Source organism: Oncorhynchus gorbuscha, linkage group LG16, assembly GCF_021184085.1.
Source record: "Oncorhynchus gorbuscha isolate QuinsamMale2020 ecotype Even-year linkage group LG16, OgorEven_v1.0, whole genome shotgun sequence".
Classification (NCBI taxonomy): Eukaryota; Metazoa; Chordata; class Actinopteri; order Salmoniformes; family Salmonidae; genus Oncorhynchus; species Oncorhynchus gorbuscha.
In genome coordinates, this window is record NC_060188.1 from 80,372,046 (window position 1) to 80,441,480 (window position 69,435).

At 44.6% G+C, this 69,435-nt stretch overlaps 5 protein-coding genes across 9 annotated transcripts; 2 read left to right on the forward strand and 3 right to left on the reverse strand.

Moving 5' to 3' along the window:
* Positions 1–15,020: 15,020 nt before the first annotated feature.
* Positions 15,021–20,560, reverse strand: LOC124000748 (B-cell CLL/lymphoma 7 protein family member A-like). 2 transcript variants are annotated; one of them, XM_046307328.1, is made up of 6 exons: positions 20,143–20,558; positions 18,666–18,750; positions 18,261–18,345; positions 17,859–18,005; positions 15,352–15,452; positions 15,021–15,137 (listed from the first exon to the last, which is right to left on the reverse strand). In XM_046307328.1, the coding sequence occupies exons 1-6, from the start codon at positions 20,232–20,234 to the stop codon at positions 15,063–15,065; spliced, it is 585 nt and encodes a 194-aa protein (XP_046163284.1). In that variant the 5' UTR covers positions 20,235–20,558; the 3' UTR covers positions 15,021–15,062. The 2 variants fall into 2 exon arrangements, with proteins under 2 accessions (XP_046163284.1, XP_046163283.1); XM_046307327.1 differs by lacking the exon at positions 15,021–15,137 and having other exon boundaries at positions 15,162–15,452; positions 20,143–20,560.
* Positions 20,561–26,096: 5,536 nt separating this feature from the next.
* LOC124000231 (translation initiation factor eIF-2B subunit alpha-like) lies at positions 26,097–33,379 on the forward strand. Its single transcript, XM_046306452.1, has 9 exons — positions 26,097–26,415; positions 26,615–26,716; positions 26,883–27,019; positions 27,285–27,401; positions 27,543–27,655; positions 27,762–27,830; positions 27,923–27,998; positions 28,099–28,224; positions 33,181–33,379. The coding sequence occupies exons 1-9, from the start codon at positions 26,385–26,387 to the stop codon at positions 33,334–33,336; spliced, it is 927 nt and encodes a 308-aa protein (XP_046162408.1). The 5' UTR covers positions 26,097–26,384; the 3' UTR covers positions 33,337–33,379.
* Positions 33,380–33,387: 8 nt separating this feature from the next.
* ddx55 (DEAD (Asp-Glu-Ala-Asp) box polypeptide 55) lies at positions 33,388–37,906 on the reverse strand. Its single transcript, XM_046306451.1, has 13 exons — positions 37,748–37,906; positions 37,564–37,614; positions 37,333–37,419; positions 37,116–37,207; positions 36,924–36,986; positions 36,345–36,494; positions 35,988–36,177; positions 35,468–35,550; positions 35,148–35,279; positions 34,860–35,067; positions 34,602–34,770; positions 34,184–34,482; positions 33,388–33,933 (listed from the first exon to the last, which is right to left on the reverse strand). The coding sequence occupies exons 1-13, from the start codon at positions 37,853–37,855 to the stop codon at positions 33,742–33,744; spliced, it is 1,824 nt and encodes a 607-aa protein (XP_046162407.1). The 5' UTR covers positions 37,856–37,906; the 3' UTR covers positions 33,388–33,741.
* A 1,057-nt stretch (positions 37,907–38,963) lies between these two features.
* On the reverse strand, positions 38,964–41,988 carry LOC123999167 (transmembrane emp24 domain-containing protein 2). Of its 2 annotated transcripts, XM_046304657.1 has the most exons (5): positions 41,616–41,988; positions 40,816–41,008; positions 40,363–40,380; positions 39,900–40,007; positions 38,964–39,743 (listed from the first exon to the last, which is right to left on the reverse strand). In XM_046304657.1, the coding sequence occupies exons 1-5, from the start codon at positions 41,793–41,795 to the stop codon at positions 39,619–39,621; spliced, it is 624 nt and encodes a 207-aa protein (XP_046160613.1). In that variant the 5' UTR covers positions 41,796–41,988; the 3' UTR covers positions 38,964–39,618. The 2 variants fall into 2 exon arrangements, with proteins under 2 accessions (XP_046160613.1, XP_046160614.1); XM_046304658.1 differs by lacking the exon at positions 40,363–40,380 and having other exon boundaries at positions 41,616–41,985.
* A 62-nt stretch (positions 41,989–42,050) lies between these two features.
* On the forward strand, positions 42,051–59,021 carry ptpn11a (protein tyrosine phosphatase non-receptor type 11a). Of its 3 annotated transcripts, none has more exons than XM_046304655.1 (16): positions 42,052–42,265; positions 46,332–46,454; positions 46,719–46,913; positions 47,070–47,262; positions 47,522–47,641; positions 47,784–47,897; positions 50,976–51,072; positions 51,215–51,294; positions 51,641–51,799; positions 51,945–52,076; positions 52,186–52,340; positions 52,410–52,477; positions 54,417–54,568; positions 54,637–54,755; positions 55,775–55,874; positions 55,993–59,021. In XM_046304655.1, the coding sequence occupies exons 1-15, from the start codon at positions 42,252–42,254 to the stop codon at positions 55,842–55,844; spliced, it is 1,791 nt and encodes a 596-aa protein (XP_046160611.1). In that variant the 5' UTR covers positions 42,052–42,251; the 3' UTR covers positions 55,845–55,874; positions 55,993–59,021. The 3 variants fall into 3 exon arrangements, with proteins under 3 accessions (XP_046160612.1, XP_046160611.1, XP_046160609.1); XM_046304653.1 differs by having other exon boundaries at positions 42,053–42,265; positions 51,215–51,312; XM_046304656.1 differs by lacking the exons at positions 54,417–54,568; positions 54,637–54,755; positions 55,775–55,874; positions 55,993–59,021 and adding an exon at positions 53,347–53,645 and having other exon boundaries at positions 42,051–42,265; positions 51,215–51,312.
* Positions 59,022–69,435: the final 10,414 nt, after the last annotated feature.

Genomic DNA, 69,435 nt, shown 5'->3' on the forward strand with positions numbered 1-69,435 from the left:
AGGAGTAGGGATTGTTTCTGGACAAGACTACTCTCTGCTCAGCCCCCCAACCCCCCCAACCATATTGCGTAGACCTATCCACTCCATCCTTTCTCCACAGAGTGTCCAGTGGGTAGGAGTAGGGATTGTTTCTGGACAAGACTACTCTCTGCTCAGCCCCCCAACCCCCCAACCATATTGCGTAGACCTATCCACTCCATCCTTTCTCCACAGAGTGTCCAGTGGGTAGGAGTAGGGATTGTTTCTGGACAAGACTACTCTCTGCTCAGCCCCCCAACCCCCCAACCATATTGCGTAGACCTATCCACTCCATCCTTTCTCCACAGAGTGTCCAGTGGGTAGGAGTAGGGATTGTTTCTGGACAAGACTACTCTCTGCTCAGCCCCCCAACCCCCCAACCATATTGCGTAGACCTATCCACTCCATCCTTTCTCCACAGAGTGTCCAGTGGGTAGGAGTAGGGATTGTTTCTGGACAAGACTACTCTCTGCTCAGCCCCCCAACCCCCCCAACCATATTGCGTAGACCTAACCATCCACTCCATCCTTTCTCCACAGAGTGTCCAGTGGGTAGGAGTAGGGATTGTTTCTGGACAAGACTACTCTCTGCTCAGCCCCCCAACCCCCCCAACCATATTGCGTAGACCTATCCACTCCATCCTTTCTCCACAGAGTGTCCAGTGGGTAGGAGTAGGGATTGTTTCTGGACAAGACTACTCTCTGCTCAGCCCCCCAACCCCCCCCAACCATATTGCGTAGACCTATCCACTCCATCCTTTCTCCACAGAGTGTCCAGTGGGTAGGAGTAGGGATTGTTTCTGGACAAGACTACTCTCTGCTCAGCCCCCCAACCCCCAACCATATTGCGTAGACCTATCCACTCCATCCTTTCTCCACAGAGTGTCCAGTGGGTAGGAGTAGGGATTGTTTCTGGACAAGACTACTCTCTGCTCAGCCCCCCAACCCCCCCAACCATATTGCGTAGACCTATCCACTCCATCCTTTCTCCACAGAGTGTCCAGTGGGTAGACCTATCCACTCCATCCTTTCTCCACAGAGTGTCCAGTGGGTAGGAGTAGGGATTGTTTCTGGACAAGACTACTCTCTGCTCAGCCCCCCAACCCCCCAACCATATTGCGTAGACCTATCCACTCCATCCTTTCTCCACAGAGTGTCCAGTGGGTAGGAGTAGGGATTGTTTCTGGACAAGACTACTCTCTGCTCAGCCCCCCAACCCCCCAACCATATTGCGTAGACCTATCCACTCCATCCTTTCTCCACAGAGTGTCCAGTGGGTAGGAGTAGGGATTGTTTCTGGACAAGACTACTCTCTGCTCAGCCCCCCAACCCCCCAACCATATTGCGTAGACCTATCCACTCCATCCTTTCTCCACAGAGTGTCCAGTGGGTAGGAGTAGGGATTGTTTCTGGACAAGACTACTCTCTGCTCAGCCCCCCAAGCCCCCCCCCCCAACCATATTGCGTAGACCTATCCACTCCATCCTTTCTCCACAGAGTGTCCAGTGGGTAGGAGTAGGGATTGTTTCTGGACAAGACTACTCTCTGCTCAGCCCCCCAACCCCCAACCATATTGCGTAGACCTATCCACTCCATCCTTTCTCCACAGAGTGTCCAGTGGGTAGGAGTAGGGATTGTTTCTGGACAAGACTACTCTCTGCTCAGCCCCCCCCAACCCAAGGCCACCAGCCAGCCACACCTATACTAACTACCTACCAGGCTGTTTACATCTCTAGGACCAATAAGTACAGGAGCTGCTCATGATTCATTCATCCCCAGATCCATTACCCCTGACAGGACAAGGGGAACTGAAATAACCCTCTTCATTTTTAATGAGTTCCCCTCCCAGCCAATGTAGTCAAACAAAACAGAAGGAAAATAATCATTAAACAACCACAGGCCCCTAAAAGAGAAGGAGAAGGGATTAGGGAAGTATTTTTGTACTGCACACAGAGCCAGATGCTACCACTGATTCCCTTCTCTCTGAGTCTAATGGGATCCTCATTCACACTGGATTATCAACACAAAATATGCATTAGGAGAAATCTGCAGGCCTCAAACTCTGTGGAAAAGTTGAGTTATGTTGACCTATAACTCAAACAGAAAGAAAAATACAGAAATACTGAGGCTTACCCGACTGTTGAAGAGTTGGCTAGTACTGGAGTTAGTACGTCTGAAATCATGTGAACGGGTAACAGAATGATTTGTGGATTTTTATTAATAAAACAAAACCATTGGACATAATCAAATCCAAGCACTAACGAAGTAATAAATAAATCCAAACTAACCGTCAATCTGTACAAGATCATTCTAAACTCAAACATGGTCCCAAGAAAACACTAAAATATCGGACATATCTCCCAGCTCCGTACACACAGTTTATGAGTTAAACTAGAAGCATTAACTGACTCAATCAGAATCAGGTGAAAGCTACAACATAATAAAGATAGAGATCTAACACTGAGTGTTGTACATAATGCTGTTCTTCTAACTGTTCATGTCAATAACATCACTAGTACCAGCACTGCTGTACTGGGAATTAAGTATATGCTAAGCCATCCTCTGTCTCCACTGAAATGTCATTTCTCTCCATTGAACTGATGTTTGGATGTGTGCACCCATTGATAAACACTGGGTCAGGTAGGCTCATGCTCTGAGATCCACATGTCTACATCATCTGCCATCTGAACTCATTGATTTCCTGAAAAATGAATAATTATTGATTGCTTGATCACTTTTAAATACTAAGTGTTGAGCCTGAATAAAAACACATACATAAATAGGTTTGAGGTTGATCATTTAGATTTGATAGATGTTCGAATATGCATTCCTCCCCCTATTCTGAAGCTAGTTTGCAACCGACAGAGAGCACCTTGAATGAGAATCAGAGACACGGTTTGAACTACAAGACTGACTGTGAGCTGAGTGGAGATGATAAAAGGTATTACACAAGATACAGTTAGAACGATCTCAACATGTCCTGTATGTACCAAGCTGCATACTGTAAATGAGAACTACCATTTCTGCAAACCTCTGAAAGCAGAATTGACTTTGAGAGTCAGCAGCTTCCCACTAGCCTGGGTGCCAGTCTGTGTTGTTTAACCAGCTCCTTTCCTATCAAAAGACATGATAGACACAAAAGAGTTGAGAAGTTCAGCAGAGACAGGATGGAATCCAGGCTAAATTCCAACTTGGTCAACTACAATGACGGTTTTTATATGATGTCATTCAGTTACAGTCTCCATTCTCAACTCTGTAGTTTAAATGCACTGAACCTGTCATTCATAGTTAAATGTAAATATTTAATACAATTATTTAGTGTCAGCTCAGTGACATGTTTAAAACTTAAGGCAAATAAAAACATGGCACTATTAATTGGTTAAACTGTTTTACCTACGAAGTACATTTTAATATAGCAACCAAGACACACCCTCCGATAAAACCTACCTACGCTACAAGCGTGTCCTTACGGGAAAACATACAGTTGAAGTCTGAAGTTTACATACACCTTAGCCAAATACATTTAAACTCAGTTTTTCACAATTCTTGACACTTAATCCAGGTAAAAAATTACCTGTCTTAGATCAGTTACGATCACCACTTTATTTGAAGAATGTGAAATGTGAGAATAATAGTAGAGAAAACTACTTATTTCAGCTTTTATTTCTTTCATCACATTCCCAGTGGTTCAGAAGTTTACATACACTCAATTAGTATTTGGTAGCATTGCTTTTAAATTGTTTTAACATGGGTCAAACGATTCAGGTAGCCTTCCACAAGCTTCCCACAATAAATTGGATGAATTTTGGCCCATTCCTCCTGACAGAGCTGGAGTCCCTGAGTCAGGTTTGTAGGCCTCCTTGCTCACACATGCATTCTCAGTTCTGCCCACACATTTTCTATAGGATTGAGGTCAGGGCTTTGTGATGGCCACTCCAATACCTTGACTTTGTTGTCCTTAAGCCATTTTGCCACAACTTTGGAAGTATGCTTGGGGTTATTGTCCATTTGGATGACCCATTTGCAAACTAGATTTAACTTCCTGACTAGTGCCTTGAGATGTTGCTTCAATATATCCACACATTTTCCTGCCTCATGATGCCATCTGTTTTGTGAAGTGCACCAGTCCCTCCTGCAGCAAAGCAACCCTACAACATGATGCGGCCACCCCCGTGCTTCACAGTTGGGATGGTGTTCTTCGGCTTGCAAGCCTCCCCCTTTTTCCTCCAAACATAACGATGGTCATTATGGCCAAACAGTTCTATTTTTGTTTCATCAGACCAGAGGACATTTCTCCAAAAAGTACAATCTTTGAAACCATTTGCGGTTGCAAACCGTAGTCTGGCTTTTTTTATGGCGGTTTTGGAGCAGTGGCTTCTTCCTTATTGAGCGGCCGCCATCCAGGTTATGTCGATATAGGACTCGTTTTACTGTGGATATAGATACTTTTGTACCTGTTTCCTCCAGCATCTTCACAAGGTCCATGGCTGTTATTCGGGGATTGATTCGCATTTTTTGCACCAAAGTACGTTCATCTCTAGGAGACAGAACGCGTCTCCTTCCTGAGTGGTATGATGGCTGCGTGGTCCCATGGTGTTAATACTTGCATACTATTGTTTGTACAGATGAACGTGGTACCTTCAGGAATGTTGATATTGCTCCCAAGGATGAACCAGACTTGTGGAGGTCTACAATTGTTTTTCTGAGGTCTTGGCTGATTTATTTGGATTTTCCCATGATGTCAAGCAAAGAGGCACTGAGTTTGAAGGTAGGTCTTGAAATACATCCACAGGTACATGTCCAATTGACTCAAATTATGTAAATTAGCCTATCAGAAGCTTCTAAAGCCATGGCATCACTTTCTGGAATTTCCCAAGCTGTTTAAAGGCACAGTCAACTTAGTGCATGTAAACTTCTGACCCACTGGAATTGTGATACAGTGAATTATAAGTGAAATAATCCGTCTGTAAACAATTATTGGAAAAATTACTTGTGTCATGCACAAAGTAGATGTCCTAACCGACTTGCCAAAAGTATAGTTTGTTAACAAGACATTTGTGGAGTGGTTGAAAAATTAGATTTAATGACTCCAACCTGAGTTTATATAAACTTCAACTGTAAATGAGACCAGTACCACTGTGTTGTTCTACCTCTAGAAAACAAAGACAGTAAAAAAATGTTTTTAAATCACACACAGTACCACTCAAAAGTTTGGACCCACCTACTCATTCAAGGGTTTTTCTTTATTTTTACTATTTTCTACATTGTAGAATAATAGTGAAGACATCAAAACTAGCAAATAATACATATAGAATCATGTAGTAACCACTCTTGGCATTCTCTCAACCAGCTTCATGGGTTAGTCACCTGGAATGCATTTCAATTAACAGGTGTGCCTTGTTAAAAGCTCATTTGTGGAATTTCTGTCCTTCTTAATGCATTTGAGCCAATCAGTTGTGTTGTGACAAGGTAGGGGTGCTATACAGAAGATAGACCGATTTGGTTAAAGACCAAGTCTATATTACTGCAAGAACAGCTCAAATAAGCAAAGAGAAACGACAGTCCATCATTACTTTAAGACATCAATCCTGAAAATGTCTTTCTTCTTCTTCATTTCTTCAAGTGCAGTCGCAAAATCCATCAAGACCTATGATGAAACTGGCTCTCATGAGGACCGCCACAGGAATGGAAGACCCAGAGTTACCTCTGCTGCAGAGGATAAGTTCATTAGAGTTACCAGCCTCAGAAATTGCAGCCCAAATAAATGCTTCACAGAGTTCAAGTAACAGACACATCTCAACATCAACTGTTCATGGTCGAATTGCTGCAAAGAAACCACTACTAAATGACATCAATATGAGGAAGAGACTTGCTTGGGCCAAGAAACACGAGGAATGGACATTAGACTGGTGGAAATCTGTCATTTGGTCTGATGAATCCAAGAGTGTGCAAAGCTGTCATCAAGACAAATGGTGGCTACTTTGAAGAATCTAAAATCTAAAATACAAAAACTACATGATTCCATTTCATAGTTTTGATGTCTTCAATGTTATTCCACAATGTAGAAAATAGTTTAAAAAATAAAAATAAACTTGAATTAACTTTTGACTGGTATTGTGTGTGTGCATATATATATATAATACTTTTTCAAGGCACTGTATGTAGTGCCTTGCAAAAGTATTCAACCCTGTGCCGTTTTTCCTATTTTGTTGCATTACAACCTGTAATTTAAATGGATTTTTGGGGGGATTTCATGGAATGGACATAAACAAAAGTCATAATTGGTGAAGTGAAAAAAATAACTTGTTTTAAAAAAGTATTCAAATTAAAAATGGAAAAGTGGTGCGTGCAAAGTTCACCTGTGTGCAATCTAAGTGTCACATGATCTGTCATATGATCTCAGTATATATACACCTGTTCTGAAAGGCCCAGTGTCACGCCCTGACCTTAGAGAGCTTTTTATGTCTCTATTTTGGTTTGGTCAGGGTGTGATTTGGGGTGGGCATTCTATGTTTTGTATATCTTTGTTTTGGCTGGGTATGGTTCTCAATCAGGGACAGCTAACTATCGTTGTCTCTGATTGGGAACCATACTTAGGTAGCTTTTTCCCACCTATGATTGTGGGTAGTTGTTTTCTGTTTAGTGTTCTGCACCTGACAGGACTGTTTCAGTTTGCACATTGTTATTTTGTTCTAGTGTTCAGTTTTTCAATAAAATCCTGAACACTTACCACGCTACGCTTTGGTCCAATTTTTCCTCATCAAACGACAACGAACGTTACACCCAGAGTCTGCAACACCACTAAGCAAGAGGCACCACTAAGCAAGCAGCATTATGAAGACCAAGGAGCTCTCCAAACAGGTCAGGGAAAAAGTTGTGGAGAACTACAGATCAGGGTTGGGTTATAAAAAAATATCAGAAACATTGTACATCCAACGGAGCACCATTAAATCCATTATTAAAAAATGGAAAGAATATGGCACCACAACAAACCTGCCAAGAGAGGGCCGCCCACTAAAACTCACAGACAGGCAAGGAGAGCATTAATCAGAGAGGCAACAAAAAGACCAAAGATAACCCTGAAGGAGCTGCGAAGCCCCATAACGGAGATTGGAGTATCTGTCCATTGGACCACTTTAAGCCGTACACTCTACAGAACTGGGCTTTACGGAAGAGTGGCCAGAAAAAAGCCATCGGTTAAAAAAATAAATAAGCAACCACGTTTGGTGTTCGCCAAAAGGCAATGTGGGAGACTCCCCAAACATATGGAAGAAGGTACTCTGGTCAGACGATACTAAAATTCAGCTTTTTGGCCATCAAGGAAAACGCTATGTCTGGCGCAAACTCAACACCTCTCGTCACCCCCACACCATGATGCTGCCACCACCATGCTTCACTGTGGGGATGTTTATCATTGGCAGGGACTGGGAAACTGGTCAGAATTGAAGGAATGATGGATGGCGATATATACAGGGAAATTCTTCCAGAGATTTGAGAGTAGGACGGAGGTTCACCTTCCAGCAGTACAATGACCCTTAGCATACTGCTAATGCCACACTTGAGTGGTTTAACGGGAAACATTTAAATGACTTGGAACAGCCTAGTCAAAGTCCAGACCTCAATCCAATTGAGAATCTGTGGTATGACTTAAAGATTGCTGTACACCAGCGAAACCCATCTAACTTGAAGCAGCTAGAGCAGTTTTACCTTGAAGAATGGGCAAAAATCCCAGTGGCTAGATGTGCCAAGCTTATAGAGACATAGGATCAAGAGAGACGCTCAAGTGTTTTAGTACTATATCTCTTGACACAATGATGAAAATAATCATGGCCTCTAAACCTTCAAGCTGCATACTAGACCCTATTCCAACTAAACTACTGAAAGAGCTGCTTCCTGTGCTTGGCCCTCCTAAGTTGAACATAATAAACGGCTCTCTATCCACCGGATGTGTACCAAACTGACTAAAAGTGGCAGTAATAAAGCCTGTCTTGAAAAAGCCAAACCTTGACCCAGAAAATATTTTAAAACTATTGGCCTATATCGAATCTTCCATTCCTCTCAAAAATGTTAGAAAAGACTGCTGCACAGCAACTCATTGCCTTCCTGAAGACAAACAATGTATACGAAATGCTTCAGTCTGGTTGTAGGCCCCATCATAGCACTGAGACTGCATTTGTGAAAGGTGGTAAATGACCTTTTAATGGCATCAGACCGAGGCTCTGCATCTCTCCTCGTGCTCCTAGACCTTAGTGCTGCTTTTGATACCATCGATCACCACATTCTTTTGGAGAGATTGGAAACCCAAATTGGTCTACACGGACAAGTTCTTGCCTGGTTTAGATCTTATCTGTCGGAAAGATATCAGTTTGTCTCTGTGAATGGTTTGTCCTCTGACAAATTAACTGTAAATTCCGGTGTTCCTCAAGGTTCCGTTTTAGGACCACTATTGTTTTCACTATATATTTTACCTCTTGGGGATGTCATTTGAAAACATAATGTTAACTTTCACTGCTATGCGGATGACACACAGCTGTACATTTCAATGAAACATGGTGAAGCCCCAAAATTGCCCTCGCTAGAAGCATGTGTTTCAGACATAAGGAAGTGGATGGCTGCAAACGTTCTACTTTTAAACTCGGACAAAACAGAGATGCTTGTTCTAGGTCCCAAGAAACAAAGAGATCTTCTGTTGAATCTGACAATTATTCTTAATGGTTGTACTGTCGTCTCAAATAAAACTGTGAAGGACCTCGGCGTTACTCTGGATCTCTCTTTTGAAGAACATATCAATACCATTTCAAGGACAGCTTTTTTCCATCTATGTAACATTGCAAAAATCAGAAACTTTCTGTCCAAAAATTATGCAGAAAAATTAATCCATGCTTTTGTCACTTCTAGGTTAGACTACTGCAATGCTCTACTTTCCGGCTACCCGGATAAAGCACTAAATAAACTTCAGTAAGTGCGAAAAACGGCTGCTAGAATCCTGACTAGAACCAAAAAAATGTATCATATTACTCCAGTGCTAGCCTCTCTACACTGGCTTTCTGTCAAGGCAAGGGCTGATTTCAAGGTTTTACTGCTAACCTACAAAGCATTACATGGGCTTGCTCCTACCTATCTCTCTGATTTGGTCCTGCCGTACATACCTACACATACGCTACGGTCACAAGACGCAGGCCTCCTAATTGTCCCTAGAATTTCTAAGCAAACAGCTGGAGGCAGGGCTTTCTCCTATAGAGCTCCATTTTTATGGAATGGTCTGCCTACCCATGTAAAAGACGCAAACTCAGTCTCAACCTTTAAGTCTTTACTGAAGACTCATCTCTTCAGTGGGTCATATGATTGAGTGTAGTCTGGCCCAGCAGTGGGAACGTGAACGGAAAGGCTCTGGAGCAACGAACCGCCCTTGCTGTCTCTGCCTGGCCGGTTCCCCTCTTTCCACTGGGATTCTCTGCCTCTAACCCTATTACAGGGGCTGAGTCACTGGCTTACTGGGGCTCTTTCATACCGTCCCTGGGAGGGGTGCGTCACTTGAGTGGGTTGAGCCACCCCCCCCCCCCTTTGTGTCGTGGCGGAGATCTTTGTGGGCTATACTCAGCCTTGTCTCAGGATGGTAGGTTGGTGGTTGAAGATATCCCTCTAGTGGTGTGGGGGCTGTGCTTTGGCAAAGTGGGTGGGGTTATATCCTTCTTGTTTGGCCCTGTCCGGGGGTGTCCTCGGATGGGGCCACAGTGTCTCCTGACCCCTGCTGTCTCAGCCTCCAGTATTTATGCTGCAGTAGTTTGTGTCGGGGGGCTAGGGTCAGTTTGTTATATCTGGAGTACTTCTCCTGTTCTATTCGGTGTTCTGTGTGAATTTAAGTGTGCTCTCTCTAATTCTCTCTTTCTTTCTCTCTCTCGGAGGACCTGAGCCCTAGGACCATGCCAGGGGACTACCTGCCATGATGACTCCTTGCTGTCCACCTGGCCGTGCTGCTGCTCCAGTTTCAACTGTTCTGGCTTATTATTATTGAACCATGCTGGTCATTTATGAACATTTGAACATCTTGGCCATGTTCTGTTATAATCTCCACCCGGCACAGCCAGAAGAGGACTGGCCACCCCACATAGCCTGGTTCCTCTCTAGGTTTCTTCCTAGGTTGCCTTTCTAGGGAGTTTTTCCTAGCCACTGTGCTTCTACACCTGCTTTGCTTGCTGTTTGGGGTTTTAGGCTGGGTTTCTGTACAGCACTTTGAGATATCAGCTGATGTACGAAGGGCTATACAAATCAATTTGATTTGATTTGATACCCCAAGAGACTTGCAGCTGTAATTGCTGCAAACGGTGGCTCTACGAAGTATTGACTGTTTTTCTTGTCTTATTTCGTGTTTGTTTCACAATAAAAAAATATTTTGCATCTTCAAAGTTTTAGGCATGTTGTGTAAATCAATTGATAAACTAGAGGTCGAATGATTAATCGGAATGGCCGATTAATTAGGGCTGATTTCAAAGTTTGCATTTTTGGACACTGATTGTGGCCGACATTTATTTATTTATTTTACCTTTATTTAGCTCAGTTGGTAGAGCATGGCGCTTGTAACGCCAGGGTAGTGGGTTCGATCCCCGGGACCACCCATACGTAGAATGTATGCACACATGACTGTAAGTCGCTTTGGATAAAAGCGTCTGCTAAATGGCATATATTATTATTATATTATAACTAGGCAAGTCAGTTAAGAGCACAATCTTATTTTCAATGACGGCCTGGGAATGGTGGGTTAACTGTCTTGTTCAGGGGCAGAATGACAGATTTTTACCTTGTCAACTCGGGATTCGATCTTGTAAACTTCTTTTTACTTGTCCAATGCTCTAACCACCTGCCTTACTTTGCACTCCACGAGGAGACTGACTACCTGCAGGCTGACTACCTGTTACGCGAGTGCAGCAAGAAGCCAAGGTAAGTTGCTAGCTAGCATTAAACGTATCTTATAAAAAAACAATCCATCTTAACGTAATCACTAGTTAACTACACATGGTTGAAGAAATTCCTAGTTTATCTAGCGTGTTCTGCGTTGAATATAATCGATGCAGTGCCTGTTAATTTCTCATCGAATCACAGCCTACTTCGCCAAATGGGTGATTAAACATGCGCATGTGCAAAAAAAGCACTGTCGTTGCACCAATGTGTACCCAACCATAAACATCATCTTCCTTCTTAAAAATCAATACACAAGTATATATTTTTAAACCTGCATATTTAGTTAATATTGCCTGCTAACATGAATTTATTTTAACTGTGGAAATTGTGTCACTTCTCTTGCGTTCCATGCAAGCAGTCAGGGTATATGCAGCAGTTTGGGCCACCTGGTTCGTTGCGAACTGTGTGAAGACCATTTATTCCTAACAAATACAGTAATTAATTTGCCAGAATTGTACATAATTATGACATAACATTAAAGGTTGTACAATGTAACAGCAATATTTAGACTTAGGGATGCCACCCGTTAGATAAATGGAATGGTTCTGTATTTAAAATATGGAATGGTTCTGTATTTCACTGAAAGAATAAACGTTTTGTTTTCGAAATGATAGTTTCTGGATTTTACCATATTAATGACCTACGGCTTGTATTTCTGTGTGTCATTATGTTATAATTAAGTCTAGGATTTGATATTTGACTGAGCGGTGGTAGGCAGCAGCACGCTCGTAAGCATTCATTCAAACAGCACTTCCTGCCAGCATTGAGCTGTTTATGACTTCAAGCCTATCAACTCCCAAGATTAGGCTTGTGTAACCGATGTGAAATGGCTAGCTAGTTAGCAGGGTGCGCGCTAATAGCGTTTCAATCGGTGACTTCACTTACTCTGAGACATTGAAGTAGTTCTCCTTGCTCATTGAACACATTTATGAAGATTTTACACTATTGTGGAGAGATGTACTGTTTTTACATACAATAGAAATAAGCGGAATCATTTTTATGTAATTAATTTCATTATTCTTTTGGCCAAATTTCATATACACAAATGTAAATTTACAAACAGAAAACCAAATTTTCGTATCCTACAAAAAGAAATTGAACTGTATTTTAAAACGGTTAAATGCTCTACTAACAAAAAAAGCTGTTAGAATTGTAAGTATATGCATGTCCCTTAAGGTCCTTGTGTAATTGTAATGTGATATTGTACCCCCTAGCTCGATTGTCCATTGTTTGTAATCTATGTATGCTTGTGTTCCGTCATGTGCTTTATGTATTGATTTGTTGTTAATAAAAAATAAAAAAAATAAAAAAAAGTTCTCCTTGCTCTGCAAGGGCCGGCTTTTGTGGAGCGATGGGTAACGATGCTTCGAGGGTGACTGTTGTCGATGTGTTCCTGGTTTGAGTCCAGGTAGGGGCGAGGAGAGGGACGGAAGCTATACTGTTACACTGGCAATACTAAAGTGCCTATAAAAACATCAATAGTCAAAGGTATAGAGAGAAATAGTCCTATAATAGCTACAACCTAAAACTTCTTACCTGGGAATATTGAAGACTCATGTTAAAAGGAACCACCAGCTTTCATATGTTCTCATGTTCTGAGTAAGGAACTTAAACGTTAAATTTTTTACATGGCACACTTTTACTTCCTTCTCCAACACTTTGTTTTTGTATTATTTAAAACAAATTGAACGTTTCATTATTTATTTGAGGCTAAATTGATTTTATTGATGTATTACACTGCTCAAAAAAATAAAAGGAACACTTAAACAACACAATGTAACTCCAAGACAATCACACTTCTGTGAAATCAAACTGTCCACTTAGGAAGCAACACTGATTGACAATAATTTTCACATGCTGTTGTGCAAATGGAATTATAGACAATTAGCAAGACACCCCCAATAAAGGAGTGGTTCTGCAGGTGGTGACCACAGACCACTTCTCAGTTCCTATGCTTCCTGGCTGATGTTTTGGTCACTTTTGAATGCTGGCGGTGCTTTCACTCTAGTGGTAGCATGAGACGGCGTCTACAACCCACACAAGTGGCTCAGGTAGTGCAGCTCATCCAGGATGGAACATCAATGCGAGCTGTGGCAAGACGGTTTGCTGTGTCTGTCAGCATAGTGTCCAGAGCATGGAGGCGCTACCAGGAGACAGGCCAGTACATCAGGAGACGTGAAGGAGGCAGTAGGAGGGCAACAACCCAGCAGCAGGACCGCTACCTCCGCCTTTGTGCAAGGAGGTGCAGGAGGAGCACTGCCAGAGCCCTGCAAAATGACCTCCAGCAGGCCACAAATGTGCATGTGTCTGCTCAAACGGTCAGAAACAGACTCCATGAGGGTGGTATGAGGGCCCGACGTCCACAGGTGGGGGTTGTGCTTACAGCCCAACACCGTGCAGGACATTTGGCATTTGCCAGAGAACACCAAGATTGGCAAATTTGCCACTGGCGCCCTGTGCTCTTCACAGATGAAAGCAGGTTCACACTGAGCACGTGACAGACGTGACAGTCTGGAGACGCCGTGGAGAACGTTCTGCTGCCTGCAACATCCTTCAGCATGACCGGTTTGGCGGTAGGTCAGTCATGGTGCGGGGTGGCATTTCTTTGGGGGGCCACACAGCCCTCCATGTGCTCGCTAGAGGTAGCATGACTGCCATTAGGTACCGAGATGAGATCCTCAGACCCCTTGTGAGACCATATGCTGGTGTGGTTGGCCCTGGGTTCCTCCTAATGCAAGACAATGCTAGACCTCATGTGGCTGGAGTGTGTCAGCAGTTCCTGCAAGAGGAAGGCATTGATGCTATGGACTGGCCCGCCCGTTCCCCAGACCTGAATCCAATTGAGCACATCTGTGACATCATGTCTCGCTCCATCCACCAAAGCCACGTTGCACCACAGACTTTCCAGGAGTTGGCGGATGCTTTAGGCCAGGTCTGGGAGGAGATCCCTCAGGAGACCAGCCGCCACCTCATCAGGAGCATGCCCAGGCGTTGTAGGGAGGTCATACAGGCACGTGGAGGCCACACACACTACTGAGCCTCATTTTGACTTGTTTTAAGGATCAGCCTGTAGTGTGGTTTTCCACTTTAATTTTGAGTGTGACTCCAAATCCAGACCTCCATGGGTTGATAAATTTGATTTCCATTGATAATTTTTGTGTGATTTTGTTGTCAGCACATTCAACTATGTAAAGAAAAAAGTATTTAATAAGAATATTTCATTCATTCAGATCTAGGATGTGTTATTTTAGTGTTTCCTTTATTTTTTTGAGCAGTGTATATTAAGTTAAAATAAGTGTTCATTCAGTATTGTTATAGTTGTCATTATTACAAATAAATAAATACATTTGAAAAAATTTAATTGTCTGATTAATTGGTATCTGCTTTTTTTGGTCCTCTAATAATCGCTATTGGCGTTGAAAAATCATAATCAGTCAACCTCTAATACAAACCCCCCAAAAATCCATTTTAATTCCAGGTTATAAGGCAACAAAATAGGAAAAATGCCAAGGGGGTGAATACTTTCAGAAGCCATTTTGTTAAAAAAAAATACACAAATCCACACCCAGTACAGCAGCAGTAAAACCATGGTGTGTTGTTTGTGTGACCTTATGTCTTAGCAGTGCATTGACCCTCCTGAGCTAAAAAAACAACCCAAAACTAAATGTAACAACTGGAAACTGACCTAAACAAACACTGTATCAACCAGAGGTGAGTTAGGGGGGGGTTTGACGTGGCTCTTGGGTTAGAAGATGCCCTTAAGGCGTCAGCATGCTTCAGTTCGGCTGAGTGTGCTTGCATACTCCCTTAAAAGACCTTTGCTTAAAAAAATGAGAAAAAGCGTCAATAGCAGTTTGTCCATTTTGAGACGCCGTAGTGTTTTTCTCTTCTGGGCTGAGCTGAGCACACTGCACAACCCCTGGTCATGGAGGGGATAACAGGCTGGATCACAGAGCTACTCTTGGCATTAGTGAGTGTGGAAGAAGAGAAGAGGGGCTCAGTGAAGGGAGGTAAAGTCCTTTCTCCCTCTGCTCAGAGGAGTGTTCGGGGAGGAAGAGGATAGAGAGAAGAAAGGATGCAGTGTGACTATTTCTCCTCGTAGTCCTGAGATGGAGACTCCTGCTTGTTCTTCTTACTGCGAGGAGCCTCTTCCTCCGGATCCTGCCAGCCAACAGACGAACATACAAACACAACCATATCTGAGGAAATCAATTTGTCCATTTATTCAATAAAAAATGTGGATGGGATAAAAAGAGATTAAGGAGGCTTTGATTTTTAAGGAGGCCCTCATGCCACTCATATTCTTTGTGGAGGAAGAGTAGAATATAGAGTACCAGACTGGCCAGGGTATATGGTGGAATATAGAGTAGAGTACCAGAGTGGCTTTGCGGCTGTCTGAGGTGTCCTTTTCTCCCGAGGAAGTCGGGCTGCTGTCTCTCTTGTCCCCCTGTCCTCTCTCTGATGGGTTGCTCTTCACTGCACCAAACGCACAATAACACACCATATTAAATACCTATTAAACCAGTCACTGTCAGATCTTCAACTGTTGAATGACTGTCTGTAAATCTGCATTGCTTGCTGTTTGGGGTTTTTGGTTGGGTTTCTGTATAGCACTTTGTGACATCTTCTGGTGTAAGGGCTTTAGAAATACATTTGATTTGTCTATTTGAATATCAATTAGTATTGGTATTTTGGTATGATCCCCATTAGCTGTTGCTACTGATCCCCAAAAGCAGCAGCTACTCTTCCCGGGGTCCACAATGAACATTAAAACATGACATAATAGAGAACATTAATAGACAACAGCTCAAGAACTGAACTACATTTAAAAAGGCCACATGTAGCCTACATATCAATACATACACACAAACTATCTCGGTCAAATAGGTTTGCTGTTCACTTGAGCAATATGGAGATGGAATGGAGTTCCATGCAATAATGGCTCTATATGATATTGTACATTTTTTGAGTTTGTTCTGGATTTGTAGTCTGTAAAAAGACCCCTGGTGGCATGTCTGGTGGGGTAAGTGTGTGTGTCAGAGCTGTGGGTAAGCTATGCAAACAATTTGGGATTTTCAACACATATATTTTTCTTATAAAAATAAGTGATGCTGTCAGTCTCTCCTCAACTCTTAGTCATGCATAGTATTTACATCAGCCCTCTGATTACAATGAAGAGCAAGACGTGCCACTCTGTTCTGGGCCAGCTGAAGCTGCAGCTTAACTAGGTCTTTCCTTGCAACACTCGACCACGCAACTGGACAATAATCAAGATAAGATAAAACTAGAGCCTGCAGGACTTGCTTTTGGAGTGTGGTGTCAAAAAAAGGAGAGCATCTCTTTATTACAGACAGACCTCTCCCCATCTTTACAACCATTAAATCTATATGTTTTGACCATGACAGTTTACAATCTAAGGTAAGGCCAAGAAATTTAGTCTCCTCAGCTTGTTCAACAGCCACACCATTCATTACCAGATTCCGAGGTCTAGAACGTAGGGAATGATTTGTACCAAATACAATGCTCTTAGTTTTAGATGTTCAGGACTGGCCACCAATTCCAAAACAGACTGTAACTCTTTCTTAAGAGTTTCAGTGACTTCATTAGCTGTGGTTGCTGATGTGTATATGGTTTAATCAACCGCATACGTGGACACACATGCTTTGTTCAATGCCAGTGGCAGGTCATTGGTAAAAATAGAAAAGAGTAGAGGGCCCAGAGAGCTGCCCTGCGGTACACCACAATTTGCATGTTTGACGTTATAGAAGCTTCCATTATTTTTGTTATATTAGATAGATATCTCTGAATCCACGATATGGCAGAGGTTGAAAAGCCATAACACATGCGTTTTTTCAACAACAAGTTATGGTCAATAATATCAAAGGCTGCATTGACATCTAACAGTACAGCTCCCACAAACGTATTATTATCAATTTCTTTCAAACAATCATCAGTCATTTGTGTCAGTGCAGTGCATATTGAGTGCCCTTCTCTATAAGCATGGTGAAAGTCTGTTGTTAAATTGTTTACAGAGAAATAGCATTGTATTTGGTCAAACACAATTTCTTTCCAAAGGTTTGCTATGAGCTGGCAGCAAGCTTATGCTTCTGCTGTTAGAACCAGTAAAGACCGCTACCAAAGGCCCAGATAAATCATGCATTATTTCTGTAACAAGACCTACTGTTGAGTATTCATGTTTACACTTATTTGCTACTTGTAAACAACTCAAGTCAAGGACAACTGTAACGGATTAATGCTCCTGTGTGGTGATATGGAGTAATTACTTGTGCTCAGATAAAAAGGCATGTCTGGGAGAGAGTAATAAATATAGGCATACTTGAAAGAGAGGGATAGAGAGAGAGAGGGGGGTGGAGAAAGAGAGAGCTATAGAGAGATAGAGGGGGTAGAGAGAGAAAAAGAGAGGGGGAGAGGGAGAAAAAGAGTGATGGGGTAGAGAGAGAGACAAAAAGAGAGAGAGAGAGGGAGAAAGAGAAAAAGAATGAAAGAGAGTACCAGGCTGAGAGAGGTCTCTTGTTAGCAGGGGTGCAGATGGAGGGTTGGCAGTTGAAGCCTCGAGGGTCTGGTCACAGCTGCACTCCCTCTCTCTCTCAGCGGGATAGAAAAGATAACCCTTTCTCCTTCTCTCTCTCTCCCACAGTCTCCCAGCGTGATGAGCCTCTGAGTACAGCCTTGTGACCTCAGGCCTAATGACTGGAGCTCTCCAGCTAACCAAGCAGGAATTGAAGAAACACTAAACCCTACCACAGGGTTCACGCATCCAGTTCAATTAAAAGTGTATGGATGGGCCACTATAGGAGGGGATTTCAGGCTGGGAATTTGAGTGTGATTCCCCATGTTGGTGGTAGTGGTAGTGTGTCTCACCCCTCTTGCAGTCAGGGCTCTGGTCGCTATTGGCCTCACTGTTGTCGCCATGGGATACGGTGGTGGGTTCGGGGGCTGGGCTAGTGCTGGTTTTCCGTTTCCTGACAGGGGAGGATTCAGCGATAGAACTCTGGTTACTGTTGTCGTCTGAGAAAAAGAAAGGGAGAGGGAAGAAGACAGAAGGTGTTTACATGTGTTTAACCTTTAACTCCATTATGGGTCCACAGGCATACACACTGACCCACACACTGGACGTTAAGCGTCCTACGGAGTTCAAAGCTGCGGAGCCGTGTTATTTACTTTGAGATATGGCGGCCACTAGATAACAGCCAATTAAATATGTAATAATGGACCGTTTGTCAGAGTTTCGCAGCTATGGACTCTGAATTGAGCTTTACCCACCATTCATGTCCATCATCCCAGGAGAAGAGCTGTTCTCTGGTGTGGTCAATTCTGACCCATACTTCTCATCCTTCCCCTTCTTCTTCTGCAAGACAACAGACAGGGGCAGAAATACTGTTTACATACAACACAATGACGTGACATGAGTTTGAGATGCTGAGAGAATTCTATAAAAGAACTAGACACTGGACTTGAATGAGTCTGTGGTGTGTGTGGTGGGCTGTGGTGTGTGTGGTGGGCTGTGGTGTGTGTGGTGGGCTGCGGTGTGGTGGTGTGTGTGGTGGTGGTGTGTGTGGTGGTGTGTGTGGTGGGCTGTGGTGTGGGCTGTGGTGTGGTGGTGTGTGTGGTGGGCTGTGGTGTGGTGGTGTAGGTGGGCTGTGGTGTGGTGGGCTGTGTATTATGTACTTCATCTGCTGTTTTGGGCTCAGTCACTGGAACCCACTTGAAGATCCTCAGGGATGTGTCTCCAACTGTCACCCATTTCTTCTCCCTGGTAGAGAGACGCACACGCACACAATTATTTAAATGGTTCAATTAGATTCGCATTCAATGTTCCTTTAGTGATAACAGCTCTCCCAGGGCATCCCACAAAACACAATACAGACTAAGTTCAGTCGGAAATAAACAACAACATGGAGACAGTCCCAGACTTTTGTTAGAGAATAACATAGTTCCTATCACTCCTGGTTTAAGCCCGAGTAGCACAGCAGTCTAAGGCACTTCATCTCAGTGCTAGAGGCGTCACTACAGACCCCGGTTCGATTCCAGGCTGTATCACAACCGGTCGAGATTGGGAGTCCCATAGGGCGGCGCACAATTGGCCCAACGTTGTCCGGGTTTGTCCCGGAGTAGGCAATCATTGTAAATATGAATTTGTTAACTGACTTGCTTAGTTAAATAAAAGGTTAAAAAAATAGGACTTTTTGCATTATAATAATAAAATAGTATTACATTTTTGCAATAGCAAACGTGATCCAATAAAAATGTGGGCCTATTACAATTGAAAATCAAAATAGTTTTGATTCAAGGGGTACAAGTAAACATATCCATATGAAAACAAACTGAAGTAAGCTATTAGATTTAGTTTACATTCTTTCCATCTCGAAAGTTTCCTAACTGTAATTTGCAAATGACCTTAAAAAATGTCCTATCTTTTCAATTATTTTGCAGAATTACTCTATTTCATGGAGACATGGGTGCAGAATCTCCATTTTAATTAATAAAACGAATCAAACGAATCCACCGGTGAAAATAAATGTTGCCTTGAGATAAAGTTCATAAACATAATTTTGAAATAAAATGTAAAAAATTCCAGTGTTATTTCTAAGATTTTAAAAACAATGATTTCTATTTGTAAAACCCTGAGACTGACTGCTTGTTCAGAAATCCAGTAGTCCTACGCCCTCCCTCTCCCAGACCCCACCGCGCAATCTCTGTTCGACCTAAAGGGCGACCCAAGGCGCTTAATTTAAAACTCCAGACGGTCTAAAAACTACTCCGGCTCTAGAGCGCACTTGTCATAGTCCTGAAGTGTGTTAATGAATGATTTGCGTCGAGCCAGTGTTCTGTCGGCTCTCTCCCTCTGCCACTACAGCAGCTAGGAGAAAGGAATGGCTTCATGTGACTGCAACGAAATGTCTTCTGGGTTTAACCCACATTAAACCTTGGTGGGAAATTCTCTAGAATAATAGGGATCTCGGTTTGTAGGCTACTCGATATACGTAGCCACGCACACCACGAGTGCGCCCTGCGCACATGAGTAGAGATACTGTCCTAAATCCCATATTTCAATCGCATGCTCATTCGTTCTATTTCCCTCTCAAAACAGGCAAGGCTTTATCTCATGTTTGGTAACGAATGGTGTTTTTCCCCTCTGTCTTACCATTTCCGTACTTTCTCAATCGCGGCCATAACCCGCTTGAAGTCATCTTTCGCCCTGCTTCGAGTCTCGGCTCGTACGGACCTGCCCGACATTGCCGCGTTTGGAAGGATTGGAAATATTTTAAAGCTCGCTGGCAGTTCTGACACAATGCAAACACACCGTACAGAGCGCACAGAGGAGCCAGCGCGCTTGCGCCAAGTGGAGAGGAGCGAGTAGGGCCCGCTGCAGAGATGCGCCTTGTTTCCCCGCAGTAATACAGACAGCAGAACAAAGCCACACAAACTCAACTATGGAAAACTTTGCCTGAAGAGTCTGAAATAATATTATAGGTAAAACAAAGGGTAATTATTTTTTTGCACGATAGTACTCGTGGCAAAAGTGACTATTTATATTATTACGCAGGACTCTTCGCGACAGCAGCCTTCATCATCTGCGTCCATTAAACAGCCCTACATTTACGTTTATATTAGGCTACTTCTAAACAAAATAAAATGTGTTTCTCTTATGCTTACAATTATGTTTTGAATCTTGCTTGAACAGTTGCTAAGATTAGATTTGTTTGTGGTCTTTAATAAATAACTTTTGGATGCAGCAGTTGTACGCTAGAATGCTAATGCTCATTGATATAGGCTGTAGCAAACGCTAGCTAAAGTTTTTTTTTATTATTATACGGAAACGTATTCAAACCCCTTGACTATTTCCATACATTGTTACATTACAGCCTTATTCTAAAATGGATAAAACAATGTATCAATCTACACAGATACCCCATAATGACAGCAAAAACAGTTGTTTTGACATTTGTGTAAGTTTATTTTTAATTTTTAATAACCTTAATTACATAAGTATTAAGACCCTTTGCTATGAGAATTAAAATTGAGGTCAGGTGCATCCTGTTTCCATTGATCATCCTTGATGTTTCTACAACTTGATTGTTGTCCACCTGTGGTAAATTCAATTGATTGGACATGATTTGGAAAGGCACACACACACCTGTCTATATAAGGCCCTACAGTTGACGGTGCATGTCAGAGCAAAAACCAAGCCATGGGGTTGAAGGAATTGTCTGTAGAGCTCCAAGATAGGATTGTGTCGAGGCACAGATCTGGGGAAGGGTACCCAAAACGTTCTGTAGCATTAAAGGTCCAAGAAAACAGTGGTCTCCATCATTCTTAAATGGAAGAAGTTTGGAACCACCGACACTCTTCCTAGAGCTGGCCGCCCGGCCAAACTGAGCAATCAGGGGAGAAGGGCATATGTCAGGGAAGTGACCAAGAACCCAATGCTCACTCTGATAGAGCTCCAGAGTTCCTCTTTGGAGATGGGAGAACCTTCCAGAAAGACAACCATCTCTGCAACACTCCACCAATCAGGCCTTTATGGTAGAGTGGCCAGCCGAATGCCACTCCTCGGTAAAAGGCACATGACAAGCCCACTTGGAGTTTGCCAAAAGGCATATAAAGGATTCTCAGACCATGAGAAACATGATTCTCTGGTCTTATGAAACCAAGATTGAACTCTTTGGCCTAAATGCTAAGCGTCACGTCTGGAGGAAAGCTGGCACCATCCCTACGGTGAAGCATGGTGGTGTCAGCATCATGCTGTGGGTACATTTTTCAGCGGCAGGGACTTGGAGACTAGTCAGGATAGAAGGAAAGATGGACGGAGCAAAGTACAGAGAGATCCTAGATGAAAACCTGCTCCAGAGCGCTCAGGACCTCAGACTGGGCCAATGGTTCACCTTCCAACAGGACAACAACCCTAAGCACACAGACACCAAGACGATGCAGGAGTGGCTTTGGGACAAGTCTCTAAATGTCCTTGAGTGGCCTAGCCAAAGCCCAGACTTGAACTTGATTGAACATCTCTGGAAAGACCTGAAAATAGCTGTGCAGTGACACTCCAACCTGATAGAGCTTGAGAGGATTTGGGGAGAAGAATGAGAGAAACTCCCCAAATACAGGTGTGCCAAGATTGTAGCGTCATACCAAAGAAGACTTGAGGCTGTAATCATTGCCAAAGGTGCTTCAACAAAGTACTGAGTAAAGGGTCTGAATGCTCATGTAAATGTGATATTTCAGTTTATTTTTAATAAATTAGAAAAACAATGTGTGTAGATTGATGATGGAAAAATCTATTTAATCAATTTTAGATTTAGATTATTATAGTATAAAGTTTGTGTGGTTCGTTTCGAGAGCCTGCCTCAGCAATAGAACACCAAGTAGGTCTCTGTAACGCCCGGGGTGTAGTGGAGGAAGAAGTCAGGCGCAGGAAGCAGAGAGTTCAGGGTGAAGTGGAGGAAGAAGTCAGGCGCAGGAAGCAGAGAGTTCAGGGTGAAGTGGAGGAAGAAGTCAGGCGCAGGAAGCAGAGAGTTCAGGGTGTAGTGGAGGAAGAAGTCAGGCGCAGGAAGCAGAGAGTTCAGGGTGTAGTGGAGGAAGAAGTCAGGCGCAGGAAGCAGAGAGTTCAGGGTGTAGTGGAGGAAGAAGTCAGGCGCAGGAAGCAGAGAGTTCAGGGTGTAGTGGAGGAAGAAGTCAGGCGCAGGAAGCAGAGAGTTCAGGGTGTAGTGGAGGAAGAAGTCAGGCGCAGGATGCAGAGAGTTCAGGGTGTAGTGGAGGAAGAAGTCAGGCGCAGGATGCAGAGAGTTCAGGGTGTAGTGGAGGAAGAAGTCAGGCGCAGGATGCAGAGAGTTCAGGGTGTAGTGGAGGAAGAAGTCAGGCGCAGGATGCAGAGAGTTCAGGGTGAAGTGGAGGAAGAAGTCAGGCGCAGGAAGCAGAGAGTTCAGGGTGTAGTGGAGGAAGAAGTCAGGCGCAGGAAGCAGAGAGTTCAGGGTGTAGTGGAGGAAGAAGTCAGGCGCAGGAAGCAGAGAGTTCAGGGTGGCGCTACATTTAATGCACCACAACGGTAAAATGACGCCAACTCAAACAAATGCCTCAAACACAGGGAACTTAAACAGTCCAGCAAAATACAAACACACGGACAACCGTGACCTACAGCCGTGTACACACGTACACTGAAATAATCCCACACAACCAGCAGGCGGGCCGGCTGGTAAATAAAGCCCAACCAATTAGCCTAAACTAAACACAGGTGCAACTAATAAACAGAAAAGGGATCAGTGGCAGCTAGTAGGCCAGTGACGACAACCGCCGGCGCCACCCCCCCCCCTCCTGACAGTACCCCCACCCCCTGACGTGCGCCTCGAGGGCGACCCGGAGGGCGAGGCGCAGGGCGATCCGGCTGGAGGCGATGGAACTCCCTCGACAGTGACAGGTCCAAGATGTCCCCCACCGGTACCCAGCACCTCTCCTCCGGACCGTACCCCTCCCAGGCCACGAGGTACTGCAGGCCCCTCACCCAGCATCCCGAGTCCAGAATGGCCCGTATTGTGTATGCCGGGGACCCCTCGATGTCCAGACAGGGCGGAGGGACCTCCGGAACCTCACCGTCCTGCAGTGGACCAGCTACCACCGGCCTGAGGAGAGACACATGAAACAAGGGGTTAATGCGATAATAGGAAGAGAGTTGTAATCTATAACACACCTCGTTTATCCTCCTCTAGACTTTGAAGGGCCCCACACACTGCGGCCCCAGCTTCCGGCAAGGCAAGCGGAGGGGTAGGTTTCGGGTCGAGAGCCAGGCCCTGTCCCCCGGTACTAACACGGGGGCCTCACTGCGGTGGAGGTCAGCACTCCTCTTCTGCCGTCCACTGGCTTGTTTGAGGGATTCCTGGACGGCCCCCCAGGTCTCCTTGGAGCGCTGCACCCACTCCTCCACCGCAGGAGACTTGGTCTGACTTGGATGCCAAGGTGCCAGGACTGGCTGGTAGCCCAACACACACTGAAACGGTGATAGGTTCGTCGAGGAGTGATGGAGTGAGTTTTGGGCCAACTCCGCCCATGGGACGTACCTGGATCACTCCCTGGACCGGTCCCGGCAATACGACCGCAGAAACCTACCCACCTCCTGGTTCACTCTCTCCACCTGCCCATTACTCTCGGGTGATAACTGGAGGTCAGGCTGACCGAGACCCCCAGACGCTCCATGAACACCCTCCATATCCGGGACGTGAACTGGGGACCCCGATCAGAGACAATGTCCTCCGGCACCCTGTAGTGCCGGAAGACGTGGGTAAATAACCCCTCCTCAGTCTGTAGGGCTGTAGGGAGACCGATCCACAACCACAAAAACCGTAGTGTTCCCCTGAGACGGGGGAAGATCGGTCAGGAAATCCACTTATAAGTGAGACCATGGCCGTTGTGGAACGAGGAGGGGTTGTATCTTCCCTCTAGGAAGGTGCCTAGGAGCCTTACTCTGGGCGCACACCGAACAGGAAGAGACATAAACCTTACCGTCCCTAGCCAAGGCGTCTAGGAGCAACAATGGCTCAGCCACAAAGTTGTAGACCACACCAGCTCACAGAATTGGACGGCCGAGTGTGGAAGCGCGTAACGTGTAAAAATCGTCTGTCCTCGGTTGCAACACTCACTACCGAAATCCAAACTGCCTCTGGAAGCTACGTCAGCTCAAGAACCATTCGCTAGCTTCATGAAATGGGTTTCCATGGCCGAGCAGCCGCACAAAAGCCTAAGATCACCATGCGCAATGTCAAGCGTCGGCTGAGGTGGTGTAAAGCTCAGCGCCATAAGACTCTGGAGCAGTGAAAACGCATTCTCTGGCGTGATGAATCACACTTCACCATCTGGCAGTCTGACAGACGAATCTTGTTTTTTTAATTTTAATTTTACCTTTATTTAACTAGGCAAGTCAGTTAAGAACAAATTCTTATTTTCAATGATGGCCTAGGAACAGTGGGTTAACTGCCTTGTTCAGGGGTGGAATGACAGATTTGTACCTTGTCAGCTCGGGGATTTGAACTTGCTGGTACAAATCTGTACTGCAAGGTACAAATCTGGTACAAATCTGCAAGGTACAAATCTGTCGTTCTGCCCCTGAACAAGGCAGTTAACCCACTGTTCCTAGGCCGTCATTGAAAATAAGAATTTGTTGGAGGGCGTTCATGGAGTCCAACACTCTAACCACTAGGCTACGCTGCCGCCCCGGTTTGGAGGATGTGAGAAGAACTCTACGTGCACCAATGCATAGTGCCAACTGTAAAGATTGGTGGGAGGAGGAATAATGGTTTGGGGCTGTTTTTTGTTCCAGTGAAAGGAATTCTTAACGCTACAGTATACAATGACATTCTAGACAATTCTGTGCTTTCAACTTTGTGGCAACAGTTTGGGGAAGGCCCTTTCTTGTTTCAGCATGACTATGCCCCCACGTACAAAGCGAAGTCCATACAGAAATGCGTTGTTGAGGTCAGTGTGGAAGAACTTGACTGGCCTGAACAGAGCCCTGACCTCAACCCCATCGAACATCTTTGGGATGAATTGTAACGCCTAAACGGCCAACATCAGTCCCCACCCTCACTAATGCTCTTGTAGCTGAATGGAAGCAAGTCCCCGCAGCAATGTTCCATCTAGTGGAGAGCCTTTCCAGAAGAATAGAGGCTGTTGTAGCAGCAAATGGATTTGTTCCCCACATTAATGCCCATGATTTGTTAATGCCCACATAGTTTGTAGCCAATTTGGATTTTATTGAATTTATTTATTTCACTGCATTTACACAGATAATTGAGGTTGTGGTGGTAGCTGCAGAGAGGTGTTTGGGTGTGCGAGACTTGACATCAGAAGAGTTACAGGGTGTGTTAAGTGGTGGTGTCCCATCCTTTCAGGCTGTTGGCCTGAAGTAGGAGTAAATATATTTAAATAGTAGAGTGGTGGGTTTTATTAGAGTGTAGGGTTAGATTGTAAGGTATTTGTTGATCATTTATTATTATTATATATATATTTTTAAGCAACCTATAAGGGAGTTATACTCCAGTCTAGTAGGTGCCGGTAATGCAACGTGTGTTGGATGCCAACTGCCGTTAAACCTAATCGAAGAAGGAGAAGAAGAAGCTTTCAAATAGTTACGTCATCAGATTGCGACATGATGACAGATTACTGAAATTGTCAGAAATACGTCTAGAAAAAAATGATTTCGCATGGGTTTACTCTCTGGTTTAACTGACCTCTATTTCTGATACGTGTGTTTTTAACGTTAGACTGCATTTTTGCCATCCTGCGAAGAAATAAGAAACCAACTTTCGGCCTCGTAGCTACTTCCAGTTGCTCCCACTGACTAATCTTTGACTAAACTTCGAGAATATAGCTAGCTAGCTACCGATAGTTAGATTTCAGATGCAACAGCCCTCGAAAATGAACGAAGAAGGTAGGTGTGCGTGTGCGCGCGCGCGCGCGTGTGTGTGTGTGTGTGTGTGTGTGTGTGTGTGTGTGTGTGTGTGTGTGTGTGTGAGAGAGAAATGAACCAACTGAACAGACAAACATGGCTGTTGTCTTCATTAGTAGAGTACTACTGAGTAGGCTAGTCATTAGTGTGACCCAGGACTGCTCTCACTCACTCTTGTCAGAGTTGGTGGAGTACTTCAGGACCCAGATGAGGACAGACCCTGACATGGCCTCTGCTGTAGCAGCCATCCGCACTCTGCTGGAGTTCCTCAGACGAGACAAAGGTCTGACCACTCTCTTCTTTCTGCCTATTAGTCATACTAATGTCAAAATCATACCAAGTTTGGTATTTCATACTTTTATGACTGTTTCCCTGAATTGTTATGGAAGCTCGCATGATCCCCGAAATTCGATCTCTGGATACAATCTGTTCCCTGCTCCCCTGCTCAGGTGAGACAATCCTGGGTCTGAGGGAGAGCCTGAAGTGGGCCACAGACTGTCTGACGGAGGTGGACTCCTCTGTAGCCGTGTCCTCTGGAGGGGAGCTGTTCCTTCGCTTCATCAGCCTCACATCACTGGAGCACCAGGTTAGGGCCATACACAGCCATAGACCACTGCACATACACCCAGGTATTTTTGCCATGAAATATAAACCAAGTTTTAAATACTCTCCATTCTATCCCTTCTAATTTTGTCATTCTATTAGAAATACACCACAAATAAACTTCAGCTTATTGGCACTAGTTTATTTTATGAACAGAAAAAAATGTGTAGGCATGCCCCTATACACCTCACCTCAGAAGAGGTCAGAGTTCTCTGAAGGCCTCACCTCCCCCTCCATGTTTGTCTCAGGACCTGTCGCGCTGTAAGAAGGTGATGGAGGAGAGAGGAGAGCTGTTCCTGGAGAAGATCTCCCTCTCCAGAACCAAGGTGTCCAAACTCTGCCACACCTTCATCAAAGACGGGGCGGTGAGTGAGTCATGGCGGCAGACATTTTAGGTCAAATTCAGTTTGGCAAACCTAACCAAAAATTCCCCAAAATATAAAATTCCAAGAATGTTATAAGAAATATGTATTTTTGAAGAACAAATCTCTTTCATTCTCCCTTAGAAAATTCTGACCCATTCCTCCTCCAGAGTAGTATTGAGGGTGCTGGAGAAAGCTGCAGCCGAGAAGAAACGCTTCACAGTCTACGTCACAGAGTCCCAGCCAGATACAGCCGGGTGAGACAACACCATTTCCAAAGCAAACAAGTTTATGGGGGAACTGAACACGTAAGACACACACACACACACACAGTTCGTGTGACATGTTGTCTGTCTTCTCCAGGAAACAGATGGCTGATGCGCTGAGGAGACTCAATGTTCCTGTGACAGTGGTCCTGGATGCTGCTGTGGGGTAAATACTGACTGTACCAAACACTACCATGGATTACCTTTCTTAATAAAGATTAAAGATACATATTCCTTTCTATATCTTTCCACCTACAGTTATGTCCTGGAGAAGGTGGACCTGGTTATTGTAGGAGCAGAAGGAGTCGTTGAGAGTGGAGGCATCATCAACAAGGTGTGTTCTGGGAACAATGAACTCATAATAATAAAGTCAAACATGTATTGTAGTATGTAGCAGTGTGCAAGTAACAGTGTTGGTTGATATGTCTGTACAGATTGGAACCTATCAGATGGCAGTGTGTTCCAAAGCCCACAACAAGCCCTTCTACGTGGTAGCGGAGAGCTTCAAGTTTGTCCGTCTCTACCCTCTTAACCAGCAGGACGTCCCAGACAGATTTAAGGTGAGAGTTAACCATTCAGGACCTGCCAGCGATATATACAGGGCCTTCAGAAAGTATTTGCACCCCTTGACTTTTTCCTATTTTGTTGTTACAGCCTGAATTTGAATTTGATTGTTTTGTTTTTAGTCACTGGCCTACACACAATACCCCATAATGTCAAAATGGAATTATGTTGTCACATTTTTTTACAAATTGATAAAAAATGTAAAGCTGAGTCAAAGGATTCAACCCATTTTGTTATGGCAAGCCTAAATAAGTTCAGGAGTAAAAATGTGCTTAACAAGTCACATAGTAAGTTGCATGGACTCACTGTGTGCAATATAATACAATTATTTTTGATGACTACCTCATCTCTGTACTTCACACATACAATTATCTGTAATGTCCCTCAGTCAAGCAGTGAATTTCAGACACAGATTCAACCACATGTCCAGGGAGATTTTCCAATGCCTTGTGAAGAAGGGTACCTATTGGTACAGTGGCAAGGGAAAAGTATGTGAACCTTTTGGAAATACCTGGATTTGTGCATGAATTGGTCATAAAATGTAAGGAGACAAACAGTCTGCTTAAACTAATAACACACAATGATACATTTTCATGTCTTTATTGAACACACTGTGTAAACATTTACAGTGCAGGGTTGGGAAAGTATGTGAACCTTTGGATTTAATAACTGGTTGACCATCCTTTGGCAGCAATAACATTAACTAAGCGTTTTCTGTAGTTGTGGATCAGACCTGCACAACGGTCAGGAGGAATTTTGGACCATTTCTCTTTAAAAAACCTTTTCAGTTCAGCAATATTCTTGGGACATCTGGTGTGAACTGCTCTCTTGAGGCCATGCCTCAGCATCTCAGTTGGGTTGAGGTCAGGATTCTGACTGGGCCACTCCAGAAGGGGAATTTTCTTCTGTTGAAGCCATTCTGCTGTTGATTTACTTCTGTGTTTTGGGTCTTTGTCCTGTTGCATCACCCAACTTCTGTTGAGCTTCAACAGAAAGCCTAACATTCTCCTGCAAAATGTCTTGATAAACTTGGGAATTTGTTTTTCTGTCTGATAGTAAGCTGTCCAGGCCCTGAGGCAGCAAAGCATCCCCGAACCATGATGCTCCCCCCACCATACTTTACAGTTGGTATGAGGTTTTGATGTTGGTGTGCTGTGCCTTTTTTTCCACCACACAGTGTTCCTTCCAAATGACTCAACTGTTGTTGTCGGCTGTCCACAGAATCTTTTGCCAGTAGCACTGTGGAACATCCAGGTGCACTTTTGCAAACTTCAGATGTGCAGAAATGTTTTTTTTTAGACAGCAGTGGCTTCTTCCGTGTTTTACATATCGTGGACTCGTCAAGAGATGTTAGCATGTTCCAGAGATTTCTGTAAGTCTTTAGCTGACATTCTAGGATCCTTCTTAACCTCATTGAGCATTCTGCACTGTGCTCTTGCAGTCATCTTTGGCCCTCGCTACATATTCGTCGCCAGACCCACTGGCTCCAGGTCATCTACAAGTCTATGCTAGGTAAAGATCCGCCTTATCTCAGTTCACTGGTCACGATAACAACACCCACCCGTAGCACACGTTCCAGCAGGTATATCTCACTGATCATCCCCAAAGCCAACACCTCATTTGGCCGCCTTCCAGTTCTCTGCTGCCAGTGACTGGAACGAATTGCATAAATCGCTGAAGTTGGAGACTTATTTCCCTCACCAACTTTAAACATCAACTATCTGAGCAGCTAACCGATCACTGCAGCTGTACATAGTCCATCTGTAAATAGGCCACCCAATCTACCTACCTCATCCCCATACTGATTTATTTGATTTACTTTTCTGCTCTTTTGCACACCAGTATCTCTACTTGCACATCATCTGCTCATTTATCACTCCAGTGTTAATCTGCTTAATTGTAATTATTTGCTCCTATGGCCTATTTATTACCTTACCTCCTCATGCCTTTTGCACACACTGTATATAGACTTTATTTTTTCTACTGTGTCATTGACTTGTTTGTGTTATTGGCTTGTTTATTGTTTACTCCATGTGTAACTCTGTTTTTATTTTATTTTTTATTTAACCTTAATTTAACCAGGTAGGCTAGTTGAGAACAAGTTCTCATTTGCAACTGCGACCTGGCCAAGATAAAGCATAGCAGTGTGAACAGACAACACAGAGTTACATATGGAGTAAACAATTAACAAGTCAATAACACAGTATTTAAAAAAGAGTCTATATACATTGTGTGCAAAAGGCATGAGGAGGTAGGCGAATAATTACAATTTTGCAGATTAACACTGGAGTGATAAATGATCAGATGGTCATGTGCAGGAAGATATACTGGTGTGAAAAAGAGCAGAAAAGTAAATAAAATAAAAACAGTATGGGGATGAGGTAGGTAAAATTAGGTGGGCTATTTACCGATAGACTATGTACAGCTGCAGCGATCGGTTAGCTGCTCAGATAGCAGATGTTTGAAGTTGGTGAGGGAGATAAGTCTCCAACTTCAGCGATTTTTGCAATAAGTTCCAGTCACAGGCAGTAGAGAACTGGAACGAAAGGCGGCCAAATGAGGTGTTGGCTTTAGGGATGATCAGTGAGATGCGCGTGCTACGGGTGGGTGTTGCCATCGTGACCAGTGAACTGAGATAAGGCAGAGCTTTACCTAGCATGGACTTGTAGATGACCTGGAGCCAGTGGGTCTGGCGACGAATATGTAGCGAGGACCAGCCGACTAGAGCATACAGGTCTCAGTGGTGGGTGGTATAAGGTGCTTTAGTAACAAAACGGATGGCACTGTGATAAACTGCATCCAGTTTGCTGAGTAGAGTATTGGAAGCTAATTTTGTAGATGACATCGCCGAAGTCGAGGATCGGTAGGATAGTCAGTTTTACTAGGGTAAGTTTGGCGGCATGAGTGAAGGAGGCTTTGTTGCGGAATAGAAAGCCGACTCTAGATTTGATTTTAGATTGGAGATGTTTGATATGAGTCTGGAAGGAGAGTTTACAGTCTAAGCCAGACACCTAGGTACTTATAGATGTCCACATATTCTAGGTCGGAACCATCCAGGGTGGTGATGCTAGTCGGGCATGCGGGTGCAGGCAGCGAACAGTTGAAAAGCATGCATTTGGTTTTACTAGCGTTTAAGAGCAGTCGGAGGCCACGGAAGGAGTGTTGTATGGCATTGAAGCTCGTTTGGAGGTTAGATAGCACAGTGTCCCAGGACGGGCCGGAAGTATACAGAATGGTGTCGTCTGCGTAGAGGTGGATCAGGGAATCGCCCGCAGCAAGAGCAACATCATTGATATATACAGAGAAAAGAGTCGGCCCAAGAATTGAACCCTGTGGCACCCCCATAGACTGCCAGAGGACCGGACAGCATGCCCTCCGATTTGACACACTGAACTCTGTCTGCAAAGTAGTTGGTGAACCAGGCATGGCAGTCATTAGAAAAACCGAGGCTACTGAGTCTGCCGATAAGAATATGGTGATTGACCGAGTCGAAAGCCTTGGCCAGGTCGATGAAGGTTGCTGCACAGTACTGTCTTTTGTTGATAGCGGTTGTTGTCTGTGTCACACTGCTTTGCTTTATCTTGGCCAGGTCGCAGTTGTAAATGAGAACTTGTTCTCAACTGGCCTACCTGGTTAAATAAAACAAATAACAAATATTTGCAGGACGGCCACTCCTAGGGAGAGTAGCAACAGTGCTTTCTTTAGCCAAGGGGTTCACATACTTTTCCCAACCTACACTGTGAATGTTTAAATTATGTATTCAATACAGACAAGAAAAATATAATAATTGGTGTTATTAGTTTAAGCAGACTTTGTCTATCGTTGTGACATAGATGAAGATTCAGATCAAATTTGATGACCAATTTATGCAACAAGGCACTAAAGTAATCCTGCAAAACATATGGCAAAGCAATTCACTTTTTGTCCTGAATATAAAATGGTTTGTTTGGGGCAAATCCAATACAACACATTACTGAGTACCATTCTCTATATTTTTAAGTATAGTGTTGCAGTTCTGGGTATGCTTGTAATCGTTAAGGATTTCAGCCTTTTTCAGGCAAAAACATTTACCGACTGGAGCTAAGCACACGCAAAATCCTAGAGGAAAACCTGGTTGTCTGCTTTCCACCAGATACAGGGAGATGAATTCCCCTTCCTGCATGACAATAACCTAAAAAAAACAAAGCTAAATCTAGACTGGAGTTGCTTACCAAAAAGACAGTGAATGTTCCTGAGTGGCTGAGTTAGTTTGGACTTAAATCTACTTGAGAATCTATGGCAAGACCTGAAAATGGTTGTCTAGCAATGATCAACAACCAATTTGACAGAGCTTGAATAATTTAGAAAATAATGGGCAAATGTTGCACAATGCAGGTGTGGAATGCTTAGAATTACCCAGACAGACTCACAGCTGGCTGTAATCAGGGGAGTGAATACTTATATAAATTTAATTTAATACATTTGCAAACATTTATATGTGTGTGTAGGTTGGTGAGGGATTATTATTAATTTAATCCATTTTGAATTTAGGCTAACAAAAAAATGTGAAGGGGAATGAATACGTTCTGAAGTACTCACTGTATGTTGTGCCATGGGCTGATTGGAGATATACACATGCAATTCAAAATTATGTGCACATCTCCCATTGACATTCGTGTGTAATTTATGACTATTATGCCGATTTGGCTCCATCTCAGTTCAGATAGATGCGCCATGTCTTTCCATTTTCTCTCTAGTCCTCTTCAGTACTGTTTAACCCATCTCTCTCCTCTCTGTGCAGTACATTTTCTCTCTAGTCCTCTTCAGCACTGTTTAACCCATCTCTCCTCTCTGCAGTACATTTTCTCTCTAGTCCTCTTCAGTACTGTTTAACCCATCTCTCTCCTCTCTGCAGTACATTTTCTCTCTAGTCCTCTTCGGTACTGTTTAACCCATCTCTCCTCTCTGTGCAGTACAAAGCCGACACCCTGAGGACTGTTTCTGACCTGTCAGATGAACACCCCATGATCGACTACACCCCTCCCTCCCTCATCACGCTCCTCTTCACAGACCTGGGGGTCCTCACCCCCTCTGCCGTCAGCGATGAACTTATCAAACTTTATTTATAACAGTGCCTTAAAACAAAACACCTCAATAAAAAACTCAAAAGGGGCACTGACTGGGATCAGTTTGTATCTTTATAGATTGTTAATTACAAATTATGGCGATATGCATAACTTTACACTGTATACAACATTCCTGAAAGGCGATGTATCTCTCTGGTTCATAACAGAATAATAGATGTAAAACAGTTGGCTCTTTTTAAAAGTGTATTCAAAGTTCAATGGTTGGTTCTGACCTGCGTCTTACTGTAACAGGCAGTATTTCCCCTATGGTTGTTCTGTAGTTGGGGCATAAAGGCCCCCCTAAAATATATAACATGTTCTGTTTTTTTCCATGGTAAACAGGGCTGGGTGGGACAGCCTGACCTGCTGCTAGAACATCGGGGGGGAAACACTGACAGGTGTGTTGTTTCATTCGTCCTCCTCTCCCGCTGAGCTGGGTGGGTCCTCTGAGGGGCCTGCTGCTGTCTTCCTCTGGCTCTTTGGTCCTGCTGTCACCTGTTTCTCAAAGTCCTCCTCGCTGATCTGTCCCTTCTTCAATCTCTTCAGGAGACGAGTGTCTTTCAACAGCTCCTTCATGTCCTCATCGTCCATTTCCGAGCCCTGAAGAGAACAAAGGGTTAATTAACAGTCATCTGATGTTCTACTTTTTTCTGCATATGGGCCCTGCTCCCATGTTTAAAAGATGTTCTAAAAGCATTTTACGGCCAATTTCCTGGATCCAGATTAAACCTAGTCCTGGACTAAATATGTATGTCAATGGGAAATCTCCATGTAGAGTGCATTTTAGATCAGAACTATACTTAATCTGAGTCAGGAAAACCTCCCCTTAATTCTCTAGAAGACTAAATACCTCATCCCGGTTCCTCTTGGCAGCAGTCTTCCTCCTGCGGTCCTTCCTGTTCTTCTGTCTGGACCAGGCTTTGTTCTTATCGTTGTGTCTCTTAGGGGCAGCGGCCCTTTCCTCCCTCTTCTCCTTTAGCTCAATCAGCAGCTTCTGCCTCAGCTTCTCCCGCTGCTTGTCCTTGTAGCGGATGTTGTCTGTGTCTATGGTCGTTTCTATGAAGTCAGGGAAGTTCTTCCCTTTCAGCTCGGGCATCCTGGGCATGCGGAGGAGGGCGAAGCCACGGGCCAGCGCAACAAAGTCCAGATCTGACCAATGACAGGAGGAGGATGACATCGTAAACATTCTCCTCAGACCATAGCATAAACAATCTAACAACACCATCATACTTGAGCGTCTGTACACACGGAAGGGGATTTCTTCTCACCTTTGACCCTGAAAATGAGGCTGCACTCGTGTTTGGCGTAGGCCTGTACGGTGGAGACGAATGCCCTCATGCCCCTGTCGAACATGGCCCGGTCTGCCAGAGCCAGGGCCTTCACCTTGGGCAGAACATCCACCACGTCACTCACTGGGGCCATCTGCTCCAGAGGACACTATCAGGAGACAGGGAGGGGCAGCTTGGTTTTAAATGGAGAGAACATGGAAGGCAGGCAAGATGGAGAGGGAAACACAAAGGGCATACCTTCTGGTTGATGGACAGGAAGGTAACGTAAGATTCCTCCATGGGGAGCAGGAAGACTGTGGCGTTGCCTTTGTTACCAATGCGCGCAGTCCGTCCACACCGGTGCACAAAGGCACTGGCACAACTAGGGGGGTCGTACTGCAATACCCAGTGGACTTCTGGGATATCAATGCCCCTGGCCATGACGTCAGTACACACCAGGATACCACTGAAACACAACGTCACATTTCAATGCAAAGATCAAACCCATGCTCTCCTCAGCTGAGCTAACAACAAGGGATAAAATACCTCTTTAGGCTCCTAAACTCTGAGAAGATCTTGTTGCGTTTGTGTTTCATCTTGCCGTGGATGCAGTGGATGGTGACGCTCTTAATCAGGGCCTCCAAGGCTCGGCCAAAGTACTCCACACACGCACATGTACTGAGCGAGAGAAACAACACATTAACACACACAGCTCTGACAGTGTAGTCCTCACACACACTGAGGGAGAGAAGCAACACACAGTCCGCAGTGTTGATGAATATAATCGGCCATTAAGTAGAATACTAGAGGTAGCTGTAGTCATGGTGAGACACTAACATGGAGGGCTGTGTAGCCAGGATACATACCTGAAGAACACCAGCTGTTTCTCATGTTTGTGTTGTCTAAGAAATGCTACCAGACTGTTAAACTTGTCCTCTGCTCTGCAGATCTGACAAACAACAAGAAACAACAGAAAATAAAAAGTGATCAGTCATAGTTTGTCTTTTTTCCTGTGTTTGTGTCTCCACTTACACACAGATGGTTTTAAGTCCTTGAGAATTTTATGGCACGGGCTGGCACAGACAGCGAAACCGGTAAGGATGCTCTCATCATGAGGCCTCTGAGAATGTGTCTTGGAAGAATGTCTCAGACTAAGAACGTTCCGGTCATCCCGTTTTGTGCACAAACTGTTTATTTTGATTTGAACCTTTCTTGGACTATGCAGCATTACAAGTTATTGTTTATGGTCCTCTCATGATAAATAATTACTTTCGGGGATTACATGTAGTTACATTTATTAAAACACAGTCGTGGTCCACTTTTTCCTTTGAATCCAGCATTTCCAAACCTGAACTACTCAAATCCCCAACAGTGTATGTTACTCACTGTGTAGTAGTTGCAGAGCCTGGCAGGTGTTTTCTGGGTGCAGCTGGCGGCCACGCCCTTCTCCTTCACTGTGATTCGTACAGGGTTCCTGAGACCAGCTCTCACCAACTTTTCCAGCTCCTGAGTCTGAGTGGCTGAAAACAGACCTGTACGACGCTGCTTAGGGAGGTACCCCAGGATAACATTCAGACTGGAGAGAGAGAAAGGGAGGGAGTCAGGTACTTAAAGTGTACCTGACATAAAAGCCAATGTCCAACATCCTGGTGATTGTACTGTACTGAATCATATTGAATGATTCATATGTCCAATAGTGTACTGTATTGCATAGTTGTAGTCTATTGTATTGCACTATAGTACCTGGCCTCAAAACCCATATCCAGTAGGCGGTCAGCCTCATCCAGGACTAGGACCTCCAGAAACTTGACTGACAAGGCCAGGTCCAGACCGTCTGCCTTCCTTCTGAACATGTCCTCCAGACGCCCCGGGGTGGCAATCAATATGTTGGCCCTGGAAAAGACAACATTGATTAGAATAATGATCCGTTAGGGAATCCAGTCTCACTTTAAACCAAGTACAACGAATATATAAAGGCTTTATATAGCATACATAAAGGATTCATAAGCACTACATAAATGCTTCTCAAATCACCTATAAGCGTGTGTCACTCAAAGGGTGACATAACCATTCCTAATGTGGGGTGAATTGCCGCCTAAATGTGACATAACGCTTAACGTTTATACAAAAGCTTATAGATTGTTTGTGAAGCATTTATGTATGCTATACAAGGCCTTTATAAGTTGTACTTCATTTAAAGTGGGGCTGGAGATCCTTTTGTACCTTTACAGGCTTGCTGTATAGCATCAGATCTGGACATAAAAACACGGGGCACAAAAAAGCTCACATTTTTGTGTGAGATCAGAGGAAGAGCATATTTACCCCTGTTCCTTAAACTTCTCCACATCCTCAATGGGGTTGCTCCCTCCAATCAACAGAATCTGTCTGAAAGAGGAAGAGTTTGTGTCATAACAGGATTACAATAAGAGTCTTGGAATAATTAACATTTTAGATCTGGAACAGAGCTTGCTGTTCATGTCTCTGGTTTTATCTCTCCGCTGGCTGTCCCCCTACCTGAACTGAGGGAACTTCTGGAGGAACTGGCCCATCACCTCGCTGATCTGCAGGGCCAGCTCTCTGGTCGGCGTGACGATCAGAGCACCAACCTGTGAAAGATAACGTCTCAGTTTAATACTGTATATCAAAAGTCAAAGTGACTCACAACCATACACATATACTCAAACGGTAACCATTGCAATAAGTCTAAGACACTGAATAACCCAAACCTTACCTGCATTTTCTTCAATTTGTCCTCTCGCTTTATAAGTATCTCTATGATGGGAATCACGAAGGCCAATGTCTTTCCACTGCCAGTCACCTGTAACAGCAACGATAAGATGTGTTGCTTCGACCTTTCTCCCTCCAATAGTTAGCTACCTATGCAATCTGGTTCTGGAGAAATGCAGTACCCAAAACATCCGAGTTACATGGTAAACAATAATTTGTGTCAAGTCATACTTACAGCCTCGGCAGCCACATCTTTATTTCGCATAAACAGTGGAATACAGGCAGACTGGAATATAAAAAATATTTAAATTATTGTGGAGGTTGAATTAGAGCTAACGTTATTCGTTATCTAGCTTGTTAGCATAGCTAGCTATGACATGTGAGTGAAATAAACGAAAACTGTAAAGAAATGTTAATACCTGAACTGGTGTCATATGTGTAAATCCAAGCTCATTTAGAGTTTGCGTAATACCATCGTTAAGTTTAACGGGTAAACTATCCCATTTTCCTTCAGTTGTGTTGTCCATGTTGGAAATGCAGCCTCAATCCACGCTGTACCGACTTCCTGTACATCGATGTTTACAGTCCGCCTGGAAATCGGAAGCACTGTACATGTTTGTACCGCCAGCGCCAGTTCATCATTCTGAATAATTTCAGGTTTCTTTAGACCACATTATTTGTAATATATATATTTTTACGATTAAATAATACATGTCAAGACAAACAAAAAGAAACCAAACAGCATTTTTAAAGAATATTGTATTTGTTTTAATAAACCTGGATCCACAGACAAGCATATTTCTTTACATGCTGCAGAACTTCATTGATGACGTTCAGGAGTGACTTGACCTAATTTCTCCTCAGTCGTCACTCCAGTCTCACGTGACAGTTATAGCTGAGCTTATCAGAACATGTAAAGTACAAAACTAAGGCATATTCAGTAAGACAACATTTATGGTGTTTCAAATAGATTATAGACAGGATAGGCCTACAATTAATCCTCTAGTCATGTCCATTTTTATACATCGACATACCAATGTTCTGAATGTTGCACCACACTGAATATGCTGCAGAAGAAAAAAAACAGCTTATTGCCACAAAGTAGAGCCCCCAACCTTCCCCACTCCAAATTACAACCAGTCACCACAACAAAATATTGAAGCAACTACCTCACCTTGACAATCATAATATAGTTTCAGCCCCCTGCCCACATCCAATATAATCTCTTACAGTGTTCTTCCTTCCTGATTCTAGGCAAATACAGGGGTCCGGGTCTTTGTGCCAGCCCAGCTCTAACACACCTGAATCATCTAATCCAGGTTTAAATTAATAATTGATTAGTTGCAACAGGTGTGAGTGATGAGCTAGAATAAACCCTGCACGCCCAGTGGATCCCCATGGCCAGGTTTGAGTAAACACTGACCTACTATAACCCATCTGTGGTAAAATGGGAGTATACAGGTTTTCCCTGCACTGCCCGTGTACACATTCAGAAGGGTTATATGTCATCGATTTTTGACTCAAAAGCAACAAGAGCAAAAACATCTGCTTCCCAGACAATACAACACCTTCAGATATTCAGGGATATTAAGCAGGATGCTATGTTCAGAAGGTTGCAGATAGAAATATGATCCATAGAGTCAACAACTCTTTATTCTACATAACAGAAAAGCATGTCGCTGCTGCACAATACATTTCTACATGAACGTTCTGGGATATTTCACTCTCCTGAACAAGCCCCAAGTGTCTCACCTTGAGCTTATGCATACTGTATATTAACTAGTTGGTCATATTAATTGCAAAGGTGTCAAAAAAAAATTGGTCAAAAAAGGGACACACTGTTGCATAAACATCAGTCTGCATCTCTCAAATGCCGGTCCCAGTTTTGTTACTTTATACATCCCATCCACTGACTAGAGACAGACAGACAACCTCTCTGGCTAGTGCATGGCTAGTAGTTGCTGTTGACCAAGCTGGGTGGAGTAATCCATAACAAATAATTTGCTTACGCAGTGATGAGAAAATAAATCAAACTTGACATCAACCCTATGATCTTTGAAAGGTCTAGAGTCCAAAACAGATACAACAGTAACAAGCACATAAAGATGGAAATAACAGATGGGGTAACAGGGTAAAACATTATTATTATTTTTAAATAATAGGGATCCAATTTGTACTCAGACTTTTAATGAAATCTACCAAGAGTCTCATTTCCAAGGAGTGACTGTTTCGCTGTCTCTGAGCTGAAATAACAGTGCAACAGGAAGTCACAGGGGGAAGGTTTGAGGTGTTACACAACTCGGCGCACTTCGAAAAACCTCTTCAGGTAGTAGATCTGTCCCAGAGTCATGGCCACCAGAACCAGGGCTTCGAAGAACGACCAGAGAACCACCCTGCTGTTTGTGTTGTCATTGACTGGATGGAAAGAAAACAGAAAACAATGACTAGTAAGTTCAAGACTGGCTGTCAGCACTAAACACTGCAGTACACACAACAATTAAGTTAACAGGTTCTTAACTACAGTCTATTCTGACTCCATTTTATTTCATGTGCGGCGTGTGTGTAACTCACTGGCTCTGTGTATCCTTTCCCGGACCTCCATGTACTCCTGTTCATGCTTTACGGCCGTCATGGCAACCGCCAGCTCGTTGATCATCTCCTCCAGCTTGTTCTGGTGAGCTGGAACAGAACACACAACCAATCAATTAGGATCATTATAGAATCCACAACACTCGTGAAAATTACATGCATATTAGAGTAAAAAATAAAAGACACCTTCCAAACAAAGTTGTGCTTTGTCATATAAAATGCTCTACAATACATTACTAGTTCTATGTCTTAGATGTCTCAAATCATGCACACAACATATTCCTGCATCTATAAATTGTGAGGGGTTATTCCAGGCAACATATACTAATGTTTCTAAGTGGTGATTTGTGAACATTAGATTGTACTGAAAAACTCATTCAACTTAGGTTAGAGGAAACCGAATGCATTTGGGCAAACATAGTTCCAGGCGAGGCGAGAACCCTACCATCCCAACTCTCTCCACCTGGGTGAAGCGAAAGCCAGTCAAACCCAGTCAAAAGGATGAAGAGAAAGATACAACAATAGAACCATAAAGAAAAGAGGAATAGTATGTGAAAACAGAAATGTGATAATCCGTTATAGCAATTGGTAAATATGAATAGAGCTTAAAAGTAGACTTCACAATATGATGTAGATTCAGAAAAAGTCAACAGCATAGTAGGTAAATCTCCGCAACAACTAAGAGCATTGAAGCGCAAAGCTCAACTTCTCTGCTGTTTTGGTGCCCTGGCTACCACACGGTCACCAGCAGGAAGCGAACCTGTGCCCATGCGCAGATACTGTGTGACCATGTGAAAACAAAGTCATACATCTCGCTCATCTCAATATCTGCAGTGCTGCTCATGGCAGCGTCATTTCACTGGGTCTGCCTTTCATTCGCACACACACTAAAGCCTACCTTCCGTCTCCATGTCCTGCCCCTTTGGTGCCTCCCCGATGTCGATGGTGAACATGACGATCTTGGGTGTCATGGTGGACATCTTGTTGCTGAAGCAGAACTTGTAGGTCCCGTCCATGTGAGCTGCCACGGAGTACTTTCCACTGGACTCTCGATCGCCTTTGTAGATCTGCTTGCCATCAGGTCCTGTTATCTACATAGTAGAGACAATATCATACACATATTAGCTAACTCATGTTGGAACATAGTTGTGTGCTAGACAATATTTTTTGTCTGGACCGTTGTTGCAACATATTTCATTCAGTGGTTGGTGGATTGGGGCAGTCTGCATCACACTTGTGAAATCCCTTAAAAATATGAATCGTATTTGCATGACTACAATTCTCAACTATAAGGTGGTGAATACATCATGTGGTGGAGCAGTACCTATAGTCAGCTGTCAAACACATGTGGATGACCCGTTTTATGTTATTTGACACTTACAGCTGTTAGGAATGGCAGCGAGTAGTTAGCTAACTTCAAACTTCCTGTATCACTAATCAGGCCAGATAAGTAAAATCAAGAGGCGAACTGGCTAGTTAGTTAGCTACCAACTAGGCTAAAATTATTGATCACAACCAGCAGTGGGTTAACTTTAAACTACAAAGAACAAATTAAACTATACGAAATGGCATGAGAGTTTGCTTGTGACTAGCAATTAAGCTAACTGGCTAGCTACAATAGCCATCTCGCTAGCCACCCCCCACCACCTTTGCGCAAGTCAAACCAAATCAATCACAAAAGCACAAATACCATCTCACCTCAACGTCAATGTCCAAAAATCCCCCCTCAGCAACTTCAAACATTAGGCCCATCTTGGTTCCCGAGTTAACCCGCTCATGGAAGCACTCATCTGCATGAGCGTCTATACTAACGAAGTAGCCGGACGCTGTGGCAGACATGAACACAAGAAGAACAACGATCTCTGAAGCAGTGAACATGCTTAGATTTTAGCTAGCGTTACGTGACAATTGTAGATTCTCTGTGTACCAGCGATTTCAAATATCCCCTAAAATTGCACATGTATCGCAGCAGGAGGCTCAGAACAAGCACAAATTATTGAGGGTATTTTGTAAACTTCCTAGCTAGCGTCGGCGAGATTGCCACGTAAGGATTTAAACGGGAAAAAGCGAGGGTCAAACTTAGTCAGCACTATGCGATTGAAAAAAAACAAATTAAAGTGTCGCATGTCTGGTGACGTTTCAACAATCGACTCGCTCTCTGAAGTCTCCGGGCTGAGGCCTATGGACTTTTTGTTGTTGTAAAAAATTCCAATCGAAACATTTTCCCGTTTTGAACGGAGTCTGGACCTTATGAGGCATTTTTGCTGGGAGTAGACTGCCGAAGACACACACAATAGTTGGAAAAGCCAGCGCGAGGAAACAAGGTGTGAAAAAATGACATCTCGGAGGTAAGGACTGATCATGGAAAGCAATCTGATGGAAACTAGGTATCCAACTAACTAGCCTGTCGGCTAACATTAGCCTAGAACTGTTTACATTTTCAAGATAATTCCATTGATGATGAATGTATGTGATCGTCAGATAACGACCTAAAACAAGTCGTATTTGACAAGGATGTGCCTTGTCGGTGTTTTGGAGCCAGCAACATTACGGTAACTAGTATCTGGTCATGTTAACTAGGTTCTTTATTGGGCAATGGGCATCCGTGAAATTGAAGCCCACAATAATAATGCAGTTACCTTTTAAATTCTGTGTGTGAACTATTCACAAGCTATCTGCCCATAACATTTTTGGAGACGTTTAGTTATCAATTATAAATATGAATGCTTAGCTAACAATTGCTAATAAGCAAACAAGAAAATCTAGCTAACTAGCTACCATTGGGGGACCTAGCTGTCACTTCCAGCTGAGAAGCAAAGGGGTTCAATGCATCTGGCTCAGTTTGAACGACAGGCTTGTAATGCTCTTTGGAAAGATACCAATCTCAATATACTCGGTAAATGGATACAGACTTCAATTGTTCAATGTCAATCACTGTACACGTGATTTTCTGATTAAATCAGGATTCTGATAATTCTCACATCATCCTTTAGTCGTACATTGATTTTGACCCTCCCCCACATCAATCTTCTTTATCCTGATTTGCATTGTGCCCATGACATCTGAGTACAAGTTACACAGCTGTACTATTGAGAGCATCTTGTCTGGCTGCATCTCTGCTTGGTATGGCAATAGCCCCGCCCTCAATCGTTTGGCGCTACAGAGGGTGGTACGAACAGCAAGGGAACCTCACTGGGGCTGAGCTTCCTCCTTCTGTGGGGTTTATAGGCACGATGGCATCCAACGTCATGGTACATTACCGCCACCTACGGTACTGGAGTGTGCCAGAGACCGGGATAACTAAATCCTACCTGCCAGCCCTGTTGCTCTTTTAAAAAAAAAATCTAATGACATTCTACTCAATATACTCAACTAATTTCCTGTATTCCCTTATCCCTCATACTAGATGTGACTCTTTCCCTCATACTGCCCACACTGTGGTAATACCTGCTCCACTGTCTTCCTGGCAATAATCACACTTTCCTGTATTCCCTTATCCCTCATACTAGATGTGACTCTTTCCCTCATACTGCCCACACAGTGGTAATACCTGCTCCACTGTCTTCCTGGCAATAATCACACTTTCCTGTTGGATGCTTTCCTATCACATTTAAGGACGTATTCAACTAGCTGTGTCCCACCCTTAATCTTATAATAATAGCATCCTCTCTTTTGTCCCTTCTTGTCAACCTCAGACTTTCCTCTGTACTTGAAATAAATGCCTGCTCTTAGTATCTCCTCCACTGCTCCTTGCCATCTCTGCACCTTCACTGTCCATATCAAGCTTTTTTACCTCTGCCTTGCTCATTGAAACTACAACAAACAATTCTAAGTGCTTGGTTAGCCAGTACATCAACTTTCTCGTTCCCCTCCACCCCCACATGGACTGGGACCCAAGTAAATAGGATCTATATACTCATCTGTCTAATCGTGCCATGGGTTTGTGGCAGAGTTCCCTCTCATCCAGGACCTCTATCAGGCAGTGTGAAAGGAATGCTGGGAAATTGTTAAGACACTCCAACAACCCAAGTCATAGACTGTTCTTTCTGCTTCCATACGGCAAGCGGTGCATCAAGTCTGACACCAACAGGCTCCTGAACAGCTTCTATCCCCATGTCATAAGACTGCTAAATAGCTAACTAAATTTCTACATGGACTATCCAGGTTGAACTTCTGTATTTTATTATAGTATTTGTTGCATTGTCTCTATGCCCACTCACAGGGCCCTACACACAAATACTCCAACACACAGTGCATTCAAAAAGTATTAATATTCAGACCCCTAGACTTTTTCCACATTGTTACATTACAACCTTATTTCTCATCAATCTACATAATACCCCATAGTTTTTCAAATGTATACAAATAAAAACTGAAATACAGTATTTACATAAGTATTCAGACCTTTTACTCAGTACTTTGTTGAAACACCTTTGGAAGTGATTAGCCTCAAGTCTTTTGGGGTATGACACTACAAGCTTGGCACACCTGTATTTGGGGAGTTTCTCCCATTCTCTGCAGATCCTCTCAATCAGGTTGGATGGGGAGCGTCGCTGTACAGCTATTTTCAGGTCTCTCCAGAGATGTTCAAGACTTTCCCCGAAGCCACTCCTGCGTTGTCTTGGCTGTGTGCTTAGGGTCATTGTCCTGTTTGAAGGTGAACCTTCACCCCAGTGAGATCCTGAGTGCTCTGGAACAGGTGTTCACCTGGGATCTCTGTACTGGCCTGACTGGTGGAGTGCTGCAGATATGGTTGTTTTTCTGGAAGGTTCTCCCATCTCCACAGAGGAACTCTGGAGCTCTGTCAGAGTAGACATCAGGTTCTTGGTCACCTCCCTGACCAATTCCCTTCTCTCCAGATTGCTCAGTTTGGCCAGGCGGACGGCTCTAGGCAGAGTGTTGGTGGTTCCAAACTTCTCCATCATTCTTAAATGGAAGGCCACTGTGTTCTTGGGGACCTTCAATGCTACAGAACGTTTTGGGTACCCTTCCCCAGACCTGTGCCTCAACACAATCCTATCTTGAAGCTCTACAGACAATTCCTTCAACCCCATGGCTTGGTTTTTGCTCTGACATGCACTGTCAACTGTAGGGCCTTATATAGACAGGTGTGTGTGTGCCTTTCCAAATCATGTCCAATCAATTGAATTGAACACAGGTGGATGACAATCAAGTTGTAGAAACATCTCAAGGATGATCAATGGAAACAGGGTTTACCTGAGCTACATTTTGAGTCTCATAGCAAAGTGTCTACTTATGTACTTATGTAAAGAAAAGAAAAAAAGAAAAAATATATATTTAAACATTTTTATTACATTTACAAATATTTCTAAAAAATCTGTTTTTGCTTTGTCATTATGGGGTATTGTGTGTAGATTGAGGATTTTAAAATTCATTTTGGAATATGGTTGTAACTTAACATTTAGTGAAAGGAAAGGTGTCTGAATACTTTCCGAATGCACGAACACTCCATTTTATGGATAATATGCACATACATTTATACTGGCTCTACACACACTCTCATATAATCATCATATACGCATCTGCTACTGTGTTTATCATATATCCTGATGCCTAGTTACCTTACCGTCCACTTTCCCTGCACATTGTAAATATGGTACTGGAACTGACCCTGTATATATCTACCCCTACCACTCCAATACACCTGCACATTGTAAATATGGTACTGGAACTGACCCTGTATATATCTACCCCTACCACTCCAATACACCTGCACATTGTAAATATGGTACTGGAACTGACCCTGTATATATCTACCCCTACCACTCCAATACACCTGCACATTGTAAATATGGTACTGGAACTGACCCTGTATATATCTACCCCTACCACTCCAATACACCTGCACATTGTAAATATGGTACTGGAACTGACCCTGTATTCTATGCTTGCTTACTGTATCATGTTCATGTTATTATTACAACAAAAATGCATGTTTTTGTTCTACCTTTTGTTATTTTAAATTTGACATTGTTATTGATTGCTGTATTTTGGGGGTTGGAGCTTACAAGAAAGGAATTTCACTGTACTTTTGCTTGTGACATTAAAACATGAAACTGCACACCGTTATATTCAGGCCAGATATGTTCTCTAGGCAGCCAGTGATCTCTGTGATTTATGACCGCTTGTTATCTCCCAGAGGCTAAGTCGAGGGCCTTGAACCAAGTTGGGAAGATGACTCACTGGCAATTACAAAAGAGTTATGATGAAATACAAATTAAACTATAGGCAGGACAATGACAGCTACCTTGTTGTGAAAGCTGGTAATGGGTGTGGTGTGGTCCATGAATCTGTCATGGCTGGAAATGTTTCTTTTGTTTTTAAGCTGTGTAGCCTATTTCTCCAAATGCACTTAGCTAGCTAGTTGACCTGTGATGATGATGTGGTGTTTAGGTGGTTCCACCCCAATATCACAGGGGTGGAGGCTGAGAACCTGCTGTTAACCCGGGGGGTGGACGGGAGCTTCCTGGCCCGACCCAGCAAGAGCAACCCTGGAGACTTCACCCTTTCTGTCAGGTGAGATATTGTACCACCAGACACAGGAGCTACCGTAGGCTGGGTTGACATTTTAGGAGTAAATATCTATGGGGCCTATTTAGTTTAGCCAGGCTGACAGCATACAAGAAAACACTTTCCCAATTTATACTCTACCATTTCCCTTTATTGTAATTGATTAGGCCAACTGAAGATAATGGCCTGGGTACCAGACTGTTTCAGCTTTAGATGAGGGGTGTGTTTTAATCTTTCCTTTTTCTCTCAATCCTGTGTTCCCCTGGGCAGACGTAACGGAGCGGTCACCCACATTAAGATCCAGAACACAGGGGATTACTATGACTTGTACGGGGGGGAGAAGTTTGCCACCCTGGCAGAGCTGGTTCAGTACTACATGGAGCACCACGGCCAACTCAAGGAGAAGAATGGAGACGTCATCGAGCTCAAATACCCCCTCAACTGTGCTGACCCCACCTCTGAGAGGTGAGCTCTGACACTGAAACCACATGGTGTTTGTCTCTGCTTGTCTGTGTGTGTACCTCTCTAGCCTGAGTGTCAGTCCGTCTCTGCTTCAGCCACCAATCCAGTGGATTTGATGGCTATGTCAGTGGAGTTCTGTAAACTGTGTGTGTGTCCCAGGTGGTTCCATGGTCACCTGTCAGGCCGGGAGGCTGAGAAGCTGCTGACAGAGAAGGGAAAGAACGGTAGTTTCCTGGTTAGAGAGAGCCAGAGCCACCCTGGAGACTTCGTTCTGTCTGTCCGCACCGGTGACGACAAGACTGACAGCAGTGACAACAAGCCCAAGGTGACACATGTCATGATCCGCTGCCAGGTAAAGAATTATTTCCTTTTTTTTGTCCTTTTTTTTTACACCCCTCCTTCCTCCCTCCTTCCCTCCCCTTCTTCCCTCCCCTCCCTTCCTCCCTCCTTCTCCCTCCCCTCCATCCCTCCCTTCCTCCTTCCCTCCCCTCCCTCGAGCTAAAGATGTGGCTTATGACCACAGATACACTACATGATATTTAAAATAGTCAAAGAGCCTCTCGCATATCTCTGTGGGTGAAGGGACGGTCCACATTGTGTCTGTTTCTCAGCATGACCTAAAATATGACGTTGGTGGAGGAGAGAAGTTTGACTCTCTGACAGACCTGGTGGAGCACTATAAGAAGAACCCCATGGTGGAGACACTGGGCACGGTGCTGCAACTCAAACAGGTCGCTCTTCAGCCTGCTCTCTCTCTTGTCAGCAAGCTACATATCATTCCCCTGATCTTGATCATTAAGCCCTTTTTGTCTTTCAGAAGCTTTAATAATCCATAGATTTCTTGTTTCTAAACTTGTATGCGTCTTTCCCCAGCCCCTGAACACCACGCGTATCAATGCAGCAGAGATAGAGAGCAGAGTGAGAGAGCTCAGTAAACTGGCCGAGGCTACGGACAAGGTCAAACAGGGATTCTGGGAAGAGTTTGAGGTAAGAGACGCTCCATTGCGTTTCAAAATACGTATTTAATGTAGTGTTGTTCTTATGTCAGGAAAAGTTTTTTTATACCGTTGTACATGCTCACATGTCATCTGTCTGTCTCCCGGTAACCTAGCTACGCTCCACATCTGTCTGTCTCCCGGTAACCTATCTACGTTCCACATCTGTCTGTCTCCCGGTAACCTAGCTACGCTCCACATCTGTCTGTCTCCCGGTAACCTAGCTACGCTCCACATCTGTCTGTCTCCCGGTAACCTAGCTACGTTCCACATCTGTCTGTCTCCCGGTAACCTAGCTACGCTCCACATCTGTCTGTCTCCCGGTAACCTAGCTATGCTTCACATCTGTCTGTCTCCCGGTAACCATCTGTCTGTCTCCCGGTAACCTAGCTACGCTCCACATCTGTCTGTCTCCCGGTAACCTGGCCACGCTCCACATCTGTCTGTCTCCCTGTAACCTGGCTACGCTTCACATCTGTCTGTCTCCGGGTAACCTAGCTACGCTCCACATCTGTCTGTCTCCCGGTAACCTGGCCACGCTCCACATCTGTCTGTCTGTCTCCCGGTAACCTAGCTACGCTCCACATCTGTCTGTCTGTCTCCCGGTAACCTAGCTACGCTCCACATCTGTCTGTCTGTCTCCCGGTAACCTAGCTACGCTCCACATCTGTCTGTCTGTCTCCCGGTAACCTAGCTACGCTCCACATCTGTCTGTCTGTCTGTCTCCCGGTAACCTAGCTACGCTCCACATCTGTCTGTCTGTCTCCCGGTAACCTAGCTACGCTCCACATCTGTCTGTCTGTCTCCCGGTAACCTAGCTACGCTCCACATCTGTCTGTCTGTCTCCCGGTAACCTAGCTACGCTCCACATCTGTCTGTCTGTCTCCCGGTAACCTAGCTACGCTCCACATCTGTCTGTCTCTCGGTAACCTAGCTACGCTCCACATCTGTCTGTCTGTCTCCCGGTAACCTAGCTACGCTCCACATCTGTCTGTCTCCCGGTAACCTAGCTATGCTCCACATCTGTCTGTCTGTCTCCGGGTAACCTAGCTACGCTCCACATCTGTCCGTCGCCCGGTAACCTAGCCACGCTCCACATCTATCTGTCTGTCTCCGGGTAACCTAGCTACGCTCCACATCTGTCCGTCGCCCGGTAACCTAGCTACGCTCCACATCTGTCTGTCTCCCGGTAACCTAGCCACGCTCCACATCTGTCTGTCTCCCGGTAACCTAGCTACGCTCCACATCTGTCTGTCTCCCGGTAACCTAGCTACGCTCCACATCTGTCCGTCTCCCGGTAACCTAGCTACGCTCCACATCTGTCCGTCTCCCGGTAACCTAGCTACGCTCCACATCTGTCCGTCTCCCGGTAACCTAGCTACGCTCCACATCTGTCCGTCTCCCGGTAACCTAGCTACGCTCCACATCTGTCCGTCTCCCGGTAACCTAGCTACGCTCCACATCTGTCCGTCTCCCGGTAACCTAGCCACGCTCCACATCTGTCTGTCTCCCGGTAACCTAGCTACGCTCCACATCTGTCCGTCTCCCGGTAACCTAGCTACGCTCCACATCTGTCCGTCTCCCGGTAACCTAGCTACGCTCCACATCTGTCCGTCTCCCGGTAACCTAGCTACGCTCCACATCTGTCAGTCTCCCGGTAACCTAGCTACGCTCCACATCTGTCCGTCTCCCGGTAACCTAGCTACGCTCCACATCTGTCCGTCTCCCGGTAACCTAGCCACGCTCCACATCTGTCCGTCTCCCGGTAACCTAGCCACGCTCCACATCTGTCCGTCTCCCGGTAACCTAGCTACGCTCCACATCTGTCCGTCTCCCGGTAACCTAGCTACGCTCCACATCTGTCCGTCTCCCGGTAACCTAGCTACGCTCCACATCTGTCCGTCTCCCGGTAACCTAGCTACGCTCCACATCTGTCCGTCTCCCGGTAACCTAGCTACGCTCCACATCTGTCCGTCTCCCGGTAACCTAGCTACGCTCCACATCTGTCTGTCTCCCGGTAACCTAGCCACGCTCCACATCTGTCTGTCTCCCGGTAACCTAGCCACGCTCCACATCTGTCCGTCTCCCGGTAACCTAGCTACGCTCCACATCTGTCCGTCTCCCGGTAACCTAGCCACGCTCCACATCTGTCTGTCTCCCGGTAACCTAGCTACGCTCCACATCTGTCCGTCTCCCGGTAACCTAGCTACGCTCCACATCTGTCCGTCTCCCGGTAACCTAGCTACGCTCCACATCTGTCCGTCTCCCGGTAACCTAGCTACGCTCCACATCTCTCCGTCGCCCGGTAACCTAGCTACGCTCCACATCTGTCCGTCTGTCTCCCGGTAACCTAGCTACGCTCCACATCTGTCCGTCTGTCTCCCGGTAACCTAGCTACGCTCCACATCTGTCTGTCTGTCTCCCGGTAACCTAGCTACGCTCCACATCTGTCTGTCTCCCGGTAACCTAGCCACGCTCCACATCTGTTTGTCTCCCGGTAACCTAGCCACGCTCCACATCTGTCCGTCTCCCGGTAACCTAGCCACGCTCCACATCTGTCCGTCTCCCGGTAACCTAGCTACGCTCCACATCTGTCTGTCTCCCGGTAACCTAGCCACGCTCCACATCTGTCTGTCTCCCGGTAACCTAGCCACGCTCCACATCTGTCTGTCTCCCGGTAACCTAGCCACGCTCCACATCTGTCTGTCTCCCGGTAACCTAGCCACGCTCCACATCTGTCTGTCTCCCGGTAACCTAGCCACGCTCCACATCTGTCTGTCTCCCGGTAACCTAGCCACGCTCCACATCTGTCTGTCTCCCGGTAACCTAGCCACGCTCCACATCTGTCTGTCTCCCGGTAACCTAGCTACGCTCCACATCTGAATTATTGAAATAGATTAAAGCAATACGTTGAGGATACATTTTTAAATGGATACTTAGAGATTTTGACAATGATGCCCTTTATCTACTTCCACAGAGTCGGATGAACTCATGGATACAATATTTATGTCTCTGCTAGCAGATACCCATAGACTTTTAACAAGTATCCCTTTTCCTTTGTCCCGCCCAGACGTTGCAGCAGCAGGAGTGTAAACTTCTCTACAGCCGTAAGGAGGGGCAGAGAGCTGAAAACAAGAACAAGAATCGATACAAGAACATCCTGCCCTGTGAGAGAACACACACATCATACCCTATCAAATATCGACTGACTGACTGACACCCCCCCCTGTTGTTGCAGTATGCAGAGCCTGGATATTGGTCTGGTTTTAATCATGACTCTTCTCTCTTTCTCTCTCTTTCCCTCTCTAGTTGATCACACTCGTGTGGTGCTGAATGATGGGGATGGATCTGAGGCTGGCGCAGACTATATTAACGCCAATCTCATCATGGTAGTAACTGATATCATGGTAAACTCACTTCATTCTCAGGACACACACACACACCTGTCAGACACACACAATATGGTATCGAAATGACCTCACGGTAAACTCCACACACTTGCGTACAGCTCTATTTCAAGCACAATTTGCAATTTCCTGTATGTGACAGCTCTACGAAATACAAATGAATAGGCATGCTTACTGTTTGTCTTGTCGTTTCAGTCATTGAGTGCGTGAGGTGGACTGCTAAGACAATTGCTGTATGTTACTTTGTTTGCATTGCACTTAAGTCTGCTTTCCTCTACACACTACTACATCCAGCGCCTGTCTGTGTGGAACTGTTCTTTCTCTCTAGCCGGAGTTGGAGTGGAAGTGTAACAGCACCAAGCTGAAGAAGTCGTACATCGCCACGCAGGGCTGTCTACAGAACACCATCAGTGACTTCTGGAGGATGGTCTTCCAGGAGAACTCCCGGGTCATCGTCATGACTACCAAGGAGGTGGAGAGGGGAAAGGTAACGGGCTGACTGCTGTTGTGGTTCTCCATTTCAAGCATCTCTGAAAACCAGGAGATCTTCTTCATAGGTTTCAGTGTGAACTGCTGCTGTGGCTTTGGGGCAGAAGTGTGCACGTCAATTGAGATACTTTGTCTCCCCACAGAGTAAGTGTGTGAAGTACTGGCCAGACATGTCATCTCTGAAGGAGTATGGAATCATGCGTGTCCGCAACGTCAAAGAGACGTCTGCTCACGACTACATCCTACGAGAACTCAAACTGTCCAAGGTTGGACAGGTAAGAGGAGGGACTGTTTTTGTTTTGTGTGGGTGTGTTTTTTTTGGAAGTGTGTCCTTAGCTGTGTATGTGAGCATGCATGCTACTTCAAAATGTGTGTGTGTTTCAGGGTAACACAGAGCGGACAGTGTGGCAGTACCATTTCAGAGCGTGGCCGGACCACGGTGTCCCTACAGACCCCGGGGGTGTTCTGGACTTCCTAGAGGAGGTCAACCTCAAACAGGAGAGCATTCTAGAGGCTGGGCCCATAGTGGTGCACTGCAGGTACACACACACACACACAGAGAGACAGTTATATGTACTGTTGCTCTCTAATTCCCTCTCTCTCTCCAGTGCTGGTATTGGACGGACAGGAACGTTCATAGTGATTGACATCCTCATTGACGTCATCAGGGAAAAAGGTGAGTGCAAATACTTCATCTATTTCTGCTACATGAGATCATTTCCATGAAGAAAGCTTCTGCCTTGTTCAGACCCCAAGGCTATCTGTGTCTACAGTCTAACCTCTTCTGCCTTGTTCAGACCCCAAGGCTATCTGTGTCTACAGTCTAACCTCTTCTCTCTATAGGAGTGAACTGTGACACAGACGTCCCTAGTCTAACCTCTTCTCTCTATAGGAGTGGACTGTGACACAGACGTCCCTAGTCTAACCTCTTCTCTCTGTAGGAGTGGACTGTGACACAGACGTCCCTAGTCTAACCTCTTCTCTCTGTAGGAGTGGACTGTGACACAGACGTTCCTAGTCTAACCTCTTCTGTCTCTGTAGGAGTGGACTGTGACACAGACGTTCCTAGTCTAACCTCTTCTGTCTCTGTAGGAGTGGACTGTGACACAGACGTCCCTAGTCTAACCTCTTCTGTCTCTGTAGGAGTGGACTGTGACACAGACGTTCCTAGTCTAACCTCTTCTGTCTCTGTAGGAGTGAACTGTGACACAGACGTCCCTAGTCTAACCTCTTCTCTCTATAGGAGTGGACTGTGACACAGACGTCCCTAGTCTAACCTCTTCTCTCTATAGGAGTGGACTGTGACACAGACGTTCCTAGTCTAACCTCTTCTCTCTGTAGGAGTGGACTGTGACACAGACGTCCCTAGTCTAACCTCTTCTGTCTCTGTAGGAGTGGACTGTGACACAGACGTTCCTAGTCTAACCTCTTCTGTCTCTGTAGGAGTGGACTGTGACACAGACGTTCCTAGTCTAACCTCTTCTGTCTCTGTAGGAGTGGACTGTGACACAGACGTCCCTAGTCTAACCTCTTCTGTCTCTGTAGGAGTGGACTGTGACATAGACGTTCCTAGTCTAACCTCTTCTCTCTGTAGGAGTGGACTGTGACACAGACGTTCCTAGTCTAACCTCTTCTGTCTCTGTAGGAGTGGACTGTGACACAGACGTTCCTAGTCTAACCTCTTCTGTCTCTGTAGGAGTGGACTGTGACACAGACGTTCCTAGTCTAACCTCTTCTGTCTCTGTAGGAGTGGACTGTGACACAGACGTTCCTAGTCTAACCTCTTCTGTCTCTGTAGGAGTGGACTGTGACACAGACGTCCCTAGTCTAACCTCTTCTGTCTCTGTAGGAGTGGACTGTGACACAGACGTCCCTAGTCTAACCTCCCTAGTCTCTTCTCTCTGTAGGAGTGGACTGTGACACAGACGTTCCTAGTCTAACCTCTTCTGTCTCTGTAGGAGTGGACTGTGACACAGACGTCCCTAGTCTAACCTCTTCTGTCTCTGTAGGAGTGGACTGTGACACAGACGTCCCTAGTCTAACCTCTTCTCTCTGTAGGAGTGGACTGTGACACAGACGTTCCTAGTCTAACCTCTTCTGTCTCTGTAGGAGTGGACTGTGACACAGACGTCCCTAGTCTAACCTCTTCTGTCTCTGTAGGAGTGAACTGTGACACAGACGTCCCTAGTCTAACCTCTTCTGTCTCTGTAGGAGTGGACTGTGACACAGACGTTCCTAGTCTAACCTCTTCTGTCTCTGTAGGAGTGAACTGTGACACAGACGTCCCTAGTCTAACCTCTTCTCTCTGTAGGAGTGAACTGTGACACAGACGTCCCTAGTCTAACCTCTTCTGTCTCTGTAGGAGTGAACTGTGATACAGACGTCCCTAGTCTAACCTCTTCTCTCTATAGGAGTGGACTGTGACACAGACGTTCCTAGTCTAACCTCTTCTGTCTCTGTAGGAGTGGACTGTGACACAGACGTTCCTAGTCTAACCTCTTCTGTCTCTGTAGGAGTGGACTGTGACACAGACGTTCCTAGTCTAACCTCTTCTGTCTCTGTAGGAGTGGACTGTGACACAGACGTTCCTAGTCTAACCTCTTCTGTCTCTGTAGGAGTGGACTGTGACATAGACGTTCCTAAGAGCATCCAGATGGTTCGTTCCCAGCGGTCTGGGATGGTTCAGACTGAGGCCCAGTACAGGTTCATCTACATGGCTGTCCAGCACTACATAGAGACACTGCAGAGACGCATAGAGGAGGAACAGGTGTGTGTGTGTCCCGTGTGTGTGTGTCCGTGAAAGTCTTTCTTTAACATCCTTCCTCTCTCTAACAGAAGAGTAAGATAAAGGGGAGGGAGTACACCAACATTAAGTATTCTCTATCTGACCTGACTGGTGGAGACCAGCTGCAGAGCCCTCTGCCTCCCTGCACCCCCAGCCCCACCTGTGCAGAGTGAGTACCTACCAACTAGCAGCTACTACACAGAGTATACAACCTAAACACGAACACCTGCTCTTTCCATGACAGACTGACCAGATGAATCCAGTTGAAAGCTATGATCCCTTATTGATGTCACTTGTTAAATATATTTTGGTGGCTTTGAACGGGGTATGGCAGTAGTTGTTGGGCGCACCAGTTTGTGTCAAGAACTGCAACGCTGCTGGGTTTTTCACACTCAACAGTTTCCCGTATGTATCAAGAATGGTCCACCATGGCCTCCCGAGTGGCGCAGTGGTCTAAGGCACTCCATCGCAGTGCTAGCTGTGCCACCAGAGATTCTGGTTTCGAGCCCAGGCTCTGTTGTGGCCGGCCGCGACCGGGAGGCCCATGGGGCGGCGCACAATTGGCCCAGCGTCGTCTGGGTTAGGGAGGGTTTGGCCGGCAGGGATATTCTTGTCTCATCGCGCACTAGCGACTCCAGTTGCGGGCCGGGCGCAGTGCATGCTGACCAGGTCGCTAGGTGTACGGTGTTTCCTCCGACACATTGGTGCGGCTGGCTTCTGGGTTGGATGTGCATTGTGTTAAGAAGCAGTTGGGTTGTGTTTCGGAAGACGCATGGCTCTCGACCTTCGCCTCTCCCAAGTTTGTACGGAAGTTGCAGCGATGAGACAAGACTGTAACTACTACCAATTGGATACCGAGAAATTGGGGAGAAAGAATGATCCACCAGCCAAAGGACATCCAGACAACTTGACACAACTGTGGGAAGCATTGTCGTCAACATGGGCCAGCATCCCTGTGGAAAGATTTCCACACCTTGTAAAGTTCATGCTCTGACAAATTGGGCTGTTCTGAAGGCAAAAGGGGGGTGCAACTGAATATTAGAAAGGTGTTCCTAATTTTTGGTATACTCTGTGTATAATCAAACTAGCACTCAGCTAGTCAGCTTCAGTTGAGAAATACCTTGACTGATGTGTTTCTCTCGGGGGGGGGGTGTGTGTATGTGTGCGTGCGTACGTGTGTGTGTGTAGAATGAGGGAGGACTGCTCCAGAGTGTATGAGAACGTCGGTCTGATGCAGCAGCAGAAGAGCTACAGATGAGATTGCCCTTTGACCCCAATACTGTCCCAGGTAACTACAGGAACTTGAGTTCATGTTGTGGTTGGATCTTTTGGAACTAACTTTTTAATTTTTATATTTGTTTTGTTATTTGTAAATGACCTGACATCTCTCCCTTTGTCTCTCTCAGGAGAATTACATTTTTTTGCCAGCCGCACCTGAACGCCTGAGACGTGATCACAATTACTACAATGAAAAGAAGAAAATGTAAAATTACGATAAACTCAAATCTGAGAGGTCTACAAGAGAACCGAGATTAACGGAGGGGTTTTTTGTTCCCTCTCTCCTTCTCATCCCTCTCTCTCTAGGAACAGTAGCCGCCTCGTCCCCTTATAAACCACTGTGAATATCTGGAGAGCCCTAACGAGCTTAATGACCCAACTTAATAACAAGCCTAAACCCTTAAACTAAAGCTCAGCCTGAGTTTAAACCTGTCTCAGACCAGACCCAGGCTGAGACTAGCGGCACTCTGCTCACCAGAGGGAGACCAACCTAGCTAACCTGTTCTGTTTTGTCTTTGTTCCACTCTCTCTCCCTTTTTTGCCTTGAATTATTGTCTTTTTTCTTGTTAACTAAAGGAAAGAAACATGTAGCTAGTTTGTTTTGGGAGCTAGTGAGATGAGTGAGCCCTTCTCAGAGTTGAGAAACAAGGCCTGTGCCAAAACCCAAAATGGTATCCTCCAACGTCTCAGCCAATCAGTGGTTTCCCTCTGCCCGGCTAAACCATTTTTTGAGAAAAAAGGGATATTTCCAGTGATAATGTTAAGTGTCATGTTTTCTGTTACTGAAGGAAGAATTCTGGGTATTGTAGTCTCTAACTTACCAGTGGATGACTATTCAGTATGTTGGGAGGATATTGGTTTTGCCTTTTAAAGACATTTTATTATTTTTTAATGTTTTTTTTATTTCATGTTTTTGTTGACATGTTGTTGTTGCCACACTATGTAATACTGTCTCCCTTAATTACCATTCCTCACACTGATGTCGCAGCATTCCCATAGCAAAGTAATGGCTACAGCCCAAGCCATGTACCCTGGGGGGAGATGTTGGCTAGAACTCTGTTTCCCTGGGTGCCTTGTGGTCCCACTCAGCTCTAATGTGGGGTCTGAGGGTAGTTTCTGGAGGTTTGGTGGGGTAGCCTCGCCTCATACTGTATGTAAGTCCTGTTTTGACAACAAACGTTAGAAGAGTTGTCTACAGCACAGACAGTAGGGGACGAGGCAATAGGTTGGGTGCTTCCTCCCAGGCTCTTCTGTGTCAAAGTTACTATGGAAACAGTTTCAGAGTTTCTGGGGTAACTTGTTCTTTATGCCAGTCCGCAACAGGCATCGCCACTGAAGCGTAGCTGCCCCCCCCCCCCCCACAAAAAAGTTTTACATTTCTTTATTTTCTAAACAAACATCGTAATGATACTATTACATTTTGTGCTTCTTCTGTTCTTTTTAAAGATGAATGCCTGTTGTGTACTTTTGAAGCACCACATGAACTTAACTTTCTCTGTTTCCAGAAGCTACCCACATTTGTTATCTCTGGCAATTTTAGTATTCATTGTTGTGGTTGTCATGGAAACTACAGGCCCACTGTTGGTTGGCTGAATTAGGTCAAGGACACACAGTTGGAGTCAGTTGCAAATTCCTTTGTTCTACATTGGTGTTACACAGTTGAATGTGCCGTTTTCAGTCTCTCCGTTTATTATTTTGCTAAGTGCATCACACTTAACTACATTACTTTCTCAGTCTGTTGTCCATATGGAAATAAGTGCTTATTTTCTACTACAGTATTCTGGAAAGGGTTGTTTCAGGTTGATACAATCATTTAGTATGTGTTTTGTATGTACTTTATCATGGTAACAATCTAACATGTAACGTTAGCTTTTTTTCACCAACACACTCCTTCCATTCTACACATGATTACTGGTTAAAGCCCTTTGTCTTTGTTTGGCATTGCACCTTATTCCCAATGTAATGCTATGCACACTTTTTGTCCAGAGCCTTATGAGGACAGAAGTATTAACCTATATAGGGAATAGGGTGCCATTTCAGTGTAACACAGGTAGGGTTGAGGAGGAAGTTGTTTTGGTCTTGAGAATGTTACTCTGGACATACTAATTTTCCACACTTTTTCTCAGAAGTGTGCACTTGTTCACTCCCCCTCATGATTTAAACACTATTGGATTGGTCGATGTAAGTTTGCCGTCCTTAGCAACGAGGGAGGACTAGAACACCCCTTTTCTCAGCCTCTGGGGCTCCAGGTTACCCCGAACCACTGATCTAGGATCAGCTGTGCTGGGAAACACTTTAGATCTGTGTCTTCATCCTTTTCTTGTGTCTTCATCCTTTTCTTGTGTATCAGAGCAGTTGTTGTTCTTCTGAATGGTTTGTTTGTTTCTCTGCTGGGTGGAGACCCTCCATTGACTGAGTTAGGGGATCTTTCGTATCTGCTGTGTGTAGTGTGCCCTTTCATTGTTGTGTGTGTGTGTGTGTGTGTGTGTGTGTGTGTGTGTGTGTGTGTGTGTGTGTGTGTGTGTGTGTGTGTGTGTGTGTGTGTGTGTGTGTGTGTGTGTGTGTGTGTGTGTGTGTTTGTTGAACACTAGTCTGGCCTGCATCTGGTGTTTTTATGTATCGTGGTGTTAGGATTTGTGTGTGAAAGGATGTGTTTGTGTGTCCAGAGAATACTGCTGTTTCAGCTGCCTGCTCCTCAATGCCTTGTCTTCTCTTCTGATCATGATGAAACGGCTTCATCTCTTATTTCCTGTCTTTCTGTCATGTAAAGCATCTACTTGCATAGATCTGCCTCCCTATGCATTATACAGTATGTGTTGGTTATACTCTGTTTGACAAACCAGTGCTCTCCATACCTGAAAACACTTTGTCAACCAGAAAGCATAAAAAAACAACATTTTTTGAACTCGATGCAAACAAACAAATTATATTTTTTAACTTGTATATTGTACATGAATATCTTGTAGAGGAGAATGTACTTACTAAACATATCTAATTGCCAATAAGATTTACTGTCTGTGTAATAATCCAGTAGCTCTACCCCATGTCATGGAGTTTGAGCTTTCTCACAAAGCTTGAGGTTTATCGTATTGTATTTCAATGCAGGTAACCATGGTAACTTCTTGATAACAATAATAAAGGGCAAGCTCATGCCTCAGTCCCCCTCCTGTTGTTATTGGCAGATCACTCCAATGAATAGAATGATGTCACTTGATAGTTACACACTGATTAAAGAGTTAAAGCCCCCAAGCTTCACTTCTGCATTTACAAGGATGTCTTCCTAGGTCAGGCTTGTTTCTACAGAACCATGCAGCCAAGTTGATGAAGCCCCTTGCTGAGTGGCAGTGTAGTGCTTTAATTTAAGAAACTGCACCTTGATGCTGAAACATGTTGGCTCTTAATGATAATAAACACTTTCCACTGATTATTTTCTCAGAGCTGTTGAATGCAGCACAATAATGCTTACATTCAGTCAGCTGTGAAAACCTGCCGGCACTGTTGAGCAATCATTGATCTTGTGGTGTGCCCAGAACCAGGTGTAGGTGTGTGTTACTATCCTTGTGGGGACCAGAAGTCTTTACAAGGGAAAAGTGGGCACATTTTGCCAGTCCCCACAAGAAAAAGGCTGTTTTAGGGTTAGAGAAAATCACCCTGGTCTCATAGACTAGACTTAACAGGGTAAATTTGAATCCAGGACCCTCAAATTAGTACGATATGTTACGTTTGGTGTGGATACATAACCTGGATACCTATGGCAAAAAGGATGGTAGGTCTGGGTGGATGTGTGGGTGTATTACGCGAACGTCAAGCAGACCAAAGGTTGCGTGTTTGAATCCCATCACGGACAACCTTTAGCTTATTAGGAACTGCAACTACTTACTACCCTTTTAGCTATTTTGCAACTACTTAGCATGTTAGCTCGTCTTTCTCCTAACCTTAACCCCTAGATTAGCTAACAATAGACACCAAGCTCGTTGTGTGGGAGCAGAGCAAACAGTCTAAGACTAGGGTGGCTGGAGTCTTTGACAATTTTTAGGGCCTTCCTCTGACACCGCCTGGTATAGAGGTCCTGGATGGCAGGTAGCTTGGCCCCAGTGATTTACTGGGCCATTTGCACTATCCTCTGTAATACCTTGCAATCGGAGGCCGAGCAGTTTCAATACCAGGCAGTGATGCAACCTGTCAGGATGCTCTTGATGGTGCAGCTGTAGAACCTTTTGAGGACCCATCCCAAATCTTTTCAGTCTCCTGAGGGGGAATATGTTTTGTCGTGCCCTCTTCATGACTATCTTGGTGTGCTTGGACCATGTTAGTTTGTTGGTGATGTGGACACCAAGGAACTTGAAGCTCTCAACCGGCTCCACTACAGCCCCGTCAATGAGAACGGGGCCGTGCTCGGTCTTCTTTTTCCTGTAGTCCAAAATCATCTCCTTTGTCTTGATCATGTTGAGGGAGAGGTTGTTGTCCTGGCACCACACGGCCAGTTCTCTGACCACCTCCCTATAGGCTGTCTAGTCGTTGTCGGCCTACCACTGTTGTGTCATCGGCAAACTTAATGATGGTGTTGGTGTCGTGCCTGGCCGTGCATTCATGAGTGAACAGGGAGCACAGGAGGGAACTGAGCACGCACCCCTGAGGGGCCTCTATGTTGAGGATCAACGTGACGGATATGTTGTTACCTACCCTTGCCACCTGGAGGCGGCCCGCCAGGAAGTCCAGGATCCAGTTGCAGAGGGAGGTGTTAAGTCCCAGGGTCCTTAGCCTATTGATGAGCTTTGAGGGCACCATGGTGTTGAATGTTGCGCTGTAGTCAATGAATACCATTCTCACATAGGTGTTACTTTTATCCAGGTGGGAAAGGGCAGTGTGGAGTGCAATAGAGGTTGCATCATCTGTGGATCTGTTGGGGCGGTATGCAAATTAGAGTGGGTCTAGTGTTTCTGGGATAATGGTGTTGATGTGTGCCATGACCAGCCTTTCAAAGCACTTCTTCATGGCTACAGATGTGAGTGCTATGGGTTGGTAATCATTTAGGCAGGTTACCTTAGTGTTCTTGGGCACAGGGACTGGTGGTCTGCTTAAAACATGTTGGTATTACAGACTTGGACAGGGAGAAGTTGAAAATGTCAGTGAAGACACGTGCAAGTTGATCAGTGCAGGCTCGCAGTACATGTCCTGGCAATCCGTCTGGCCCTGCGGCCTTGTGAATGTTGACCTGTTTAAAGGTCTTACTCACATCGGCTGTGGAGAGCGTGATCACACCGTCTTCCGGAACAGCTGGTGCTCTTGTGCATGTTTCAGTGTTATTTGCCTCGAAGCGAGCATAGAAGTAGTTTAGCTCGTGTCACTGGGCAGCTCTCGGCTGTGCTTCCCTTTGTAATCTGTAATGGTTTGCAACCTTGCCACATCCGACGAGCGTTTGAGCCGGTGGAGTACGATTCGATCTTAGTCCTGTATTGACGCTTTGCCTGTTTGATAGTTCGTCAGAGGGCATAGCAGGATTTCTTATAAGTCCCGTTCCTTGAAAGTGGCAGCTCTGGCCGTTAGCTCAGTGCAGACGTTGCCTGTAATCCATGGCTTCTGGTTGGGGTATGTACGTACTGTAACTGTGCGCACAATGTCGATTCACTTATTGATGAAGCAAATGACTGATGGGGTGTACTCCTCAATGCCATCGGGGAATCCCGGAACATGTTCCAGTCTGCTAGCATCTGCTTTATCTGACCACTTTTTTAGTGATCGATTCACAGGTGCATCCTGCTTTAATTTTAGTAAGCAGGGATCAGGAGGATAGAATTATGGTCAGATTCGCCAAATGGAGGGCAAGGGAGAGCTTTGTGTGTGTCTGTGTGTGGAGTAAAGGTGGTCTAGAGTTTTTTTTTTCTCCCCCCTCGGGTTACACATTTAACATGCTGATAGAAATTTGGTAAAAACGGATTTAAGTTTCTCTGCATTTAAGTCCCCGGCGACTAGGAGAGCCGCCACTGGGTGAGCGTTTTCTTGTTTGCTTATGGCGGAATACATCTCATTCAATGTGGCCTCAGTCTGTGGGGGTATGTAAACAGCTACGGAAAATATAGATGACAACTCTCTAGGTAGATAGTGTGGTCTACAGCTTATCATAAAATACTCTACCTCAGGCGAGCAATAGCTCAAGACATAGATATCGTGCGCCAGCTGTTATTTACAAAAATACATAGTCCGCCGCCCCTTGTCTTACCTGTTCTATCCTGCCGGTACAGCGTATAACCAGCCAGCTGTATGTTGATAGTGTCGTCGTTCAGCCACGACTCTGTGAAGCATAAGATATTACAGTTTTTAATGTCCCGTTGGTAGTTTAATCTTCCGCGTAGGTCCACCTATTGTATTTTCCAAAGATTGCACGTATGCTAGCAGAATGGAAGGAAGTGGGGGCTTATTCAGTCACCTACAAATTCTCGGCCACCTGCCATTTGGCCCCCTTTTCTCTGCCTTCTCTTCACGCAAATGACAGGGATCTGGGCCTGTTCCTGGGAGAGCAGTATATCATACTCGTTAAAGGGGAAAAAAGGATTCTGCCAGTCCGTGGTGAGTAATCGCAGTCCTGATGTCCAGAAGTTATTTTTGTTCATAAGAGACGGTAGCGCCAACATTATGTACAAAATAAGTTTCAAAAATAAGTTCCAAACAACGCAAAAAAACACAATTGGTTGGGGACACAAAACGTCATCCTTCTTCTCCGGCACCATCTTATCAACCAGACGCCTTCCTGGCGTTCTTCACAGGTAAGACTGATAATAAATAGCTTCTGACACCAGAGCTTCCTTGATTTACGTCTGTAAATGAGAAGTGCTCTATAAATGTAAATGATTATTATGTTTGCCATCACTGCAAACTGTTTCTACATGAACAGTCTGACCCAGGCTAGGACATCATTAGCATGAGACAGTCAATCTGTCCCAAATTAATTTGATAAATCTTTCTCCCTTAAGCTTAGGAAAGAGACCATTAAACCCAGATTTGGACCTCACACCTACTCCACTGAATAGCAGGCTAGTGACTTCTTTGCAATGCTTGCAGTTAACCACTGATTCCTTCCAAATTGAATTTGAGATTTACAACTTGTTGTGTAATGTTTATGTCGAATGGCTGATGAGCACCGATATGTTTTATCTGTCATTTTCTTCATCATTTCGTTAATATGACAAGGATTGAAAAGGATTTGCCAGTAGATTGTCATGATGACTGCTAGTTTGCTAGCTAAGATTTTGAAAGTATGATGTCGACATGATTAGTCCAATCAAAGCTACAGTAGGTATGTGATTTGACGCAATTTTATCTGTGGCTAATGACATTGATTGAGCCTTCATGGAAGGGTACTTCTAATGGGACTCTATGGCAGCACCCAAGGGGATTACATTCTCGAGCTCTCCCTGTAGATTTTGCAGCGACGTAGTGTCCCCATGAGTGACAGAACACTGAGCCAATCACGGAGCAACTAGAGAACGTTACCAACCCCAGAAAGCACTGAGCCAGGCTGAAACATCTGCATTTGGGAGCTGATTTACTCAAGAAAACAAAAAAAGAGACCATGTTTGTATGCAGCTTTATTAACTCAATGATTATTTTTTTACATTGCAAACTGATGTGTGACACATTAATGGTAAAAAAATGGGTGGGGATAAAACATGTGTGGCTCTGCCGCCAGACGTCACAAATTCATTGACCTTTAGCGTTCAACATGTATGGTCATGAAATTGGCATTTATCCTTCAGCTGTCATTAACCCTCTGACTCTCCTCTCCCCCTCTCTTTTAGTTTTTCCTGTCTTTTTCTGCCTGCCCCCCTCTGTCTCCTACTCCCTCTCTTTCTGCCTGTCTCCTACTCCCTCTCTTTCTGCCTGTCTCCTACTCCCTCTCTTTCTGCCTGTCTCCCACTCCCTCTCTTTCTGCCTTTCTACTCCCTTTCTTTCTGCCTGTCTCCTACTCCCTCTCTTTCTGCCTGTCTCCCACTCCCTCTCTTTCTGCCTGTCTCCTACTCCCTCTCAATTTAATGGCTTTATTGGTATGGGAAACATATGTTAACATTGCCATACCAAGTGAACTAGATAATAAACAAAAGTGAAATAAACAATAAAAATGAACAGTGAACATTACACTCACAATAGCTCCAAAATAATATAGAGATGACCTTTGTCATATTATGTGCAAATGGTTAAAGTACAGAAGGGAAAATAAATAAATATGGCTTTTATTTACAATGATGTTTGTTCTTCACTGGTTGCCCTTTCTTGTGGCAACAGGTCACAAATCGTGCTGCTGTGATGGCACACTATGGTATTGACACCAGAGCTTTCTGATTTAAATGTAAATGAAAAGCGCTCTATAAATGTAAATGATTATTATTATGTTTGTCATCACTACAAACTCTTTTTACATGAACAGTGTGACACAGGCCAGGACATCATTAGTATAAGGCAGGCAGTCTCTCCCAAAGGAGACTAAAAACAAATATGTTTCTCCTTTTGTCTTTTCACTCTTTGACTCCCCCTCCCTCCCTCCCCAGCCCAATGCCAGACAGAGATACAGTAGATAGTGTTCTGGGGAGAGGTAGAGAGTGTTGTTTGGGGACAGATGGGATTATCTACGTGTTGGCCATTATCCATGAGACCCAGCATCTAGCCAACATCGCACCACTCTACCATCAGACCCACCAAGCTCATGGGCTATGACATACCAGAGGTACACACACACACACACACACACACACACACACACACACACACACACACACACACACACACACACACACACACACACACACACACACACACACACACACACACACACACACACACACACACACACACACAGATCCAATTCAATTACTAATACATTATTTGTAATATGTCATTCTATGCATATAAACACACACATGAGTGCACACAAGGTGCAGATCTGGTCAACCTTAAGCATTCAACATGTATGGTCATGAATTTGGCATTTATCCTGTTATTAACCCTTCCCCCCTATCTTTTTGCCCCCCCCCCCTGTCTCCTACTCCCTCTCTTCTTCCTGTCTTCCCCTTATCATTCTCTTTCTCTCCATCTCTCTGTCCTCCTTCACTCTCCCTTCTCTCTCGCTCTCTTTCTCTCCATCCCTCTGTCCTCGTTCACTCTCCCTTATCTCTCCTCTCTCGCCTTCTCTCTCCCTCTCCCTTCTCTCCTCACTATCTCTCCCTTATCTCTCTCTCCATCCCTCTGTCCTCCTTCACTCTCCCTTCTCTCCTCTCTCTTTCTCTCTCGCCCTCCTTTTTCTCTCTCTCTCTATATCACCAACCTCACTATGCTCTTCGAGAGCAGCCAATGGGAGCATATCAATAACTTTAACCCTGCCCACTTCCTGAACGATGAGTTTGTGAAACCAGACGTCTTCCTGGCGTTCTCCGCAGGCACAACTAATAATAAATAGCTTCTGACACCAGTTCTATCAATCACACCCTTGCAGTTGAATGAGAGGAGGCGAGGGTAGACTATCGAGATGCAGCCTAAGGTTTGGTGTGCAACCTAACTAAGGTTCGAGAGGCTATGGCCACATTAGAATGTGAGTCAGGAATACTGTCATCTTTATTTCTAAAGAGAAACTGAGCTGCTCAGTGGGTCTACAGGTGTCTGAGGTTTGCTATGTAAATTGTTTGTCACTGGCGTTTGGTTATGACTTTATATAACTGTTGTTAGTAATGTATACATGACAAGTCAGGCATCAGCCACCTCTGGGCAAGAAGCTTGTTTTAATAAGCAAACAGTGAGAGACAAAGAGAACAGTAACAGTGAAATATGATGCAACTAGAGGCCACTGAGGTTTCGTACTCTACTATACACTGTATTCAGCAATCTAAATGTAACTCATAATCTGGTGTGTGTGTGTCAGGTTCTCTTGTGTGTGTGTCAGGTTCTCTTGTGTGTGTGTCAGGTTCTCTTGTGTGTACCGGTGTGTGTGTGTGTGTGTGTGTGTGTGTGTGTGTGTGTGTGTGTGTGTGTGTGTGTGTGTGTGTGTGTGTGTGTGTGTGTGTGTGTGTGTGTGTGTGTGTGTGTGTGTGTGTGTGTGTGTGTGTGTGTGTGTGTGTGTGTTGGCAGGAATGCGTGCACCTTTGATGTAGGCTTTTCAAGGGGGCACTGTAAGTCACTTGCATTTAATTCCCATAGGAACAAAATGCAGAGTCATTTAGGCAGCCAATGTACCTGTAGATGCCGTAGCACTGCAGGGACTAGTGTAGTGTTGGAACTACTCTGCCATGGTCAATAAAATCCACAAGAGGACCACAGACACACACACACACACACACACACCAGCAGAGCCTGGTAGGAGGAGCTAAAAGGAGGACAGGCTCATTGTAATAGCTGGAATAAAAGGAATAGAGTCAAGTGGTTGCCACCTGTTTGATACCATTCCATTCCACTGACACACACACACACACACACACACACACACACACACACACACACACACACACACACACACACACACACACACACACACACACACACACACACACACACACACACAAATCCTGTAGCAAGGACATTCTTTGTTTAGATAGAATCAGTGAATGAGCAGCCTCAGTAGCGGGTCAAGATGGTTATTTTGAGTAATGAAATAGAACATTCCAGAAGCAGAATATTGCTGTGATTTTGACTTGTGGATTATTGTATTGAGATTGTTTGGAGCAGAGTGATGCATGCAGCTGCATTACACAGATGGACATAGAGAATAGGACTGACTGTACATAAAGTCTAGTAAATGGAAAGCAGTGGTCCCATATGGTCCCATATGGTATGATGGATAAAACACACAGTTAGATACACATGATTGGTTGAGGACCATGTGTCAAGGAATCATCATTAGGTTACAGCAAAGCAATGATGATGATGAGGATGATCACCATCTTCACCATCCTCCTCGTCATAGTTAATTGTGGTAGAACAATAAATAGCACAAGTTTAAGCAACATCAAAATAAAAAATAACAAAAAATCCAGGGGTAGGCTATAAATTTACAAGTAAGACACTATAAGGCATCTTCACTATTATCCCCGTTGTCATAGGGATCACCTCCACTCCTCACAGAAGAACCCTTCATCCCCTGTGTAGGAGGGGTTTCCCTCCAGTGGGTAGCCCACCTGTGTCGTGTGGACTTGCCTCTGTCTCCATTATTTTCCACTTCCAAGTAGCGCATCTCTCTCCCTCTCTCCCTCTTCCACTGTTCCTCCGTTCAGCGCTCAACTGAGCTTGCGGGGGCAGAGTGCAGGGCTCAGCTTTAAATGAGTAGGTCGCGTGCCAGTGAAGAAAGAGTGTGTGTGTGGATCAGGGTGGAAGGAGCACTTCTATAGAAGCACATAGCCAGGAGGACGCTTTTTTATATATATATTTCTCTCTCCACTCTCTGTTTATCTCATAGGCTACCACATCTCCAATCTCTTTATCTCATAGGCTACCACATCTCCAATCTCTTTATCTCATAGGCTACCACATCTCCAATCTCTTTATCTCATAGGCTACCACATCTCCAATCTCTTTATCTCATAGGCTACCACATCTCCAATCTCTTTATCTCATAGGCTACCACATCTCCAATCTCTTTATCTCATAGGCTACCACATCTCCAATCTCTTTATCTCATAGGCTACCACATCTCCAATCTCTCTGCCAGAGCAAGAAAAACACAAACTCTTCTGTTGGAGAAGTGTCAGGTATGAGATGAGAGAATATTTAAATGTTTGTGTTTGATTTATTGAAAAAAAGATGACAGTAGATCAGAAGGAAGGACTCGACTAGAATTACTTAGCCAATATGGATTGCATGACTCGATCATTCAGCATGTAAATAATCGCCATGTGCTATTTCTGAGAAAATGTGAAATCTTACACAAAATTGTTGGTTAACCAGTTAAGTGAAGCATAAACAATGACTTCTATTCATTCTGTTCATACTCCCTTTCCACTGTCATCACGACAGAGCATCATTTATTACATTGAGCTGTCGTGACAGGAGAGGTTGATGTCTGTAACCTCAGCCTCTAGGCTCATGTGGGAATGTTGGTTATTTCATCTCTCCTGGGAATACAGGAAGCAGAACAGGATTCTCATGGGGGCAATATACAAAGCACAGCTTTCCCTGCTGAGATATCTACAGGCCCTATTCTCCCCCTTCCCTTCAATGTAGACTCACAGGTTAACCGTTGCTGGGATGTTAGTCTGAACTTGACTGGTGTTACATTATATTAATCTTCTATTGATGAGGTTAAGGAGAATAGTTCTCTAGAGAGTAAGATACTAAATACATGTTTCCCTATTTAGCTCATTATTCTTACTGTTTGGCATCTACAGCTGACTGTTATGCTATTGTGTTATGTATTGCCTTCCTATGACTTTTCATTGCTTTATTTAAACAGGTTTTAGCAACTTACTTGCATTTGCCAGCTGTTAAGCTGCAGTGAGAAAAAAGGCAAGACAATGACAAGTCAGCTATGGCAGAAACAGACTGGGAGTCAGGATGGACAGTGTGGAGTCTCTCCCCAACACACACTGACTGACTGACTGACTGACTGACTGACTGACTGACTGACTGACTGACTGACTGACTGACGTCAGTCTGTAAATGGGGTGACGGAGCCTTCAGTTGTTAACTATAACACATAGTTGCAGCAGAGAAAGTTCCAGATACAGAACAGTGTGAGAGCGAGGAGAACCAGAGAATACATTTCTTCCTGTGTGTAGAGGTCAATGATAAGGTTATGATTCCCTCCACAACATGGCTGCAGTATATTGATCAGCTCTTATTTTTTACTTTACAATCCCCTGTGGTATATATTATTCACTGATCAGCCTCATTGACCAGGGCTTTCTGTGTGTGTGTGTGTGTGTGTGTGTGTGTGTGTGTGTGTGTGTGTGTGTGTGTGTGTGTGTGTGTGTGTGTGTGTGTGTGTGTGTGTGTGTGTGTGTGTGTGTGTGTGTGTGTGTGTGTGTGTGTGTGTGTGTGTGTGTAGTTGGTTGGGATGGGGCTCTAACTTAGTTGCTGAGACTGACTGCTTACATCACTCACTCCACACTGCTGCTGAGCAAAGAACTGGTCTGGGCAGATGTGTATGTAATCTCATGTGAGATATGTTACCTGCACTATGAAGATCTCAACCAGACATACAGCAAATGCACAGTATTTTCTCCCCTGGGGTAATCTACTAGAACATCAAGTTCCAGGGCAACAAAATGCCTGCAATATAGCGCTCCTGTAACATCGTCTTCCTGTATTAGGACTGTTTCAGCCTGCAATATAGCGCTCCTGTAGCATTGTGTTCCTGTATAGGCACTGTTTCACCCTGCAATATAGCGCTCCTGTAACATTGTCTTCCTGTATTAGGACTGTTTCAGCCTGCAATATAGCGCTCCTGTAACATTGTGTTCCTGTATTGGCACTGTTTCACCCTGCAATATAGCGCTCCTGTAACATTGTGTTCCTGTATTAGGACTGTTTCAGCCTGCAATATAGCGCTCCTGTAATATTGTGTTCCTTTATTGGCACTGTTTCACCCTGCAATA

What these genes read in the sequence shown, in the direction of transcription:
- LOC124000231 (XM_046306452.1), top strand. Translation starts at nt 26,385, where the DNA reads ATGCAACAGCCCTCGAAAATGAACGAAGAAG. An exon ending in GTTCCTCAGACGAGACAAAG is followed by an intron (nt 26,717 to 26,882) that starts GTCTGACCACTC and finishes TCCCCTGCTCAG; the next exon opens with GTGAGACAATCCTGGGTCTG. An exon ending in GTCCTGGATGCTGCTGTGGG is followed by an intron (nt 27,831 to 27,922) that starts GTAAATACTGAC and finishes TTCCACCTACAG; the next exon opens with TTATGTCCTGGAGAAGGTGG.
- ddx55 (XM_046306451.1), bottom strand. Translation starts at nt 37,855, where the DNA reads ATGGACAACACAACTGAAGGAAAATGGGATAGTTTACCCGTTAAACTT. An exon ending in AAGATGTGGCTGCCGAGGCT is followed by an intron (nt 37,420 to 37,563) that starts GTAAGTATGACT and finishes TTGCTGTTACAG; the next exon opens with GTGACTGGCAGTGGAAAGAC. An exon ending in CAGAAGTTCCCTCAGTTCAG is followed by an intron (nt 36,987 to 37,115) that starts GTAGGGGGACAG and finishes TTCCTCTTTCAG; the next exon opens with ACAGATTCTGTTGATTGGAG.
- LOC124000748 (XM_046307327.1), bottom strand. Translation starts at nt 20,234, where the DNA reads ATGTCGGGCAGGTCCGTACGAGCCGAGACTCGAAGCAGGGCGAAAGAT. An exon ending in AGCCCAAAACAGCAGATGAA is followed by an intron (nt 18,346 to 18,665) that starts GTACATAATACA and finishes GTTGTCTTGCAG; the next exon opens with AAGAAGAAGGGGAAGGATGA. An exon ending in GAGCCCTGACTGCAAGAGGG is followed by an intron (nt 15,453 to 17,858) that starts GTGAGACACACT and finishes CGTTTGGTGCAG; the next exon opens with TGAAGAGCAACCCATCAGAG.
- LOC123999167 (XM_046304657.1), bottom strand. Translation starts at nt 41,795, where the DNA reads ATGTTCACTGCTTCAGAGATCGTTGTTCTTCTTGTGTTCATGTCTGCC. An exon ending in TTTTGGACATTGACGTTGAG is followed by an intron (nt 41,009 to 41,615) that starts GTGAGATGGTAT and finishes TCTACTATGTAG; the next exon opens with ATAACAGGACCTGATGGCAA. An exon ending in GGAAAGGATACACAGAGCCA is followed by an intron (nt 39,744 to 39,899) that starts GTGAGTTACACA and finishes CTTTCCATCCAG; the next exon opens with TCAATGACAACACAAACAGC.
- ptpn11a (XM_046304653.1), top strand. An exon ending in AACTGTCCAAGGTTGGACAG is followed by an intron (nt 52,077 to 52,185) that starts GTAAGAGGAGGG and finishes TGTGTGTTTCAG; the next exon opens with GGTAACACAGAGCGGACAGT. An exon ending in TGACGTCATCAGGGAAAAAG is followed by an intron (nt 52,478 to 54,416) that starts GTGAGTGCAAAT and finishes CTGTCTCTGTAG; the next exon opens with GAGTGGACTGTGACATAGAC.